Source organism: Lactuca serriola, chromosome 9, assembly GCF_051521515.1.
Source record: "Lactuca serriola cultivar US96UC23 chromosome 9, Lser_US96UC23_V15, whole genome shotgun sequence".
Lineage (NCBI taxonomy): Eukaryota > Viridiplantae > Streptophyta > Magnoliopsida > Asterales > Asteraceae > Lactuca > Lactuca serriola.
In genome coordinates, this window is record NC_136416.1 from 156,697,304 (window position 1) to 156,769,392 (window position 72,089).

At 36.5% G+C, this 72,089-nt stretch overlaps 2 protein-coding genes and 2 long non-coding RNA genes across 4 annotated transcripts; 1 reads left to right on the forward strand and 3 right to left on the reverse strand.

The window, feature by feature from the left end:
* The first annotated feature begins 11,154 nt into the window (after positions 1-11,154).
* On the forward strand, positions 11,155-11,592 carry LOC145076189 (Chaperone DnaJ-domain superfamily protein). Its single transcript, XM_079022152.1, has one exon. The coding sequence runs from the start codon at positions 11,155-11,157 to the stop codon at positions 11,590-11,592; it is 438 nt and encodes a 145-aa protein (XP_078878278.1).
* A 21,817-nt stretch (positions 11,593-33,409) lies between these two features.
* LOC145074625 (enhancer of mRNA-decapping protein 4-like) lies at positions 33,410-38,708 on the reverse strand. Its single transcript, XM_079020973.1, has 11 exons — positions 37,674-38,708; positions 37,542-37,591; positions 37,314-37,470; positions 37,014-37,232; positions 36,777-36,905; positions 34,942-36,693; positions 34,744-34,863; positions 34,487-34,657; positions 34,232-34,396; positions 34,014-34,139; positions 33,410-33,941 (listed from the first exon to the last, which is right to left on the reverse strand). The coding sequence occupies exons 1-11, from the start codon at positions 38,451-38,453 to the stop codon at positions 33,636-33,638; spliced, it is 3,975 nt and encodes a 1,324-aa protein (XP_078877099.1). The 5' UTR covers positions 38,454-38,708; the 3' UTR covers positions 33,410-33,635.
* An 11,536-nt stretch (positions 38,709-50,244) lies between these two features.
* LOC145077251 (uncharacterized) lies at positions 50,245-51,046 on the reverse strand. The gene is made up of 3 exons (XR_013693049.1): positions 50,737-51,046; positions 50,454-50,653; positions 50,245-50,355 (listed from the first exon to the last, which is right to left on the reverse strand). It is a non-coding gene; the product is annotated as an uncharacterized LOC145077251 (long non-coding RNA).
* A 10,557-nt stretch (positions 51,047-61,603) lies between these two features.
* On the reverse strand, positions 61,604-62,280 carry LOC145077081 (uncharacterized). Its single transcript, XR_013692940.1, has 3 exons — positions 62,145-62,280; positions 61,898-62,034; positions 61,604-61,812 (listed from the first exon to the last, which is right to left on the reverse strand). It is a non-coding gene; the product is annotated as an uncharacterized LOC145077081 (long non-coding RNA).
* Positions 62,281-72,089: the final 9,809 nt, after the last annotated feature.

The window sequence follows — 72,089 nt, forward strand, 5'->3', positions numbered from 1 at the left end:
AGGATCTGAAAATGAAGAAATGTACGAAGATGCACCATTGGAATTTAATCCTGATTTTCCACCACTTGAGAAATGGACAAGGAATCATCCCAAAGAACAGGTGATTGGGAATCCACAAGATGGTGTGTTGACAAGAGCTCAAATTCGTGCGAAAAATGAGGTACTGAATGCGAACCAAGAATTGTGTATGTTTAATGTTTTTATTTCGAAAATAGAGCCAAAGACAGTAAAGGATGCTATGGAACACTCAGATTGGGTTGTTGCTATGCAATCTGAACTGGATGAATTTGAACGAAATAAGGTTTGGAGATTAATTCCTAAACCTTCTGATGTTTCAATTGTCGGATTAAAATGGATTTTTAAAAATAAAACCGACAAAGATGGCAATATTATTCGTAATAAAGCTAGACTAGTTGTTAAAGGCTATTCGCAACAAGAAGGAATAGATTATGAAGAAACATTTTCTCCTGTTGCAAGACTCGAAGTAGTTCGCATATTTTTAGCTTATGCAGCTCACAAAGACTTTGAAGTTTTTCAAATGGATGTTAAGTGTGCATTCTTAAATGGAGAACTAGAAGAAACAGTTTATGTTGAACAACCACCAGGATTTATAAATGAGGAACATCCTGATCATGTTTACATCCTAGACAAAGAAGCTTATGGGTTAAAACAAGCACCAAGAGCCTGGTACGCAACACTTACAATTTTTTTGAAACAATCTAAATTTAAACAAGGATCAGTTGACCCCACATTGTTTTGCAAGAAAGTTGGGAATCATCTCATGCTTATTCAAATTTATATTGATGATATTATTTTTGGCTCAACTGACCCAACATTGTCAATTCAATTTGAAAATCTAATGAAGAGTCAATTTGAAATGAGTATGATGGAAAAAATTAATAATTTTCTTGGTTTAAATATAAGACAGAACAGGGATGGAATTTTAATCAATCAAGAAAAATACACAAAGAACCTGCTTGAAAAGTTTGGAATGACCAACAGCACGAAGCTGAGAGTACCTATGGCAGTGGGAACAAGACTAACTCCTTCATTAGATACTCCTGCTGTTGATTTAACTCTTTATCAAAGCATGATAGGGTCTTTGTTGTACTTGACTGCAAGCAGACCTGATATTATGTTTTCGGTATGTAATTGTGCTAGGTATCAAGCTAATCCTAGAGAACCTCATTTAACTGCAGTGAAAAATATTTTTCGCTATCTTAAGGGGACAATTTTGTTAGGACTTTGGTATCCTTCAAAATCGGGTTTCTTCATTCAAGCTTTTTCAGATTCTGATCTAGGAGGATGTACTTTGGATAGAAAAAGTACAAGTGGTGGGTGTCAACTATTGGATGGAAAATTGGTGAGTTGGCAGTCGAAGAAGCAAACTTGTGTTGCTATATCAACTGCTGAGGCTGAATACATTTCAGCTGCTGCTTGCACTTCGCAAATCATTTGGATTCAGAGTCAACTTCGTGATTATGTGATAAATATGAAAAAGATTCCCTTGTATTGTGATTCTCAAAGTGCAATTCGCATTTGTCATAATCCAGTACAATACTCAAAGACAAAACACATTGCTCTTCGATATCATTTTATCAAAGATCATGTGGAAGATGGGAATATTAAAATACATTTTGTTAAAACAACTGAACAACTTGCTGATATTTTTACTAAACCTCTTGATGAAAAATCATTTGTAAGAATTTTAGTAGGTTTGGGGATGATCGATGTGAATTCAGTTTCAAAATCAATAACTCAAGAATGAAAGGTCCATTCAGTAGCTCTGAGTCAAAATCATTCAGAAGTTACTGTGCGTTAAGAGGCTTCGCATTGCTTCGCATTCACACATCTGGTAAATAAGGTTACATTTAATTTCATTTTTTTTTTGCGAAAAACTTGAAAAATCAAAAATATTTTCTTTTGTTTTGTTCTTATTTTCGAAAATCCAAAAATCCAAAAAGATTTTATTTTGTTATGTTTTTATTTTTTAAAACTTCAAAAACCACAAATATATTTTTTTAACTTTGTTCTTTAAGTTTTGTGTGTTTTTTTGTTTTAGTCAAGAGCAAAATGCGAAGAGGTCATATTTATATGTTTCTATGGGAAGGTATCATTTCTTTCAACTTTGTACTAGTTAGGATGTCCCTAGAAGCATGGTGCAGCATGTTGACCCAAGTCTCATATGACTCTATGTGTGAGAAACGAAAGCCTTCATGAAATTATCTCATGAAAATTTCTTCCCAATTAGGCTTATATTCGCATTAGTTAATAGAGCTACCTTACTCTTCTCATATGAGTAAAGAGTTTACTGTTTGGTCCATAAATAACAGAGGTACATTCGATCTTATAACCAATCTTTTTCATCACAAAATTCTTAATACAAATCACACACAAAGACGTATGTCCGAGAGGTCTCTGATCAAACCCATCGAGACCTAGATATACAAAAATTTTGTGTTAATGATTTGACATCATGAGTCCGTGATGAAGGTGAAACCCAAACATCTTACAACTTAAGAAATTGGCGGGGAACATTGTTCCAGATATTGACGAAACTTTTGTTTCAGTACCAAAATTCGAAACTCCAAATCATATTCAATTCGCATGCGTGGTCTTGATCAAACATTCGCAACCCACGTTGTTTGTTACCCAACAAGATCCAGTACATATTTTTTTTTTAATATGATTTCCATGTGAGTTTCATTTGAATGTCCTGGTCATGATAAATATTTTCAAAGCTAACTTGTCATTGACTACACTGGTCATACAAGTAATTTCTGTTACAATTTCTCACCTTATGTTTAGGTTGATATGTAACGAAATTTTAAACCAACCCAAGAATCACTTTTAAAAGAAGCCCTTTGATACTTATCAAAGAGTATTCGATTGTAATTCACGGGAACATACACAAGTTGTTGATCATCTCTCTTGATGATTAACGAAGCAACCTTTGCCTGGGGTTTAACTGCCTTGTGTCAAATTGCATTTTTGACATCACAGAATTCCAAAAAAAAAATTTACTTGCTTCTTATCTTATTTCTTTGGAACACTGCACTCACGAAATCGTTGAGGTTCTAAGTAATACCAACTCAGACTGAAGATTTCGCAAGTCTGGCATATGACTTCGCTTTTCATCCCAAAAGTGAAAGAGCCTTGCCTCCATGCGAAGGGTTCTAACGGTTACAATTCAATCAAGGGAATATTGACAGGCTGTGTATACATGATGTATGGTATTCTGCCCAGTTTTCTAGGCGACGTGACAGCTGCTTTTTGAAACATCGCTAACTTTTTGCAGTAATGGTTCGATTTTCAAGGTGCCACGTCGGATATCATTAAATGCATCCCGCTTCAAATTCAAATCAATCAGGGTTACGTATAAAAGGGGGTTCAAGAGTGTGTGTTATACGGTTACGCGATCAAACACCAAAATTCCCAAATTCTCTGATTCTTCATCTTCTTCAAACCCTAACAATGGCTGCTACTCAATCCAACACCGACGAAGTTGTTTCACAGTCTCTTATGAAGATTCAAAGTACAAACTACCAAGTTGATCCTAATGTTTCATCCTACCTAGAAGAATTGAAGATGCTGGTTGTTGCACTGAAAAGGTCACCCTTATCAACTGCTATGTTCAGTTCTTTTCCTGTTTCTATGAATTGGTTGTCAATGGCGGCATCAACTGCGTCATACAACTATGCAACTGATGTTATCACTTTCAATCTGGTGAATAACAAGAGGTTTCGTCTTCCCAAGAACATGTTCATTGACTTCCTGGACATTCCTCATAGCCCACCGTTCTTTAAACCCACCAATTCACAGATTATCTTCATGTTCAATGAGATGGGACATTAACCCACTCTTGAAAAGATAAGTGATTTCAGGAAATCAAGCTTACCATGTATTTGGAATTTCTTATTTGGTATCTTTCTAAGATGTTTGACCGGAAGGAGTGTCGGTCTAGACAGGGGACGAATGGAGGTTTATGCAATGGTTATGGGTCTTTACTATGACTTAAGTGTCGATTATGGAACTCAGCTTTGGAAGGAGTTTAACAAAAGCTTAGAAAACACCAGTGTTGATAAAGGGATTTCTTGTGCAAGGTACTGGAGTTTGATTTTGGAAAAGATATACGCAAAAGAAGGCATTCAAGTTCCTGAAGAAGGAGAAGTTGCAGAATTTTCTTTATACCAGTTTCCAAAAGTTGTTGAAGATGATGAAAATATCTTCACAAGTGTTGCAAGAATTCCTGATGCAATGTTTCACAAAGTATCCTCTACTCACAAGGTGTTAGTTCGCTACATGAAAACGTTTGATCCTAATGTGCGAACTGGAGTGTTGCTTGAAGTCAGTGCTGAGTCCTCAAAGAAAAAGAAGAAAACTCCAAAGAAAGACAAACATGAATCTTCCAAAGTGTCGAAGGCTGAAGCGGTTGAGAAAGATGAGCTTTCTCCTAAAACAAAGAAGGAGACTATACCAACAAAATCAGGGGTATTAAAGAAGTTTCGCAAGTCATCACATATGACGACTACTTCTCCTACTATTCGCAAAACTGAGGTGAGTAGTAAGGGGCTATGTTTAGAGACATTCCGGCTCCTGTTTCTCCTGGTTCAAAGAGAAGAAGAGCTCAAGAGGTTGCGAAGCATATTACTCAAAAGCTCTACAAGAAACGAAAGATGATTATTCATAATGAATCATCAGATGATGAAGTGGTTCCAGAGACTCCACCTGTTTCCCTTTCCACAATGGTAAATGTTTCTCTTCCAATTACTTCGCAAATTTCCACTACCACATCCATTCCACTTGAAGTTGTTACAAACAACTCGGTTCATGAGGAAGAACTTATTTTTGATAAGGTTGTTAACGTATCTAATACGGGGACACCTATCACGAATATTGAACTCACAGAGCAAATTATCTTATCTACTTCATTACCACCATTTTCTCTTTCAAATACACATACAACCACATCATCCATATTTGATCATCCTTTAAAACATCCATTTACTACCTTGTTTCCATCTCACTCACCTGAAATATCACAACCTATACCTTCGCAAGCTCCGTCTGATGAAGAAACCGAAGGAGGAGGTTTTGGAGGAATGTTTGAAGCCATACACTTTGATTCAGAGGATGAGGAGATACCTGATCATATGCTTATGTCAGGAAAGCAATTCAAAATTCTGAATCAAAAGTTAAATGCTATTATTCAATCACAAGCCGATTCGAGCACTAAGTCTTCCATTTCGAGTTTAGAGGTCGAGTCAATGATTAAAGCTGCTGAGAAACGAATAACTGACAAAGTTGATCATTCTGACAAGAACAATGAGCTTCGCATTCAAGCTCATGGAAAATCATTTGATGGTGTTGTTAATGAATTGAAAAATGTTACAAAAGAACGCCATGTTCTTTTTGTACAGGATGTCAAAAAGGTTCGAGAAGATGTTAATTTTAAAGTTGAAGAGTTCAAGTAGGAGATTGAAAAAGAGCTTAAAGATCTTAATTCTCAAAATTTGGAGGTGCAAAAGAGGGTTGATGTGGTTGCTGAAGCTCTTAACAAAATTGTCACTGATTATCAACCATCTGCTCAAATTATCGAAGCCAAACATAAGGAAAACAAGGAGCAGTTTGATAAACTAATTCAGTTGGTGACTGAATTAAAAACTTTTGTTTCACAATCTTCTCACCAATCCATCCTTACTCCTGAATTCTTAACTCTTAAAGTCAACACTTTGGAGCAAGCTATTCAGAAGGCATTGGCTCCAATCACGAGCTTTACTTCCATATTACTGAAGAATGCCCCACCTGTTTTCATAGGGGTGCAAGGGGGAGAAAGAAAAGGATATAAAAGAAGATGTGAAAACAGTAGGAAAGCTTATTTCTACCCAACTTAAAACATCTTTGTCAGTGCTCACAAAGCCAATTTCTTCAATAGTAACTACAACAAAACCAATTACTAAAGGAATTACAATTGGTTCAAAAGAAGGAAGAAGTTCAAGTGCGAAACCTCAAACTGGGGATATTGGAGAAGGAAAAGGGGTGGCCTATGAAAAATCAAAAGAAGAAAAGAAAGCAGAGGCAGAAGCTGAAATGGAAAGATTAAGACAAGTACAAAGTATTATGAGGCAAAGAGCAAATGACCCACCAACAATGAACAAGGGTGATCCTGCGAAGTTGTACTCATATGAAACCATTGAATATAAAGTTTTGGGGAGTCATTTGTACGAGTTTGAGAAAAAGCCTAGAAGGAGTTATGATGTTGCAAACTCAGACAGAAGCCAACTTGATTTTCCAATAAACAAAATGATGTTTATTACGACGCAGTACAAGATAAGTGAAAATTTTGAAAATGCTGATGAATACACTTACTTGAATATCATATTTCATGTTGTACTTGCGAAGGATCAAGAGGAAGTTTGGTCTTTAATGAAAATCAAGAAAGTTCTGACAATGAAGAAGGATGTTATGTTCGAGAACATGCTTCAAAACTTTCGATATTTCGTGGTTCATGCAGACAACAAGGCATTTGATTTGACCATAGCTAATTTTCCCTTGATGAATCTAAATGATCTCATTCAAGTGGCATCTATTCTTAAAGACATGGAAGAAAACAAGCTGAAAGGATATGATACTGATGTGTTCAGATTCGGTTTCGCACATATCAAGATATTCATAGATAACTACTATGATTGCTTGGCATTGACTGATGAAGAACTTGCATCAGGTCTTGGAAGAAAAGTTACAGTTTCTTGGGAATTAACCTTGCCTCAAACAGAGTTAAAGAAGTATGCGGATGGAGAAATATGCCTTAAACCTTTTGGCATGGTTTTCGCAGGAAAAGATACGAAGGGGAAGCCTAAGAAGTTTTTGTTCAAAGTCTCAGAGATTGAAAGATACACCACTTCGCAATATACGAATTTCATTGTTCGTATGAATAATTGCATGAAGAATAATGATGGAGACAGGAAAGAGCTTAAAAAGATAATCATTTGGTATTCAGAAATTAGAAGAACAATGCACTCAGCTATTCAGCATCTCACAAACTGAATAGTTTCGACTGTTTACAAAGGGGGAGATTGTAGAGACTAGATGTTGTAAAAGTCAAAATGTTTGTTTCTTTAGTTTCGCATGTTAGTTATTTTACTAAGTCTTCATTTGTGCGAAGCGTATAGTTCAGGACTTAGTATATTTTTTGTACACTCAGGTTTCCTATAATTAGGGACTGAGGTTAGAAGTAGAGAAATCGAATGCACGAGTGATTCATTAATCATTCGCAATTTCTCTCTGCTTATTTTGTAATCAGTTCTTCATCAATATAAGATCTGATTAATATTTACTTTCTATGTTCTTACTTTTCATTCATACAATCATGATTACATTCTAAATCTCAATAACAATTCTCTTCAGATACCACAGCAAGAGAGTGAGAGAATGGTTAGGAGGGAAAAAAGAAAGAAGAAAATAAAGAAAATGATTGGTTGAGAAAGGAGAGAGAGAATGGGGAATGCGGTAGTATTTGGGTGAAGAGAGAGAATGTGTGGTAGAAACCGCAATGAGGGGATGGTGATGTGACGGAACCGCGGTTGAAACCGTGTCCACTCCCTCTAGTCTTATTACGGAGGTTGCAGGTGCATCCATCGAGGTGGTTACAAATACGTCCATCGAGGATAGACTAAGAAGTCATGCATCTTGTTAATAAGTTTAGACAAGAATTGTCATATGTCGATGGGTTTTAAGATTTTTACTATATTAAAACTTCTTCAATATATATTTTTTTTTTTGAAAAACTTGTTTAGCGGAGGTTTGAAGTGAAGTTGTCGTGAATATTCTTGTTATCAGTGTAAAATTAAATAGGTTTTAATTTATAGCAATTCAAGCTAGCTGTTAGGCTATTTGGATCAGCATGTGTGAGATCCAATGTGGCATCTTTATCCACACGTGAACACCGCCCTTAAGTCTGATTGGTTGTGACCACACTTGATAGCCTTATCGTCTTTTCACATGATCCCCTAATTAGTGATGATGTTTTTTGGGTCTTTAACAATAAATAAGTATTGACCATACTTTTTGTTGCAATAGTCATTAATACGGTAACCAAAACCAATTAGTTTTTTATTAGGCTACCGGAGTGGGAGGCTGGAACACACGTGGAGGCCGACGTGTCAGCCTACAAGACGCGTGAACACCGCCCCCAACTCCGGTAGGTTGGGCTTGGCGTCTTCACGGAGATGAGAGAAGACATGCGATTTGATTGGCTACTCCACTTTTTGATCGTTGTTGTATTTGACCGTTTGTAAAAATAATAATAATAATAATAATTAATTATTTACCATACCTTCTCTATATATGTCAACCTTTTTTTCATTTCAAACACACACACCACAATTTTTTAACACAAACATATACACTACCAAAAAATTATTCTTTCTTCCATGGATCCAAACCAAAATACCCCACCTACCCCGAACACCCCAAACACTCCAAATGTTCTGCTAGCAAATATTGGCTATATGCAATTGTTATCATCCCCCGTTGCACAACAACCTCTATTCACCAATCTTTCATACCACTCACACTACTACCAATATTAAACCACCACAATTTGTTCAATCCCAATTTCAAGTCTTTCAACAACAACCTCCTCTGCAATTTTAGCCCCAAACTTCCCAACGTCAACAAACTTCACAGCCATCTCAAGTTCCATTATCTCAATCTCAACCTGTAAACCTCGACGTTGAAGACGACGACGAACGGGTTCAAGAAACACAACCAAGTCGTAGAAGGCAAAAAAAATCAAAAGATTCAACAAAAAAGAAAAATACCCAATGGACCGAGGAGGAAGAGGCAGCTTTAGCTAAAGCTTGGATTTTCATATCACAAGATGGGAGTGTCGGCAACGCACAATCGGGTCAAAGCTTTTGGAATTGTGTTTTAGACCACTTCCACGCGTTATTAGGAAGGCAAACGAGCCGAACATACAACTCGGTCAATGCTAAATGGCGTGACCTTAGAGCGGCTTGTACCAAATTTAACGGTGTATTTGACAATCTAAAAAATATGCATCGAAGTGGTAGCAATGATTTCGACATTTTATCAACGGCGTTGCACCAATACAAAATTACCAACAATGGTAAACCTTTTGGCAACCAAAAAGTGTGGGAAGTTTGTCGCAATGGCCCAAAATGGGTCATTTATCCGAAAACGATGCATTCGTGATCTACCATCGATTCCAACAAAAGGTCGAGAACGTCTGAGTCGGACATCGGTGCTAACCTCGACCTCAATAATGGGTTTGACGCCAGCGAGGGGGAGGGTCCATCGGACGTCCATCTTCGTCAACCACCGGGAAGGGACAAAGCGAGAAAGGGGGCTTCGTCTAGCGGAAAGTCAACCAACGAGGACGTACTAGCGGAGAAAATCGAGAAAACTCTTCATTTTTTAGAAAAAAAAATTGATTCTACGGAGGAACAACGCCGGCGAGTTTTGACACTCACCAATCTTCAAATCATAAACACGGTGCCACAACCAAATCTCGACCCAAAAAATTTAAGGGTGTTTTTGAAAATTCAACAAGAAGTTCTCGACCAATATCGCAACTAGATACGATGTTTTTTTAGTAATTTAGGTTTAATTTTCTAAGTTATTTTTATGTTTTTTTAGTATTTTAGTTTTAATTTTCTATGTGTTTTTATGTTTTTCTAGTAATTTAGGTTTAATTTTCTATTTTTTAAATTATGTAACGTGGTTTTAATTAATATAAAATATTTTATTATATTTTAAATTTTGTTTTTATCTAATTTAGTCATAAAAGATAAAAAAAAAAAAAAAGTTATGTATTTTATAAATTATGTTATTTATTTAATATAATGTTAAAAAAAATAAAAAAGTAAATGTTGTTAGTGGTAACCATTTCCTACGTTGAGTGAGTTAGTGGTGAAGGTGATGTGGTGCAGAGGTTGTACTACTTTTCCGTTGGGTTGGTGGTGACTACTCCCCACAGCCTTATGGTCACTATACAATCGGATAAAATAGTGACAACGTTTATTGAATAACGACTACAGTTAGTGATATAATGAATCGTCTCATATAGTGACCACTCACTATATACTTTAGTTACTATTTAGTGACCACTTATACATTTTGGTCTATAATAATTTTATTGACCGACCTAGTGACGAAAAGTAAACACCAAAACTTTGGTTACTAAATCATTTTAGTAACTACTCCTCTACAGTGACCATATCATTCTAGTCACTAACTTGGATTTGTCTACTATTGTTTTTTAAGAGCTTTACAGCTGAAAAATCTCATATTTTATCGAAGTCTGAATAAACACAAATCATTGGCGATACCATTGTATACATTTACCGAATTCTGCTTTATCAAAAGTTCTAGAAATACCATACTTTGTATATACTTAGTGAATATAGGTTGGTTTATTCCCATTTGGGGTTTTAATTTGATAAATAGTTGAATTTGTGTACCACCTTCAAAGTGCATTAGTGGTCCTTAGTATTTAAACACTATTAAAATAAAATATTCTTAAGTTCAAATCCCATAAAGTTCAACTTTTTGATGCACCTCGTTTCGTAGAAAACAATTTAGTTGATTGTGACTATGGTTTGGTCTTGGTCACAGTATATATATTCAAGTGCACACCGATAGGAAAATATCAAAAACATTACCATGTTGGAACTTAGCTGAAAAAATGGGAAAAATGAAGTTGACTTCTAAGCATCTTTTATTAAAAAGTGAAAGAAAGTCTTCACGCTTTCTAGAAGAACTTACCTATTCTGGTGCACCAAAAGCTATGGACCCACGTCGAAAGCCTGGCTCTTTTACGCGGCTCGGCTCACTGGTACTGTCACAATCTTCTAGAAACAACAACCCTAAACATACAGCCGGAAGAAACGGCTGGCGACTCCATCAAGTCCCACAGCACGCAACCAGAAAGTGAGAAAGAGACCCGCTGCTGACCGTTGTCCTTTTGTATAAATAACAACACCCTGCGAAAGTCTTAAATTGATTCAAACCATTCTTGAAACTCTGAACCCTAAAACCCTACACTATTCTTCGATTTCTATCAGTAAAGTGATCTCCGTCGGTATGATTGGCAGCCTCACTACCCCGATCAGAGGAACGTCTCTCGGATTCATGAATGATGCGCGGTTATCACCGGTTGTTTCAACCGGAAAAGTGCATTTCCGATGTCACAAGGGTTGTACTTGTAAGGCCTTGCTTCATGCAACAGAGGCAGACCAGGTCGTTGATTCGACGTGCAGAAGATGTTCCAGTTTATACGAAGTCCTAAGAGTCAAACGTAACGCCACGCCTATCGAGATCAAGGCTGCATATCGCAGTTTAGCGAAGATTTACCATCCTGATACTTCGGATCTGAAGCAACATGATCACAATGGAAACTTTATCGAGATTCACAATGCTTATGCCACGTTATATGATCCTGCGGAGCGAGCGATGTATGATATGAAGTTGAACACGGGATTAGGACGGCGTTCGGGGTCGTTCACGGCCGGCGGAAAGAGGCGGGGTGTGTACACCTCCCGGCGATGGGAGACTGATCAGTGTTGGTAGATTTTCTTTTTTAAGATACGAAACAATTATTGAAAAATTGAGCAGAAAAGACCATGTAAATTATATGAGATATACCTTTTTTATTGCGTGCTTTCTGATCGGTGTTAATATAGTTGATTATGTTAATGCAACTTTGTTAAGAATTAAAATATGATTGTTCTTAAGATTTACATACTCACTCATCCAATGAATGAGTTGCAACTACATGTGATTTATTGGATGAGTGACCGGTTTAATAAGTTATGGTTTTATGCTAAAATCCGGCTGGTTTCGTGAACATCCGGTTGAACCGGTGCACTGAACCGGGCAAAAGCGGGGAAGATAGGTGTTGGACTAAAGTTTGGGCCAAAATATAGAGTATGGACCAATGTTTTTGCCCACTACTATGGCCTACGACACAGTTGGACTCAATGTTACGCAGCAGGAGCAGCACGCCGAATTCTATGATAGACGTAATCAATAATAGATCGCGTCTCCCAAGTCTTATATTGCTGTCGACCATTACCTCGTCCTCCACAACCACAACCCACATGCGGCGTCTTCAACAACCACATGCCACCAGTAAGCATCGATCACGTGTTTGTCTTTTTGAGTTCAAGAACAAGTACTGAAATAGTGAAATCTTCTGCTTAGTTTTTCAATTTAAGTTCAATACATAATCATGGCAAGTTCAATTTTTGTTTGCTTACTCAATTTGATTTCTTAATTTTAATTTCAGTTTTGTTTCGGCTATGTTGGATTGTAATTTTTTTTTATTATAGACTTATGTTACATTGTTCCTGTGTTTCTGATTTTGAAGTTAATCTATGACTTTATAATATCGTTCAATATTGGAATCTAAAGTCAAAATACCAATGGAAACACAACATCAATATCAATCCCAATCTTCCGATCAATCAAATGTAAGAACGGAGTTGGATAAAACATGAGAACATATAACTCTAGTCTAGCCTTTAATGATAAAGGAAACAAAGAGATTTATATGTAATTTTTGTTGAAAAATTATAAGTGGTGGAGGCATAAGCAGAGCTAAGAAACATGATAAATTAGGGCATTTAACTCATAATGACCGGTTTAACATTTAACAATTTACCAGGTTCGTAATAGCACCATATCTCGAAATCCCGTAACATATACTTGGGACTAACGACTCTTTACTAGTATCACATAAACGTATTTACGTAAAACAGGATAAAATATACCTCTATTGATCCCGTAAATCGACTCACGTACTCTCGTATACTAGTATGTTACAGCGGTAATGATTTCCCGGAACACCTCCCGAGCCTCTTTCCCGATCGTGTATGTCAATAACCATTCAAATGACTTACGAGTCATATATTTATACCCTACAGTGGTCACGTCGTGACCATATATGTGTCACACCGTGACAATCGGATGAACACCAATTTCGCCACGTATTACCCTCTCTTGCTAAGTGTCCTGTTGACATGTCTCATTTGACGTCATGACACATCTACTGTTACGTCGTGAAGCTTGAATAGATTCTGTTTCGCCACGTGTCACTCTCTGGTTGACACGTGCAATGCTGACCCACTCATTGTCACGTCATGAGTATTATACCCTCACGTTGTGATGATCAAAAGTTAACTTTGACTTTCATTGAATTTCTCAAAATAGCAACCTACTTTCATCTCAACTTCAAATAGTCGTAGCTTTCTCATATGGACTCTATTTTTGAAAAACTTTATATCCACGAAACTGTTTCAGAGTGAACTATTATTTTCTCTCATAATTTCCTGGTTCAACTCTACTTATTTTCCGATACAACATAATAAATACAAGAATCCATGTATTGTATCACTAAATTATCATCAGTTCATTGTTTTAAGCTCACCTCAAGCCATAGCTATACCAAACACATACTTTAACTCATAGTATGAGGTTCTTAGGTCATTACATGTCTCGTAATAGTTCATGTCATGAAAACATGTGTCACATATATATAAATGAAATACACATATTCTAACTTCAAGAAAGGGATCTTTGAAGGCAAATAATGTAGTTTATTTGACATATGTGGATTTTATTTATATATGAAAGATTCCTAATGATGTTTTCATTAAACTGTACAGAAAATAATTATTAAGGAACTATACTTTGTGATGTATGACTTCATTTCTAATGAATGTCTAAGATCTAGCAATAAATATCAAATAAACTTTGTTAACAACTATAGTCGTTGTAATTATATTTTACATGTTAAAACATAATTGTAAAATCTTGGTTGAAGTTTTCAAATATAAATTTGAGATACAATCCAGTAATACCATCTAAAGCCTTATAATAAAGGATGAATTAAACTTTACTTGATATCGTTTACTTTTAAATCGGTAGAAATATTCACCTTTATTCTCTTAGGATTATACTTCAATCACTATTAATTGTATCTTGAATACAAACACCATTTAATAAGTAGATAAAAACACTTTATAAGATTTTGTATGGAAAGGGTCCTTCCTTATACTACTTAATGTTTTGAGGATTGGAAGTATATGTTGTTAGACTAAAGCTTATTATCCTAAAATCTACTAAATACATATTTGTAGAATAATCTAAAAGGTTATTTAGATAATTATATACAAACCCACCTAGAATAAGTTCTATTATTCATCTGAAAGTTGAGTTAACAGAAAGCAAGATTCTAATGACTAGGCAAGTGGGATGCACGTGTAACTTGAAGCAGCTCAAGAACCATAGCTTGATGTAGCTAATGTTGGCACTAGTTTTAACAAGAAATTGTTAAACATGAATAATAGCTATTCATAAACACAAATTGTTTACATTATTGGCAGAAATCATCTATGACTTGAGAAATGTGGAATCTCTCATTGAGGAATTTACTTGATGATTTCCGACAAATCCATCAACAACCAAAATGTTATTTCAGATCTCGAATCAGATTAATGACTAAGAGTCATAAACACGGAGATGTAATCCATGTCTAATAATCAAGTATGGGTTTGATTAATCTTCCTCTCTATAGCAAGGTTAGAAGCAGTAAGAGATTCTTTTAGAAACAATACATATATATATATATATATATATATATATATATATATATATATATATATAAGGATTTCCTCATACTCGTTTCATTGACAGTGATCCTTATCATACTCATGACATTGACTATGATCAAACTTTTTCATATATAGCTATGATTAGATCAACAAGGATATTATTGATGGGTTTTGAGCATAACAACAATCCTATGGTGCACATGCAAACCCTAAAGCTTTGGATCTAGTTTTTCTAATTGTACATGTAATAATCATCCAAAGCATGTAAACCCTAAACTAGCATACATATATCGAAAATCATAACTAAAACAAAGTTAGGATGTTACCTTTCAATTGTAGCTTGATCTTTAACCTTTGAGAGCTTTAGTATCACAAGTGTAATACCTCTAATCAATCACAAACACCAAGAAGCAACTTGGAGAATATGAGAGAGAGAGAGAGAGAGGAAGAGGAGGAGGAGGAGGATCAAAATCAGCTCTAAGATCCTTCTAGGGTTTTTGTTCGCCGAAAATATGATGCCAAGGGGTCCCTTATATAGCTGAAGAACTACGGTTTCAATCAAAGACCTAATCTGGTTGCTTAGGCTCTAAGCAGCCCATAAGATCCTTCCAGAATCCTTATCATGGACAAATTCCTTATGTTTTATCCATAAGATTTCGCCACCCCCATCCATAGGGATCTCCAGCCCATTTTGCAATTATCACATAATTACAATATCAGTCCCCTTGATTTCATTAATCTCTTTTAACCACAAAATTAATTCTAAATTAATTCTTGACTAATATTAATTAAACAATATGATTTCTCTTTTAATATATTATTCACATAATATATTAATAACTCATAATTAACCTCTTTCTCCGTAATTCATCTAGTCAAGTTGCTTTGGTGAAGGCATCCTAAAAGGACCATGCTACTATCGAGTCAAGTACATACCAAATATAGTTATGGTCTTAGACACCTAATCCAACAGTCTCCCACTTCGATAAGTCTAATAACTATAAATGCAAGTACGAATTCAAAATCTGATTAGCAATCGTAGCTCTAGAAAGCTGTTGTCGAACTCTGACACGTCCTTTAGATAAGGGATCGTATAGTCCTCCATTCTCAAGATATCGTGTGGACAAAATACATGGAACATAGTCATACTTATTGCCCAAAATTTTGTTTCCCGATTTCCGATTTGTTTGACATAAAACTTAATTGAACACATCAACTTAGTCCTGACCGGGCCCGACACATAAGTCAAACCAAATCATCAAGGGGCCTAAGATATCGCTTTTAACCTCTTAGGATAAAAGGAACAGATAAACTTCAACTTATATGTTTGTACTATTTATTCATCAAATCGTACACAACAATACGTTTTATAACATCAAGTTATTGATGCGTTTATGCATTATCAATGCACAAGCAACTCGTAAACAACAACTCATATATCTAGGTTTAAAGATTATATGATATTATCGTCTCACAATCACTCGTGATTAAATTCCATGAAGTGATTCATGTGAGCGTGGGTTTAATCCAATACTCAAATCTTATTTCAGGAGCACTCATGAACGTTGCAACAAACCTTTGCCATGTCTAAACGCTTAGACAATCTAGAAGCCAATTCATGACAGTCTTCTTTCATACTTACTTCCAATGTATGATCGAATGTGGATAGTTTAAATAATCTTATTATTTAGGAAGTCAAAACATGCAAAGTGAAACAATAGTAAACAATTAACACAATATAGTAACTTTACTTATAAATAAAACTCCTTTATTTAATCATCAAATGTTAATTACAATTTATCTATTACAAGTTTCCAAAAGCTATATAATCACTTAAACTAACATCATCCTTCAGCCCAATACACTTAGCATGTAGCAAATGCTTAACCCTACTCAGTCCCTTCGTAAGGGGATCTATTGGGTTATCCTCTGACGATACCCTCTTCACTACGAGGAGTCCCTCTTCTACCTGATGTCTAATAAAGTAATATTTTATGTCGATGTGCTTGGATCTACCATGATCCCTCGGTTCCTTGGTTAAGGCAACCGCACCCTCGTTGTCATAGAAAATTTCTATAAGCTCGTTTATGGTCGGCACAACTCCAAGGTATCCGATGAAGTTCTTTAGCCATATTGCCTCCTTTGACGCTTTACTCGCTGCTGTGTACTCTGATTCGCATGTTGAATTAGCTACGGTCTCCTGCTTAGAACTTTTCTAAGTCACTGCTCCTCCATTCAGGGTAAAGACCCAGCCTGAATGAGAGCAGAAATTATCTCGGTCGGTCTGAAAGCTGGCGTCACTATACCCTTGCACTCTCAAGTCATCACTCCCACCGAGGATAAGGAACCATTCCTTAGTCCTTCGTAGGTACTTAAGAATGTTCTTTACTACAGTCCAATGTGCTCTACCAGGTTTCCCTTGATATCTGTTGACCATGCTCAAAGCGAAGGCCACATCAGGGCGAGTACACATCATAGCATACATGATCGACCAAACAGCAAAATCATAAGGTAGTTGACTCATTTCTTCTATCTCGGCTTCGGTAGTCGGGCTTTGATTCTTACTCAACTTGGTATTGCTTTGGATTGGTAACTCCCCTTTCTTGGAATTCTCCATGCTGAAAAGTTTCAACACTTTATCCAAGTAAGTACTTTGAATAAGTCCTGTTAGTCTTTTACTCCTATTTCTCAATATCCTTATCCCTAGAATATAAGCACCTTCTCCGAGGTCCTTCATAGCAAAACACTTCCCTAGCCAGGACTTAACCTCCTGCAAGGTTGGGACGTTGTTTCCTATCAGCACTATGTCATCTACATATAATACGAGAAAGCTAACTATACTCCCATTGGCTTTGACATATACGTAGGACTCATCCTCGCTTCTCGAAAAACCAAACTCTTTGAATTTCTCATCGAAACAAAGATTCCATCTGCGAGACGCTTATTTCAATCCATAAATGGATTTATCAAGCTTACACACTTTATTAGGGTACTTTGCATCGACAAAACCCTCTGGTTGACTCATGTTAACATCTTTAACCAACTTTCCATTTAGGAAAGTGGTTTAGACATCCATCTGACATATTTCATAATCATCAAATGCAGCTATGGCTAGCATAACCCTTATAGATTTAATATTCGCTACTAGTGAGAAGGTCTCATCATAGTCAATTCAGGAAGTTTGAGTAAAGCCCTTCACAACCAATCACGCCTTATATGTGTGTACTTTCCCATCCATGCTGGTCTTCTTCTTGGAGATCCACTTACACCCGACCGTCTTATGACCTGGTACATTGTCAACCAAGTTCCAAACTTGATTGTCATACATGGATTGAATCTCGTTGTCCATAGCCTCTTTCCATTTTTCAGACTTCGGGTCTGCCATGGCTTCCTTGTATTAGGTTCATCCAAATTTAATAGTGTATTATCACTAATAAACGTATCAACCTCAGCAGTTATATGGAAACCATATAATACGGGTGGAACACTAACTCTACCGGAACGTCTAAGAGGTAACGACTCGTCAATTGGTTCAACAAGAGTTTCCTCCTTGGGTTGAGCGCCGGTGTTAGAGGTTCCTTCATCGCTTGATTCTTGAAGCTCTTCAGGATCAATTTGCCTCCCACTGTCCTCTTGGCATATGACTTCTCTCTTTCGGAAAACTCTTATCCTCGCAACGAAGACAACATTGTCACTCGGTCTATAGAAGAGATATCCAAAGGACTTATATAGATAGCCGATGAAAATACACCGCTCACTACGAGGCTCGAGCTTTTTATGAGTCTCTCGTATTAAGAAAGCCTCGCATCCCCAAACCTTGATATGTGTCAACGAGGGAACTTTTCCTGTCCACATCTCATGAGGTGTTTTGGCAACCTTCTTAGTTGGGACTAGATTAAGGATGTGGGCGGCAGTCTCTAAGGCATACCCCCAGAATGAGATAGGTAACGAAGCTCGACTTATCATGGAACGAACCATGTCCAACAAGGTTCGACTGCGCCTCTCAGCCACACTATTCTATTGTGGTGTCCTAGATGGTGTCAATTGCGAAACAATTCCGCATTCCTTGAGGTAGTTGTGGAGCTTGGTACTAAGATACTCACCACCTTGATCGGATCGGAGCAGCTTTATCTTCCTGCCCAGGTGATTCTCCATTTCTTCCTTAAACTCTTTGAACCTTTCAAATCTTTCTAACTTATGCTTGATTAAGTAGATATATCCATATCTGCTATAATTATCGGTAAAAGTCACATAGAAGCGGTTTGCATCCCTCGTTGTGGATCTAAAGGGCCCACATCCATCGGTATGTATGAGATCCAATAAACCCTCACCCCTTTCACAAGTTCCAGTGAAGGGTGACTTGGTCATCTTTCCAAGTAAACAAGATTCGCACGTGTCATCGGACCTAAGGTCAAATGACTCCAAGACTCCATCCTTTTAGAGTTAGGCTATGCACTTCTTGTTGACATGTCCAAGACGACAATGCCACAAGCATGCTTTGTCCAAACCATTGGACGAATCGATGTGCAACACATGATTTCCTAAGTTGTCTACAACCATCACGATTTCATATATTCCATTACAAGGCAATGCTTCAAAAATGAAAGTACCATTCAAGAAAGCATTAATAGAACCAATTTCATTATTAAACGAAAATCTAAAACCTTGTTTATACAAACCATGAAAATAAATAATCTTTCATGTTATTTCTGACGAGTACTAACAATTATTCAAATCTAAACCTAACCCACTACTAAGCACTAAAGAGTAAACTCCAATCTTGGTGACAGACGACGCTTTCCTATTCCCCATGATCAAGTTTATCTTCCCATGCTCCACATGCCTACTTCTTCTTAGACCCTACAAATCAGAACAAATGTGAAAACCACATCCTGTATCGAGGACCCAAGACATATAATGCGATGAGTTATTAGATTGAATAGTGTAAATACCTGCGAAGGTGGGCTTTATCTTCCCATCCTTGATATCTTGCAGATACTTCGGGCAGCTTCATTTCTAATGCCCTTTCTCATGGCAGTAGAAGCACTCTGCTTCCTTTGGGTTGGTACAGGGAACAACATAGCCAACTTTGGTCCCACTAGAAGATGATCCATCATGGGACTTTCCCTTGTGGCTCTTAGAAGGAGACTTCCTCTTCTTCTCTTTCCCTTGACCAATAGCCAAGACAAGGGAAGTAGCAGTAGGAGTAGATGCAATAGATTTGCCTTTTAGACTACTCTCACCGGTCCTTAGGAGGCCTTGAAGCTTGCTCAGAGTGACCTCCTCCTTGTTCATATGATAGGTCATACGAAAGTGGTCGTAACAAGGAGGCAACAAGTGTAGAATGATATATATGGCCAGCTCCTCATCAAAGTTGACATTCAAATTCAGCAAGCGGTCCACAAACCTTTGCATTTTCTGCAAGTGGGCCGTGATGGACTCATCATCCTTCATTTTGGTAGTAATCATCGCAACGATGATCTCGTACCTTTCCTACCTAGCACTTTGATGGTACCTTTCCATTAAATCTTGGTGCATCTCGAATGGATAGTAGTCCTCGTAGGACTTTTGGAGTTCAGCAGTCATTGTTGCGAGCATGATGCAATGAACCTTCATAGCATCCCTCTCATGAATTTCGTACGCAGCAATTTCCTCGGGAGTAGCAGTGTTGTGTTCAATCTCATTCAGCTCCTTGTCGAGAACATACTCTTTGTCCTCGTAACGGGTGACCATGCGAATGTTGCGAATCCAATCATTAAAATTGAATCCATCAAATATCACCCTCCCACACAAGTTCATGAGTAAGAATAAGCCAGAAGGGGTTGAACCAGAAGTGTTGTTGTTTGAAGTAGACGTCCGAAAAAGAAAAGAGATAAAGTTTAGATTAGATAAGAATCCCCAATTTAACACCTAAATGAAAAATTAGGGTTGGGACCCAACACAATTATTTACAATTCAGAAGAGGGATGTCTTAATCTAATTGCAAATAATTTGAAGGTAGGTAAATGACAATTTACCAATTTCCACCATGAAAAACGAAAAAGATTTTAAGTTTTAAATGAATTGAAATTCCTAGTTTCTTTTGAGATTCATTGAACTTTTCAATGGTTGGTTTAAATCTCGATTATGCCCTTCAAATTTGTGACTAGGATACCGAGGATCACAAACAAGATATGAATAACCATGCAAATGTGCTTGGTACTCTCGATTTCATTTATCACATAATCAATGTGCCGATTAACCAAACACGCTCCATTGATCTATTATAAAAATCGAGCTACCCTTTTCCACCCTTGCTAGTCCCAAATTAGTGTATCGGTTAACCACACACGCTCCACTAACGACTGGGCAAGGTGCAAAGTGTAATTTCAAGGAATAGCATACATTTTCACATTTTTCCTAAAGTAACTAAGATTGGGAATTTATAAAAACACTTAGTTACTTTATAGATCATTATACTTATTAATGAGGAATCAGTTGTCATATCCTACCTATTCGTCTAACGACCCTCCACTAGTCAAGACTGTGGTGGGTAAGAGTGGATACCCAATGGCGGTCATATTATAGGTCGCTTCCTTAAACACCCCTTATAGAACAGCTTCGTGAATGAGGTCTACTAACGCTAAGACTGACTCGTCTTATACATATATATAATTATTAATCTTTTAATATTATAATAATATAAGAGTTGAATTTTAAACTTGTAAAACTCTAGGGTTTAGAATTTAAATATTTCAAAATTAAAAATTTTTAATTAAAATTTAAATTCCAAAACTTGAGGGCAAATTTTGAAACTTTTCAAAATATCTTTTACATCAAATTTGAAAAATAATAAAATAATCATATAATTAATATTTATCACAAAATTCGACCTAATCTTTCTTTAAGGAAAGATAATTCAAATCAAAAATACAAATAATTAATTTTCTCATATAAACTTTTAATTATCTTATTAATTGACAATTATCTTCTAGTTTGATTAGGATATCAATTACCATAATAAAAAATCGGAAATTTATTAGCAAAATAACATATGGTAATTATCCAAATCAAATTAGGGCAAAAAACTCGAAATTTGCATCCTGACTCGCTGCCACGTCGTGGTCACTATGCAGATGCAAAATCGAAAAACTTTTTGCTTTGAATAATTAAGCATAGCATCAAATACAATAGAAAAACAACCTAGGCTCTGATACCACTGATGAGTTTTGAGCATAACAACAACCCTATGGTGCACATGCAAACCCTAAAGCTTTGGATCTAATTTTTCTAATTGTACATGCAATAATCATCCAAAGCTTTTAAACCCTAAACTACAATACATATAATCGAAAATCATAACTAAAACAAAGTTAACATGTTACCTTTCAAATGTAGCTTGATCTTTAACCTTTGAGAGTTTTAGTATCACAAGTTTTATACCTCTAATCGATCACAAACACCAAGAAGCAAGTTCGAGAATATGAGAGAGAGGAGGAGGCTCAAAATTGGCTCTAAGATCCTTCTAGGGTTTCTGGTCGCCGAAAATATGATGCCAAGGGGTCCCTTATATAGCTGAAGAACTAGGGTTTCAGTCAAAGACCTAATCAGGTTGCTTAGGCTCTAAGCAGCCCATAAGATCCTTCCAGAATCCTTATCATGGACAAAATCCTTATGGGCTATCGATAAGATTTCTTCCACCCCTATCCATAGGTATATTAAGCCCATTTTGCAATTATCATATAATTATAATATCAGTCCCCTTGATTTAATTAATCTATTTTGACCACAAAATTAATTCTAAATTAATTCTAAATTAATTCTTGACCAATATTAATTAAACAATATGATTTCTCTTTTAATATATTATTCACATGATATATTAATAAATCATAGTTAACCTCTTTCTCGATAATTCATCCAGTCAAGTTGCTTTGGTAAAGGCAACCCAAAAGGACCATGCTAGTATTGGGTCAAATACATACCAAATATAGTTATTGGCTTAGATACCTAATCCAACAATTATTTACCTTAACCATATATTTTTAATATGAAATATGGCAAATAGATTTCAAGAAAGACCGATTTCCTTAATAGACATCTACGTGAAGATATCTATATAGTTTAGCCTGAAGGTTTTATTAATCCATGTTATTCTAACAAAATCAAGGTTTGAATCATCATTTTAATAGATAAATACAAGGTGTACTTTCATATCAAAATGAAGATAATATTTGTGTTTACTAACCACGTCAGGATTTTCACCTTGACTTGGAATATGTTTCTAAGATGAAAGACTTATGAATGACAAGATACATTATTGGAATGTAAAATCTATGGAGATAGATAAATATGAATGTTAAAGTTTTAAAATGTTTATGCATATATTGACAATGTCTTGAAAGAGATCAAGATACAAGATTCCTTTGGAGGATTCTTGGCATTGCCATATGGAACTAACTTTAAGCTAGCCTCAAAAGTACCTAGCACCTAGGTTTGATCTAGATAAAATGTTTTATATTCAGTTTTCTTGGCAAATGAATCCATCATTTATGACATATTATACACAAGACTAGGTATATGTTTATGTTGTGAACATATCATAAGATACCAATTGGATACATTGGTAAGTCATTAGATGACTATAAGGACATTCTAAGAGTACTTAAGAAGAACTAAGAGAATGTATATGAAATAATCAGTTTAAAAAGGGATCTTTATGTAAAGAGCTACATAAGATGCTAACTTCAAAACAATAATGAATTATAAATGGATTATGATTTCATTACAGAATAAAGAGTAAGTTTTGTTGGAATGAGTCCCAAGCAAAACATAGCTGCACAATTTACTAAATAAGAATACACTGCTACTTCAAAAGTTGAAATCAAATATGATTGGATGAACTAGATCATTGAAAAACTAAGTTGAAGCCTTCCATTCAGGGATAACCTAAAAATATTTTGTAACTTTGAGAGTATACATAATCAAGCTAAGAGATTATATATCACATCATAACAACAATCATATTCTCCAAGATATTTAACTATACTTAGAGTAAAGTCAACTATGGACATGATAGTATTCATAGGATTCACCCAAATTAAATTTAGTCGGGCCCATTAATAAAGTTATTTCCTTTAAGATAAGTATGAGTGGTCACACTTCAGCTATAGGACTTCATTATTATCGAAATGAGATTTTGATGTGAATTTAGTATTTGATATTGGAGCATTAACACAACGACTATTATATTTTTTTTTATATATTGGGATGTGATTATCACATCAATATTTGTTGTTTTCTATATTAACATGTTTAATCCATGAATAATATCATTATTCTAAAATTTCAAAGTCGGTTATAATTGTGGAAGCAATTATGAAGTAAGACTAATATGAATTGGATTGTTTGACTCTCACCAGATGAAAGTAAGCAAGTAATTGTAACCAAGATTCATAGGTATTTTTTAGAGAACTAGTACTGAACGATCCCACGTCAAGATCACCTCATATATTGTTGTTATGAGTGATACTTGATTAAAAGGTACTATCTTTGTATCCTTAACACCTGAGATACATAGTGGGTCTTAAGTGTAGGGAACGTTGTGCTTAGATATGGTCAGATGTGGATCCTTAAACGGGCAGTTATAAAAGTCATTTTTAGGTATTATGTGAAGTATACAAGAGGCTTATGTAGTCAAGATGGTATTTGTTCCTCTTATGTGTTGAGAGTTAGACATTTATCGCGGTACCCTAATTTGAACACCAAATGAGATTGATTGTGATCCAAGTCTCATGTTCAATAGGATGTTTATAACAAAGAGATAACTAATAAACTTACCTTATACATCAATTGAAGATTTGATCTTTTGGGAATTGGATAATGATGAATGACATTCTTCGTTATGTGTTACTAGTGGCAGTGAAATGTTGTTAGATGATCATTAATTTCTATATCAATCTATGATAAGTCTTGTGCAAGTAGGACATTAAAAGATCTTGTCTGCCCAAGAGTCATTACAGAATGATATTTCTAATAACTTATGATCTTATAGGGTCGCACCTTATACCAAGTTACTACTAATTGATTATTTATTATAGTAATTTTGATTATTAATAAATACCAACACTTGTATTTAATTGAGAAAACATTATTTTATGAAAATAATATTTTCCAACATATTGAGAATTATTGTTTTTAGAAAATAATAATAAAAGAGAACAAAACTAACTTAATATCATATGGTATGAATATTAATGTTGTGTACAACATTTTGATCACTTTGAGTAACCATTAAGTTTCCATATAACTAGCTAGTTGTGAATAAAGTAAATAGCACTTGAAACTTGTCTCCTTGGCGTGCCAAAATCATAGGTTACTCTCTACATGGGAGGGACATGATTTTTCATTTGTTTATTCACTATATCGTGCTTATAAGAAAGCCTTACCTTCTACTCTATTGTCTTGCCTTTTGACCATGCTTTTGTACATAAAAGAAAGGTATGAGACATTAGTTTTGGCTAAGTTTTATTTCACTCTTTCCACTCTCTTTGGGCTGCCAAATTGCCGAGAATTTGGGCACTCTTCCTGTATTTTTATTCTTGCATTTGGCTCTAGAAATGAAGTCTCCAATGTTGCTTCTATTTAAGCATATTTTAATATATGTCTTAATGGCTTAAGAACAACATTTTACAAATGAAGACTAACATTTTTAGTGGTTATACTCTTGCTTTAGTGGATACATTATAGAGAGCTTGTTTTAGAGCTTAATGTCACACTTCATCTACATCCAATCTCGCATGAGAATCAAAGTCTTTAAAGGTTGTAACACTTAACTTTTTATGGTTTTCGTAATCTTTCTAAGTTTTGAAAAATGATCCTTGGTGGGTTTAAATGGTTTTAGTTTATTCAAATTATAAAATGTTTATGTTGTTCATTACGTCAATTCTGTCACGAAAATTAGACTATTTTTGAATAAAAACCAAACATGCTTTACCTTGGAGAATCCCAGAGTCTGTAGATAATGCCCTCCAAGCGTTTGATTTTTTATCCTTAAACAAGGTTTTCATTTTGGGTTTAGTAAAATATATGTTGTGATGATTTGATTTTGTGAATGTTATTGCAGCAATTACAACAATCAATCCAAGAAACACATAAATGCCACGACTGAGATCATAAAGGACAACCCTGATTGTAGTTGAGTCTAAAATAGAAAAACGCCCATGATAGGAAAATGGTTGTCATTGGGTCCAATGTATCTTTAATCTTTTTTACTGACTAACATTAAAAAAAAACATACGGTTTCTAATATTATTACATCATATCCATGTAGATTCTTCAAAATGATTGTCACCGGGTCCAATCTTGGACAAATTTACCCTTATAAGAATAAATAGAAGAAATGACTCTATAAGAATGGAATATGAACATGACTAAAGGCAATTTCATTCTTGTTGAGTAATGATTCTATCTTCAATCTTTAGAATTTTTTATGTAATTCTTTCACGAATAAATGTATTCTTTTGGAAGTATATTCTTTCAAGAATCAATGTATTATTTTGAGAATGGTTAGATATTTAGTATATTCTTTAGAATTTTTTATGTAATTCTTTCAAGTTTTTTGAAATATACAATGACCATGATGTATTCCGTCATAAATGTAGCTTAGTTTTTTGTAATTTCGTCAGGAATGAAATTGATTATCTAAGATTGGTTTTAGCTTTTAGTAGATTATTCTTTGTTTTTTTTTAGATTTATGTATTTCCAATTGATATTCCTTTAGGAATGTCTTATTCCCCAAAAAAAAACACATATTCTTTTAAGAATGAAAACGCATTCTGTCAAGAATATGTATTTTTCCAAAAAGATTTTCATATTTTTTGAAAATAATAATAATAATAATAATAATAATAATATATATATATATATATATAGCACTATGTTCTGAATCGTTTCCTAATTCGGGGCCGTAACCCGAAGATCAGTTATCATAAGGGTATGGGCATTGAGGAAGGAGAGATTTAGACCCCTTGGATGTAATAATGTAGATTAGGTGATCCGAGAGTTTGGTCTGTGTTTTGGGAGCCCAAGGGTATAACCGTAAAGTGATAGTACGAGCCTTTTATGAATTTTGGATTTAAGCTCGGGAAGCTTAAGGAGAAAGAGATTAGATAGAATTGTAGAGCTCCTCATCATCTTTCTATGGATATAAAGAACGTCGAAATCGGACTTAGAACGAAGAAGTTATGGCCTTCGAAAGTTTGGTGGTTTTAGTCTGTGGCCGAGTACGCTAGGCGTACGCTATGAGTACACTGCGCGTACTGGGTCGCAGTCTGGTTGCGGAGGAAACCCACATACAATGGGCATATGTGGGAGTACGCGGGGTATACGCTCGGCTAGGATAAACCCTAATTTTTAGGGTTTGAGCGTTACTTAAACAAGTTATGTTGCTTTGGGTGGTTCTTATGTCTAGCCTCCACCTCTCCAAACCCTAAGAACGAAAATCTAGCCTTCATTTGAGTGTTTATGAGCCATTTTTGTGATCTTGTGGTGTTTTTGGATCCTTTGAAGGAAGTGAAGGTTGGTGGTGAAGCTTTGGTGTACTTGAAAATGCAATCTTGATGAGTTATTTTGGACCATGCATGAGTTAGGGTTATTATTATGGTTCTTTTTAAGTCTTGGGTCCCATTAAGCCATGAAAGGGTGTAAATTTGCCGAATTTACGTGTTAAGACATCATTTAGGATCAAATATGAGAATTTTGCCTAGTGTCTTAACCGTTTAAGCTCTTAATGGAGAGTTGGTGTGACTATGGCGTACGTTGGACGTACGCAGCTCGTACATTGTGCTTACTGGCCAAGGAGGGATTACGTTAGGCCTAAGTCTGAGTATGTCGGGAGTACTCAGCTATCATTGACTTCTGCAATTTGATCTGTATTTGGACTACTAGGGTTTTGGGTCTTGTTGGGCCACTAGTCTTTCTGAATTTAGGACATTGTTAGGCTTTGGGCCTTCTTGGATTTGGACCCATAATGGGATTTAGGTGTCATTTAGGAATTTGGGTCATATTGAGCTTTTGGAGTCATTGGGTTGGGCCTTACTTATTGTGCCAAGTGAGAAAAGGTTAAAATGGTCTTTTATCCTGTGAATTGGACAAATGAATCAGATATCTAGTTATAGTTTATGGCCCAATTCTTAATTGGGGTTTTATTTGATGTTTTAGCGTGGGGATTATCCGGATCAACAGTCCGAGCATTTATCTGATGGTCAGCGGTTTGAGGTGAGTTTCCTCACTATGTTTGACAGGTCGAAAGCACCAATGTCAACCCATGGTTTATTGAGACAGGAGATCAAATACTTGAAATAGGAGTCACTTCAGTTCCCTCCTACATATAGAGATCATGTCTTTAAAAAAATATTTTTTAACTCATTTATATTTAATCCATTTTTCAGGCTTGGCTAAACGGTATATCCGAGCCACTCTCCTTTCTTTATGATAATGAAACAATCCGATCAAAACCAATCCAATAAAGAAACAATTTTATTTAACAAGCAAAAACTGAGAGAAAGAGGGATTTGATATATATATATATATATATATATATATATATATATATATACACACACACACACACACACATAGGGGATTAACAGAAAACATATGAACCCTTGAAACCCTAGAAAATCAATAGAAATAGCTAGAAAAAAATATTTTGAGATATCTATTTTTTTCTTTTAGAAATGTAAAAATCTCTCTCTCTCTCTCTCTCTCTCTCTCTCTCTCTCACACACACACACACACACACACATATATATATATATATATATATATATATATATATATATATATATATATATATATATATTCACTAAAAACAAAAAATGATTTTTTTTCAAATTTTTTTCAACGAATATAGAGATATGTATGTTATCTTTATGTTTCTAACGTAAATAATAATAATAATAATAATAATAATAATAATAATAAATATCTTGTAGTATTTTTTCTATGTATTTTTATGATTTTCTAGGTTTTTGGGTTCATGTCTTTCATTGAACCATCTCCTATATATAAGAAATCTCCAGAAAAGTCCTAATATTTTGGTCCAATTCAGGCAAAAGTCCCAAATTTTATTTATTACCAAAAAAGTCCCGATTATCATATAAAAATTTCAAATCAGCCTTTTTTACAGGTAAACTATTTTTTACCTAGTTACCTCCTGAAAAATCTCGTTATTTGGCACATTTAATGAAAAAGTCTCGATTTTTTTTAGTTCAACTCTTTTACCCTTTCATTAATAATCTAGAAATTTCTTGTTTGAAAATGTGAATATAAATAAATGTCATCGGGCTCCATAAAACTAATGATTAAAGTCTTTTGTAAACATTTGCGATAAAATAATGATGTTAGCATCATTTTGAACTCTATGAGTCAATGGTTTCTTATATGAACATATCACTTGGTTTTCATTTACTACTTTTAGGTAAGATTGTTGTAACACCCAGTAGAATTTAATATAATCGTTTGGTTATAAAATCCTAAGTAGAAATATATTTAATTTTAGCCAAAATAATCATCATAATCATGTAATAGGCATCAATACGATTTTCGTAGATATAAAAAACGCCTAAATCTGACTTCGTTTGAGGAGGTTATGATTTTTCAAAGTTTCGATGCAACATAGTACAATCAAAATTTAGATCAGTTGATTGTTAGCCAAAAAAATGTCAATGAGAGTTGAAGATCTCATAAAAATGAATTCCTTATAGACAGTCCAGAATAGAATTCGTATGAAAAAGTTATGATTTTCGCATGGACTTTAACAGTCTAATCTCTATAAAAATATGAACTTAAAATATAGTAAGAATTAGCTTTTGAGGTCTAAAAGAAAGTTTTAGTGCACGTCGAGATGATTCTGGGGATATAAAGAATGTCAAAAGCGGAGCTTGTATGCGAAAGTTATGACCTTTTGAGATTTCAGGAAAATGTTTGTTGTAATGACATGGCAGCACCGGAGTGCGCCACGTGGCCAAATGAGATCCAGACTCTCTACCTGACCAGTCGACATGGAACCATGATAGGAGGACACGTGGCAATGTCGAAGACGACGGGGGACATGGTGACGTGGCCCAACGGTTCGACAACATGTAGCACCAACCCAAACCAGACATGCTAGCGATAGGTGCAACGTGCCTTGATCTGAGGCGCGCCGCGCCCACTGATGTCCTATAAATATGTGCTCAAATCCCCATCCATTCCATACACCAAACTTCTTACATCTCTCTCTCTCTCTCTCTCTCTCTCTCTCTCTCTCTCTCTCTCTCTCTCTCTCTCTAGTTCCGATATTTACAAGATTTTTCGGGGTTATGAGGAATTTCATTCTGGCAAGGTTCTGAGGCATCAGAGATCCCGGAAAATAGAACCTTTCGGGTCAAAGTTTTGCCCGCGTCTTTCCGATTTTTTGCCAAAAATCTCTGTAAGTTAAGTTGCACTTACTATGCTTTAAGTGTAACTTATATTTATCTTCATCGGCGTTATTATGAATGTATAAATAAGATTTATCAGTGATTCCAGTCATAATACGGGTTGATATACTTTTGAAAATGATGTACAGGCTAGATTTAGTGAGGTGTTTAAAGTGGGATTTACAAACAGTATACTTTGTATACCAAACTGACCCTACTTCCGATATGATCTTACCTAGTTGTTCCTTATTTGATAAATCTTGAAGTGTTCATTGGGATTAGTGAATGATCTAATTTTTATCACCAGATTGTCATAGAGGTTAATAAGTTATAGTATTATAGGTTAATACTTGTTAGGTGCGTTGCTTGCCAGTTGGATTGCTCAGATAAATGTTAATCGCCAGAGTAACTATCCAGGTGAGTTACCTCAGTATACTATGTATTACAATGTATGTCCATGTATGTTAGCATATAAGAGCTAGTAGAGTAGAGTCGAAAGTATATTCTTTATATGCTTTATGTTTGTGTACTTGAAGCTAGTATAGTAGTATAGTATAAAGTATAGTCTCTATGTTCCTGCACTAGTAGAGCCGAAAGTGTAGTCTCTATGTGTGCAAATGTTGTTATTCATTACAGTTAGAATAAGGGTTGACGGTAGAACGATGACAGGTCGAGAGCCTATACACCCGCATGTTGATAACAAAATGTCAGGTAGGTCGTAAGTCTAAATACACATATTATTGGTGGATCGACGAAAGGCCGTGAGTCAATCGGTGGATCTATGAAAGGTCGTGAGTCGTTGTATGTATGCATGTGTATGTATTCTGATATAGGATATTTTGGGGAACTCACTAAGCTTTGTGTTTACTCAGTTGATTATAAATGTTTTCGAGTACTTCTTCGGATCGTGAGAAGGGTAAGACTTGAGTGTACACGCGCGCATTGACGTCATGTTTTCTGCATAATTTAAGTAAACTCCGATTTAACTGAATAAATAAAAATAAAAATTTTGCTATGGAAATCGGGACGTTACATTTGTACTAAGGTGTTCAACATATAATTTGAATATTTTATAATACTTATAACATAAATTTGTATGGAAAATGAATTATATGGACGATGATGAGTTCAAAATAATGATAACATCATTGTTTTATGGCAAATAATTGGTTATAAAAGACTTTACTCAATAGTTTTATGGAGCTTAATGACATTTATTCATATTCATAAATTCAAACAACAAAATTCCAGATTTTTAATGAAAAGGTAAAAGAATCGAAATAAAAAAAAAAAAAAAAAAAAAAATGGGACTTATCATAAACTATGCAAATAATGTGACCTTTCTGGAGATAACCGGGTAAAAAATAATTTATTGTAAAAAATGACTGATTTGAATTTTTTTTATCCGGTAATTGGAACTTTTTTGTTAACAAAATAAAATTTGAGACTTTTGTTTAAACTCGACAAAAATATTAGAACTCTTCAATTTTGAAGATTTCACTTCTATAATTTGAAATATGGCTTGGCTACTCTCATATCACTATAGCTTTATGTTTTCTCTACAAAATAATTTTTTCTTGTCCTTTTAAATTATCAAAATTTATTAAATACTCGAAGAATAAATATTACAATTTCAAACAACTAAAACATTGTAAAAAATAATTTATATAGCTTATTTTATTATAGTTGGTTATTATGTTATATAATCACTTTCATAAACATTTCTACACACATGTGCAAGTGCTTGACTTATAATTGTTGTAAGAGATAATTACTTAGAAGTGTAACTTATTTTTTGATTTGTAGACATTTAATCACGAGTTTTTTTTCCATATTTTTCAATTGAATTTGTTTGAACTGTTCAAAAAACATCCTTATAACCTGCAATCATAGGTTTAGCTAGTTTCCGACGTATTTGACAGGTCATGCGAGGTTTCAGTTATCTTCTCCGGCGAGACTCCAACGTTCAAGGTTTCTGTTCTCTCATTCGCTCTCTTTCTTCTCTTTTTCTCATTAACTCAAGAACTCCAATACATATATCAGATTTGTGATGAACACACACATACATATACATCATATCATTGTTCATCGTCTTAAACCTCCAAGCCACCATTATAATTGAGTTCTAGGGTTTATGATTTTCAGTTGATGGTGTTTGATAGGGATTGAAAGGTGGTGAGTGTTGTTCCAGATATGATGTTCATTGTCTTCAACCTCCAACCTAGAACAAATGTTCGAGCATGAACATATACACACGAACACTTTTGGAAATCGTTTGATTTCTGGAAAGAAGAGGAACACGATGAAGATCTACAAACCTTGAAGATCATTTGATTTCTGGAAAGAAGATGAACACACACATCGATTTTTGTTGAAGAACACACATGATTTTTGTTCAAGAACTCACACATGCTTTCAAAATTCAAACAAGAACAAGATGCTCGATCAATTTCAAATACCTAGATTTGATGTGTGTATATGTGTGTGTTCTTGTGTTTTTATTTGAAAATCGAACTCTAGTGTGATATGTGTGTGTTTTTGAGTTTTTCATCTGAAAATCGAAACTTTAGTTGTGTATATGTTATGATATTTTCGGAGACTCGCCAGAGAAGATGCCCAAAGTCTCGCCAAAGATGCAAAGACCGTCGGAAACCGGCAAAACTCACACCAATCGGTCATAAATGTAAAATACGGACAAAAAAACAAGTTAAATGGGCAAATATAAATAAAAAAATTAGTGACTAAACGTGTACAAATCAAAAAAATATGTTATCATTTTAAGTTATTATCTCTTGTAAATAAAAATAAAATTTTGTTTGAATTATATATGAAAAATTCATAATAGGATAGTCAATTTATTCATAATCATGTCCTTGCAAAAAAAATGGTATACATTTATTTTTCTTGTAGTTTGAACTTATTACCTATTTATCAGAAAATAGGATAGTCAATTTTATATTAAACTTGAGAATCTCATTATAAAACTACATTTACTATTTTAAACATCTACATTATTTTTTCTTAAATTTAAAACACAGCACTCATGACATTTTTCTGTGGAGATGTCTACTTACAACAAAACAAATTTAAGAAGCAACTTTTTGTAAAAAAGAAAAGTTAGACAAATGTTCCAAAACATAAACACAAATCATGTTTTACAGGATTAAGATTTTTCCTTAATTTTGTTAATGCTAGCTAAACATAGACTTTTAGACTACTATCATTGTAATCATTAAAAAGCTTAAACCAAACTTAACAATTTTCAACTTTTGTTAAAGAACACTAAGTTATTAAACCCCAAAACACCATAAAACAAACAAAAGAATAAGATTTCTCAAAACTTTGGATTGAATAAAACACCACCACATACAAAGTACAAACAACCTCTACAATAAAGATTCATTACATAAAAAAACAAATGTACAAATTTTGCATCAACACAACCTAAAACAAACAAACAAACAAACATCCATCCATAATATAGAAAGAAGAAGAAAACAACCCATTTCATTACAAAATTCTAAAACTTTGTACGAATATATAAATGGAATTTTACTTACAGGGTCCTGAGTGTGGAGTTGATAAGCCTGACAACAACACGTATGCTTGAAAGCTCTGAAACTGAAGTTGTGGGGAGACTTAGTTGATGGTTTAAAATGGAGCAAACTTGTTCAAATATTGGTCTAACATGCATTGCTATCATCCCATCTGATGGCTTTATGGCTACAACCACATCCATCATCCATGCAAGTTTCTTTGATGTCTCATTCCCAATATCACATGCCAACTGTTGCACCAATGACAAAAGTACCCCTTGACTCAATGGCAAAGGATTCCTTGCTAATAACCCCTGTAAGTCAACCTGGTAGTAATTCCCAACAATCAAATATTAGAAAAATCATTTTTCAGATATAATTAAACATATATGATATACCTGAGTGCATAACCATGACACAATCCAAACATCACTTCTTTGAAGAGCAGAAGTGAAAGCCTCCTCATATTTGTGTTCATATACCAATCTAGAAAGCTCTTTTGTTGGATCCAATGGTGCTTCCATCTATTTTTTGTATTATTGAATAATTCAGATATTATATACATATATATATAAACAATTTAAAAAGATAACAAAAGAGGTAAACTAAAACTAACCTTATCATGGAAACTGCCTAAAGGTCCATTGCTGATTTGGGAGATCAAAGGATTCACTGATTCCGAATTTGCCCCTGCAAGTGCAAGAGCTACCAACTTCCTTTGACCATCAGCCAGTTCACCACTTAATGTTTGAGTCATGGAGGATGCTGAATTTATCGCGTCCTGTCAACAATCAAAAGGGTAAAATAGTAAATAACGATTACAGAAAGAACAAAAAAGAAAGTTCATGACTTTTAAGTTTTTAGTTTTTACCCTCAAGGCAAGTGCTAAAGGAGAATGAGTTGACTCAGTTTGCTGAAGAGCTGCAGCTGTGTGTTCCAGCATTCCCTTTTGAAAAGATGCATCAACTTGATCAAACATCGCCTTGCAAGACATCTCAAAAGCAGGGACTACAGAACCCTCCATACTTGACTTAAGTGCTTCCTGTAATATAAGAAAAGAAAAAAAAAAGATCTATTTTAATATCTTTAAAACTATATCAACAACAAATTAGCTCTCATAAGTCATACCTGTAATGCTTGTTTGCCAGAAGTTTGAAACTGAGTTTGGATTTGTCTTGCAACAGTAGCTTCAAGTTTAGAATTAACAGATTTCTCAAGTTGGTTTACAGATTTATCAGCAACGCCTCTCTGAAAGTTGAAGTTTTTTTAATCAGATTTCTATAATTTGAAATGTTTTAAAAAAGAAAAACCTTTAATGTCTGTCACCTGAAAAGCCTCTGTGATGGCTGAAGCGACTGTTTTCTCAATAACTGGAGAAACTGCACGAACAACAGCTGTCACAAGTGCAGATGTTTCTTTCTTCAACATTTTCTCCCATGTTACAAGTAACTCCTTGTAGCCATTTGTAACCAAAGCTGAGATTTGTTGACTTCGATCTCGGTTTGACTTTTCCTGTTTTGCAAACTCTTCTTGTGTTTTGACCCAAAGAGCATCATAATTAGTCTTATAAGTTTTCTCCATGCTTTTTCCTATGGATGCCTCGATTTTTCTACCTTCTTTTGTGATTGATGATGTCACCATTCCTGGAGTCTGTTTTTGGATTTCCTTTTGGTTGAGTAACACCTGAGTGATGGTTTCTTGCATGGAATTAAGTTGTGAAAGTATGGCTTCAACAGAGGGAACACTTGAAGAACTGATTCCTGGATCATTAGAAGAATCTGTTGAATTATAAACATTTAATGGACTTGAGTTTGATCCTTGAACATTCTTTCCCTTTTGTTTTTTTCCTTTTCCAGAAGATGAAGTCACTTGGGGAGGTGTCACTATCACTGTCTCACTTTGTCCTGAAAGATCAATTTTTGCATCTTGACCAACTTCTTCAAGTCCACCTGAAGTTTGACCTTGACCAACTGTTTGACTTTCTCCAGGATTATCAAAGTATGTTTCCACACGCCGAAAATCTGATGCCTGTGATGAAAAAGATTTCTCCATTTGCTCTGAAGCAAAAGCATGAAGCTCAGGTTCAAGGTTTTGACTTTTTCCAGTTTCACCAACAACCTGGACTTCCACCTCAGCATTTTGTGAATCAGGGTTTAGAATCACATCCTGTATGTTTGCATCCACGTCATTCTTTTGCTCAGAAACATGACTTATTTCAGAGGACAATGTCGCCATTAATTCAGCAGGAGTTACCAAATGAGTTGGATGCTTAAACTTCCCACCATCTTTACTTTCATCAATTATCGAGTCATTAGATATGTTTGAATGAGCAGCATCCACTGAGTATTCAATAACTTTTGGCTCATCATGGATGCTGACTGGACTTTTCAAATCTGAAAGTTTTCTTGACAAAGTAGGACTTGATGCAACAGGAGGTGGTTCAACTGAAAGAGGAACTTCAGGTAAAGAAGAAGTTGAGGGTTGTCTCAAAATAGAACTCCCATCAGAGTTTGATACAGAAACAGGGAGGGGTATTTCAGTCTTATTTCCAGAAGCTGAAGCTTCCAAACCAGTTAACACTTCAGCATTTGGTGCAATTGCATCACGTGAAACAGTTGAATCTGATCTCTCATATGCAACAGAAGCAGCAACACTATCGACTGGAGGGGGTAAGCATTGAGACATGTCCAAAGCATATTGCTGAATGGCTTGTGTTTGGACACAGTAAACCTGAACAATTTGTTCTCCATGAGGTAACAAATCACTAGTACCTGTGAAGCTTAATATTGGCATTGTTACTGTAAACTCTGCAATGTAATCCATGTGAGTAGCTTCTGGATTGAGACCATATTCCAAGTGGACAACATAAATAGCATTTTTCTTTGCATTTGCTAGTAAGAGAAGTCCTGCTTGAGATAATGCAACCACTTGATTAAAGAATGCATTTTCAACTCTAGCCTCGGATGAACTCTTCAATTCCAATGTCTGTGAACAATGCCATGAGTCAGCATCACTTGGAAGCAACCATCCTTCTTCACTGTCAGAAGCCCATATTTTTATTTCTCGATTCAATGGACCCTGTGATTGTATCCAGATATCAGAATGAATAAAACATGTCAAAGAAAAGGAAAAAGTTTGAAACTTTGGTCAGAAATTATTACCCCTGTGATAAGTATGATGTGATCTGGGCGTTGAGGAGCAGTTAAGAATGTGACAGAGTTGACAGGTAGACCATCATGAGGCCTCAAAACTGCAATTGGAGAGGACTTGCGATCATCCCAAATCTTTATCTGTTTAACAAAATTTTAAAGAAAAATGACTTGTTTAGTTGTGATTATGTAATATGTATATGTCAAGGGAATGAAATTATGAAAATGAATGTTGAGATGTTAACTAACAGTTCCATCTACTGAAGCAGAAACCAAACGGGTAGTCATCCATTGACACATTGATAAATCAGTCACTTCTCCATCATGACTACCAACAAACTGAACTCCATTAATCAATTTATCAACAGGGCATTTGAGAGGTTCTTCTGCAGAGTACACTTCACCTCTCCCGACCTTTGTAGTATCAATTCGCAACACACGTTTTCCAATTCCTACAACAAGAACTTCCTGCAACACATGAAATCATGCATCAAGTTAAGTTTTTTGTAATCTGTGAAAGCACATAAGCAAGATGGGAAAAGGATTTACTTGTTTGTGACAGTGCCAACAAACTCTGGGATGAACAGATTCACCTTCTCCTACAATCTGAATGGCAACAACTATCTTCCCGGTGATCTGTGGCTTATCCTCTTCATCTGTGCCCTCTGTAATCTTCCACACATAAACACGTCCATCTATACTAGCACTGGATAAGATAGTCTTGTTATAACCCAAACATAGAACAAAAGAAGTTATGCGCATTAAGAAAGTTCTTACCTAGCTAGAAGATGAACATCCTCGGCGAAGAAAACCATATCTGTAACCCTCTGAGAAGGACAGATTGTTTAATTGGATCAATGAACATATTGGAAGTAGGATTATACTAAACTAGAAAAGAGAGTAACAAACCTGAGCAAGACCTTTAAGCAGTGATCTTAAAGCGGTGTTTATATTAAGAACCCTGATTGCTCCCAGTTTCAAACCATAACATATATAGGTCTTGTTAACAGCAATCTGACGACCCACGACGAGACCAGGATCAGACCCATACTTAGTAATGGGAGTGACCTCAAGTTGAGGTTGAACCTCTCCCGGCAACCTAACATCTATATCATATAAAACACGATCACCGCTCAAATGACGACCCTTTGGGAGTTTACTGCTAGGCATCCGCAATGGACCGGAACCAGAATGCAATGTAGGAACCAACGATGACGGAAGCATAGGATTAGTAGGTTGAGGCATAGGCATGGGTGATTGTGACGAGGTATCGATGGTGGTTGGTGGCGGAGCGCTTAAAAGAGCCATCAATCGGGCACCATGGTTAGGGTTAGGGTTGTTATTAGGGCTAGGGGGTTGGAGAGGGGGTGTAGGATAAGGAACGGATCGCTGGTGTTGTAAGTTAGAGGAAGGCATGGGGTTGTCCGGTTGAAAAGGGGGTGATGGGATATGGAATTGAGGGTGGTAAAGAGGGTTGGTTTGAGGAGAGTATGAGTAAAGCGCGCCGCTGACGGTGGGTGGAGGATACGAGGCGGCTGAGGACGGTGGAGGATAAGGGATGTTAGGGTTTTGGAAGGTGGTATTAGGGTTTGTTGTGATTGGTGGTGGGGAAGAAGAAGGGTTGAAGAATCTTTGAACATCGAATGGTCCTCCGCCTGGTTGTTGGTTCTGGTTTCCAGGGGAAGCCATGAATCACCACACCCAGTAAAAGTTTGTTCTTAAATCGAATGAAAATGTGCAGATTCAGATCTGAATACGAAATTGGAAGAGGGGTTTAGGGATTTTGATGTCAATCGAAAGGGGAAATGGATTGGATTTGGTTGAACACTCTCTTCTATGTGTGCGCTGTTGTTGAGTGAGATTATGGGAGGTTGACGGTACGACTTTTGGGAGACCAGGCCCATGAAGAAGAAGAGGAAGAAGAAGGTTTATTTCTTAATAATTTTCTCTTGATCGGAACTATTGACAAATACACTTTTAGTCCTTTAGTTAATAGTCCTAAGTCCTAACAATTATCAACTCGTTGTAATTTACAAACCAAGTCACTTTAACCATTAAAGTTTTGGGATATTGAAATACTTGTAATAAAATAATCACCTTTGTTTATAAGGGAATTGATAATTCCATCACTCTTTTTAACACATCTATAGATTTTAAAAGAAATTGGCAATTGTATCGATAGTCGATAGTGTAATTAATAATTCAAAGGTCGGCAAGAATCTTCCGGTTCTATTTTTTTCATCCCAACATGAAATCATAGTTTTTTTTCTTTTTCTACCACACACAAAAAGGGAAACACAACCACAAATAGAATCATAACGTATAATCAAACGATTAGTTTCATCACAACTCATGTCATTTTGTTTTCCTTCATCGGATATGGGCATATTACCGGTGGCAGGCCATATTTTTCATGATCTTTAAATCGGAATCCCAAGATATCTCCTATAAAGTTTCTTGGATCTCAAATATTGTTTGTATCAAACTACACTACAACAAATGGATTACTAACGAGCATATACATTTATCAGCAACCCCATCAACAAGAGCCATTTATTGTCGTTGAATTATCCTTGAACAACAAGAACGTGAATCCATCACAAAAATCTTAAAATAATTTTTGGTCGATGGCAAAGGAGAAATCGTTGGTGAATATTTGTTAACTCTTTGGAGCTTTTATCCTAAAGATGAAGTAGTTTGACGTATATCGCCCCTTTAAACTGGTTCAATTTGCATTAATCTCATTCGGGGTTACTTTGATTAAATCATCGATTACATACAAAGAACTTTTGTTTATGTTTCTATGCAGGTTATGAGTACCGATTTTTGTCATATTAAAAGAGATTAACACAAAAACCAACCTATGTATGAATAGTAAAGTTTTTTCTTTTTAACTTTTGTCACAGTAGTTTTGGTTTTTAGACTTTTGCCACAAAGCTACTTTCTTATTTCATATTTTGGTCACAAAAGTTTATTATGTTTGCAGATTTAGTCCCTATAATTTCGTACATTGGTAATTTCCTCGCCCTTATTTTGTAAAACGATATTTTTTCTACCATTTACTTTGTATAATGGCATTTTCCACATTTTAATTTGTAAAATATCACTTTTACCCCCTCAAATTTGAACAACAATAATTTCCACCCTTTCAACTTTTATATACTTCCATGTGTGTAGGTTAGGTCCCTAGACTTTTGTATGTAGCAAGTTTGGTCCCCTTAGAAAACATACAGACAAAACGATAAAATGATGACTAATATTATTTTCCTTTTTTGTGACTAGAACATAGTAAGCAAAAGCTCGCATGCGTCTATAACAACCAAAAATCAAGAGTAAAAATTTCGTTTTTAATTCAACCAAACACCATCAAGTATTCATATCAAGTTATCAAAAGTATGTTAATGTGAAAGTATTTATCAGAGTACAATCCCAAAATCATAAAAATATTGAACACGGGTGGATGGTGGATGTGTTGCGATCAGGTCGAACCCTTCCCCTTCAAACCAGAAGTAACTGCAAGTAAACTTAAACCATAAGCATAAAGCTTAGTGAGTTCCCCAAAATACCACATACCATACGTACAATAGGCCTCGTCTGACATTCATCGGTCCCCACCCGGTACAAATCTGTCAATAACTTGCGATGGGCCCCACCCAACACATTCATTAGGCCTTGCATGGCATCAGGCCCCTCTCGGTATACATAAAACACAAACAATACATGCAAGAGTCACACAAACAACTAGCATCCTATAAACAGTAATCAATGGGTCGGCATTGGTGCTTTCGACCCGCCAAACACTATTATAAGACTCACTAACAAACGATTATCAACTGCTACTGCTCCTACCGTCGGGAATACATGTGTTATAAACCACCTATACAGACATACAGAGTACACCCTTAGCTTTCCTTCTAAAACTAAGGGTTTGACCAAAAGTCAACGCAAGTTAAAAGTCAAAGTTGACTCTCCGCGTCGTGGCCACCCTTGGCCACGAACGTCATGGCCCTTACACGACAAAACATATGTGTTTTCCCCAATCGCCACACCGTGGCAACCTAAGCCACATCGTGGCACTAGGTTCAAAGTGTATTAATGGGTTAAGCCAAATCCTCCAATCTCAAAAGGTTCCAATTTCCAAATCTGATCATTTCTATTGTCCAAATGGATAAAGTTTCCACCTTTATCCCTTGAGACCCTCTAGAGATCTATATCTCAAGTCTTAGGTCCAAAAGGCATAATAATGGCATGGGCTTAACCAAGAAGCACTTAATTCCTCAAGTGTCATATCCAAATGCTCCAGAAGGGCTTATAACACTAAAACCAACTTAAATATTAGTGTTTTTTAGACATGCATGTTTGTTAGGCGTGTCAAGCCCTACAAATAAATTGGTACAAAATGACTCCACAAACGCTTCTACTTTGCACTAAAAATGTAATACAAGGTAAGCAGGTTCGATCCACAAAGACACGAAACAAATTCTTATACCTTTTTGCATAAGGTGCAAATATGATCACAAAAGTGGGGGTTTTATATGCAATGATTTAAAAAAAGAATAAAGCAATTGTAAATGATCGATTAAATGAAACAAATTCATGATATGTGAGGACTCCAACTCTATGTATGATGACTTAGCAATGCGATTCCAAGATGACATGATATTTATCCAATTCTACCTAAGTTGGTACTTGAAAGTGTTAACAAGCTCTAACACTTCTCATTCACCAAGTTGTCAATTCAAAACAAGCTCTTTGAAAATAACCTAACCTCCTAATTTAAGTCTAAACAAACTCTTAGATAAAAATCAAAAGGTTGCAATAAGGTTTATGTTAATGTTCCCAACAACACTCAATACTCCTCACAGATTCGGGAGCGTAAGAGTATGCGAATAAGATTTACACTAAATTCATTCAATGGAAATCAGTTTAGTGCTTGTTACATAGTCGTGGAATCTTGTCTGCACCTTCTAGTTACCTCCCTAAGTGAGATCCCACATCCAAGAGTCCCTGAAATATCATAAAAGTGTGCGAGTGAAATAAAATCATGGAATATCCCGAAAACATGTAAAATGCATGGAGTTAAGCCTAAATGCAATGCAATGGTGTGGAATAAAGCTGCAAAATAGGTGCCTAAAATGCACCTAACAAATCTCCCCAAGCTTAAACCTTTATTGTCCCCAAGAAAGAAAAAAACAAAAGTACAAATTGGGAGGAAGAAAAGAAGCGAGCAAAAATCAAACGCACAAACTTTTGAAGACTGATGAAATAACCAAGACAAGCTTGAAAGAGATCTAACCCAATTAACCTTATTTTTGCAGCATAGTTGAGAATATATATGTCGTGCCTTGAGATAACTTGGCATTAAACCCACAAAGATATATAACATTAAAAACAAGAATTTTAGCCACTCCCTAACACACCTCAACAAAATCAAAAGTTACAACACTTGTTCCGGTATTGGGTTAGCATATGGAACAAATTATGATCTTACTCTCATGTTTCAAACCACTTACACCAGTCAAATTAGTTAACAGTCAGTCCCGATGTCATAAGTTCAAATTCAAGTCCAAGGGCTAAGTTATACCTATTATTATGATTCAATGTTGACAACCTCATCATCTTCTGTTTGGCACGAGTAGCTCCGGGAGACGTGATCGTGTGTGATTGGACTGCTTTCAGATTTTAATGAAAAACGAGTAAGTCTAATCTCAAGGCATACGACTCACTTACCAACTTAACTGTTTTCAGAAGATTAGGTTGCCTTGGATTGGATCAAAAACAGACATAGAATAATTTTTCTATATGAGATGTAAAAAATATTGAAATTGGGATAGAAATAAAATATTTTTGGGGATGAGACGATGGTGATTGTGGTTTTAGGATATGTGATGCAAAGATTTTGTTAAGTAACCTCTTGTCTCGCCCATTGACGAAGGGTTTGCTCGGGTGGGTTACCTACATTTCTTCCTTGGTCTCCCATGGTAGAAGTAGGAATTGAGGTTTATATGGGTGCGGAGTCTGGGACGTTGTGAGTAGTTGAAGAGGGTGGAGTAGTATTTCTAGATGAGGATTGTTGAGGTAAGGGTGAGAGGGTTTTTGTTTCGGTTCCTGTCACACTTGAGAGGGGTATGTCCTCCAAAATGTTGATGACCGGAGGGGTAGATGATGAAGAAGTACCTGAACCCGGTTGCCACTTGTAAAACTTAGCTTGCTTCCGTAACCTCTTTACAGTCTTCTTTATCTCCGAGTCAATTGGCAATGGTGTACCTGTACTGTCACAACTAGAAATTTTGTGTCTTATAATCACTATACCTAAGTAAAATGTTGAATCAAAAACTTAAGAGCATGTGTGATACCTATTATTATGACATCAAAAACTTCAATCAAATACATCATACAAATACTACAAATAGTCAACAAGCAATTGGAAACCCTAGAAGTTCTTGTTTAGGTCCATTTTGGACTAGGACTTCCTTATTGGACTCAATGGACCAATAAGCTTCCAATTTGACTATCATGGGCTTAGAACCCTTAATTGGGCTCTAATTGGACCCACATTAATTTATTTCAACATTATGGGCCATATTGGGCCTAGAATGAAATAAGTTAAGAGTTTTGAACCATGAATAACCTAAACTAGTCCAACAAAGTGTAAAAATCATATTATATTTCTTTTAGGTTAAAACTCATCCAACCTAACTTCTACATGGGCTAGAGGGCATAAAAGCCCAAATTTTCCTTTTCCTTCAAAATTCTCAGCCCAAGGCCCAAATCCAAGAAGAAATGAAGAAGGTTTGACTTTCATTGCCACCTCTTTATTCTCTCATGGATCTCCATGCACAAACACATGTTTCCATGCACATATCACTTCACTCACTTCTCTTTTCTCTCTTTTTCCTTTCCTTTGGCCGAGAGTTTACACACACACATACACATCTCACAAAAATCTATCTAAATCACTCAAGACTTCTCTCTTCCTCTCCATTCAAAATCTCGAAATTTTTCTTGTGTTCAAGAGGATTTTACAAGATAATCATCATCCTTTGGTAAGTTTTTCCATGTCTAAGTTACAAAACTCCCTTCTCATATAAGATCACTTATTCTAAACAAGTTTCTTTGGTGATCATACTCCTAGAAAACTCCATAAACTCGAGATCTTCATCAAGGGGAGCTAGGGCCAAAAATCACCAAGTTTTCTTCCATCTTTTCTTCAAAAACCGAAACTACACCCTAAGGTGAGCTTCATACTCCCTATTTTTCTGTTTTATAAGTTTTTTTTTTTTTTTTTGGGGGGGGGGGGGGGGGGAATACAAGTGAAAGTGTAGATCTATATGTGTTTCGTATGTCTTGTATGATTTCTATGCTTATATGTGTGTTTTTGTGTGTTTATGATGTTGGATCTAGCCATAAACTCCTAAAAATCGAGATATATTTTATGTTAAATGATACTAGTATAAACTTTATTATTACATACAAAGTATTCCAAGAAAAATTGCTAAGTGGCTTAATAACATCTCCTTTGGGCTAAAAACTCATTTTTTGGACACAAAATGTTAAAAAAAAAAAAATAAAGTTAAAGGGCCCAAAATGACATATTACGTATTCTGATGGATGAGAAGAGTCAAAACAGTTTCAATGAAGTATTTTTTGGAAATATACTCTTTTGGAGGGTTAAAAATATAAATTTCAAGCTTAATGGGCTAAAAATGACATTTTTGGCCCAATAAGGCCCAATATGCGAAATTTTCTGTTTTGAAGGGCCAAAACTGTGTTTTTCTGTAAAACAGTGGACTACTAGTGTCCCAAGTCCTTTTCTAAGGTTAAAAATGCTTTTCATAATTAAAAAGGACCAAAGTTGCAAAAATTTTCCAATTTGGGCCAAAAGTGTAAAATTGCGAAAAAAGGAAGGTTTCAACCGAGAAAACTGTATTTTCAGGGACTAAAACTGTTTTCAACTAAAAATGTGCTGAAAAATATCAATTCCAATAAGTTTTGATGTTAAAATGCCAAGAAAAATAGTTTAAGGACTAAACCGGAAATTTATTTATGCAAAGGGTTGAAAAAGTAAATTTACAAAATAAAGAGGGGTTGAAAACAGAAAAATTTCAATGCTAATTCGATACATCCGTTGTGATCAAATATTGGCACTGCGACTACCGACGAATTACAATACACATCAACACCAAAAATCGTTATCTAACGAATTGATTCGGTCTCGAATCAATAACAAACCCGAAACTACTAACACGACGACAACTCGATTCGTACACGGAAAATTTGGGAATTCAATACACACGTGAGAGTGCACAGACGTCGACGCACCATCTTTGGGCCCCAAAGTGTAAAATCTTGTTTGTTGGGCCTAGCTAGCCCAATGGCTTGATCTTTAGGCCCGAAGACTTCAACCTTACGAGTTGTTGAGTCTTACATGATCCAACACAACGTAAAAGGACTTTCAATGGCTTTTATACTATTGGTCCCCAAGGGTCCTTTGGTACTGCTAGTAAAGTCGGTTATTAAAATGCGAGTCGGGTCAAGGGCCCTTCGCACTCTTTTTTTTCCCAGCCGACTAACGGAGTTATCGAGGTCTTCGTGCCCTCTTTCTCTTCGGATGTGGGACTACAAGAAGTCAGGGCGGTTGGATTACGTGAATAGTACGGACGACGCCTACGGGATCGTTAGTATAGTTGTAAACTAGTCGTTTGTGTAACGCGTGTTTATAGCAATTCACCATGCGCTATAATCCGACGTCGCCTGGAATCAATGACTTCACACGCCGCGATGGTTCTACAACTACATGGAATTCAAAGTATTAGGAAAACATCGGGTTTTCCTAGGGTTTTTCAATACATACAATTTCGAAATGTACACAAGTTTAATGAACACTTTTTACAACTATAGAAACCAACAAGCATACTTATGGATCTTCACAAACTTTTTTTTTAGAAACTCTTTTCAGAAAATATCGGATTTCCTGGTGGTTTTCAAAATAATACAAAACGTTGCTTTTCAAATACCGCTTATGAACTCACCAACATTTCATATGTTGACGTTTTTCAAAATACTTGTATTCTCAGGTAACAAGTGAACCAAAGGAAAACGTACTCAGTGATGGCTTGTCGTTTGTTTATCTATGTACCAAACAATTTATTTTTGGGAATGTAATGCTAAAACATTGTACTCAGTGTAAACCTTATCAGTTGTACTATATTAATGCATGGTGACGAATGATGTTATGCTTCATATATATTCAATGTTATGGTATTCAATTAAGTCACGGCAGCCCTCGGACGTTTCCACCGTCTGGTTCAGGGTGTGACATGTACGAAAATATATAGGCATAAACAATTAGTAACACCGTGTCCCCGGTAACGACGCCAATTTGTTCGGCGTGTCAAGCCTAAAAAATAAAGGGGTACAAAATAACTCCACAAACACTGCTACTTTGCACTAAAAATGTAATACAAGGTAAGTAGGTTCGATCTAAGAGACACAGAATAAATTCTTATACCTTTTTGCATAAGGTACAAAAATGATCACAAAAGTGTGGGGTATATATATATATATATATATATATATATATATATATATATATATATATATATATATATATATATATATGCAATGATTTAAACAAAAGAATAAAGCAATAAGTAAATGATCGATTAAATGAAACAAATTCATGATTTGTGAGGACTCCAACTCTATGTATGATGACTTAGCAATGTGATTCCAAGATGACATGATATTTATCTAATTCTACCTAAGTTGGTACTTGAAAGTGTTAACAAGCTCTAACACTTCCCATACACCAAGTTGTCAAATTCAAAACAAGCTCTTTGAAAATAACCTAACATTCTAATTTAAGTATATACGAGCTCTTAGATAGAAATCAAAAGGTTGCAATAAGGTTTATGTGAATGTTCCCAACAACACCCAATACTCCTCATAGGCTCGAGAGCGTAAGAGTACGTGAATAAGACTTACACTAAATTCATTCAATGGAAATCAATTTAGTGCTTGTTACGTGTCTAATTTACAAAACAATTACAGATTTTGCAATTTAGATAACTTGATTGATTTAAACCTAATTCAAATGGCCAATAAGAATCACAATTAGAATCAAACATTCAATTGAAACAAAATCAAATTCACTAGATAGAAATTGAAAGCAAACATCAAGTCATATGATTGAAATCACAACTAAAGAGTCAAAACATAAAGTTAGAGAATCTAGGGTTCTAGCCACACATGACTAGAACAAGATCACAAGTCTAGAAAATGAAACTAAAATGATTACAAAATGAAATAAAATGTTCCCAAGTGTTAATCAACTTCACAAGTCTCCGTAAATTCGCCCCAAGTACTCCCAAAATCGACATACTGAAAATAGAAGTCGGTTACTTCCTTTTAGAAAAGATGAGAAACTGCCACTAAACCAACGTCCACGTTCCCATGGCCCGTGTAAATTACACTGGCATTTCCACGGCCTGTCGAAATAAAGAAAGTTAGATGTTTGAATTGGACAAGGCTTCAAAGTATGCTGCTGGAACAGGCTCGTTTCCATGACCCGTGGAAATGAAAGGCTAAATTTCCACGGTTGTGGAAATCTCTGACTACGGGGATTCTTCAATTTTCTGCAACTTCTACCTCCATGATCTGAAGGTCATGGAATCTTATTCACACCTTCTAATTACCTTCTAAGTGAGATCCCACCTCCATGAGTCCTTAAAATATCATAAAACTATGCGAGTGAAATAAAACCATGGAATATCCCAAAAGCATGTAAAATGCATGGAATTAAGCCTAAATGCAATGAAATGGTGTGGAATAAAGGTGCAAAATCGGTGCATAAAATGCACCTAACAATGTCCACTGCATGTCTTGGACTCAACTTAGTCAAAATGGGGGTTTATGACCAAAATCTTATGTATGGATCAAACAACCATCCAAACTTTAGATCTAAACCATGAATTACTCCAAATGATCCAGATATGCATAAAGTTGCAACCTTTATGAACTTTTACCACCCCAACTAACAATATTAAGAAAAAAATGGGACATATTTCAAGATCTAACATCTTATCATGAAAAAGGTGAAGCCTTGAACACTTACAAGGGTCCAAATTCGAGTTAGGAAGGTGGATAGGGCTTTATTCCTGATCCTTGGTTTACTCCTTGTTTTTTCCTTCAAAGTCTCTTAAATTCACTCAAGAAAGCTTCAACAATAGAGGAAAGGAATTAGGGTTTCTTCTGGACTAAAGAGGGTGGTGAAGGTTGAGGGTGAGCAAACCATAACCTCATCATTCCTTTAAATAGGGTGTAAAACCCAAAAAAATTAGGGTTTAGGACGTTAGAGGCGGCCACGCTTGGCCTTACTTGCCACGTCATGGCGAGTCAAAAGTGACCCGCGACCAAAAGTACCTTGCCACGCCGTGGTGATCTTCCCCACGTCGTGGCGACCCCAAAATCAAACTTTAAATTAAAAATAAAATATACCTCCAGACTGAATGTTACATCTCCCCTATGAAAAGGGAAGTGGGAAATTTCTTGTTTTAATAAAATAATCTTGTAAGGAAGTCGATAATTTCACATATCCTTTTGATACATCAATAGATTTTAAAAGAAAATGATATTTGTGTCCATAACGTAATTATTAATTTATAGGCGTGCATTCTAAAAGAATCTTCAAATGCTCAATCCCATTTATATCATCTCAACATGAAATCATTGTTTTTCTTCTTCCTCCTCCACACACAAAACGGAAGCACGACCATAAATGGAATCACAACAGATAATCAATGATTAGTTTCACTATAAATCTTGTGATTTTCTTTCTTCACTAGATATAAGCTCCGTTTCGGTTGCGGGGCATGGTTTTTCATAATCTTTAAATAAGAATTATTACAACTGCAAGATATCACTGCTATGAACGTGAACCATTTATTATCGTTGAATTATCATTGATCAATAAGAACGTGAATCCATCACCAAAATCTAAGAACAATTTTGAATCGATGGCAAAGTAGATATCGTAGGTGAAACTTTGTTAGCTCGCTGAAACTTTTATCCCAAAGATGAAGCGGTTTGACGTATGTCGCCCATTTGAATGTCTAGTTTCAATTTGGATCAAATTTATTTGGGGTAACTTTGATCCATCATCGGTTATATTTGAAGGACTTGTTGTGTTTATGTCCCTATACAAGTTCTAAGTATCAATATTTTTTTTTCATATTAAAGGTGATTAACAACACAATAGTAAAAACCAAACTACATATGAATAGTAAACTTTTGCCTTTTGAACTTTTGCAACAATAGTTTTGGTTTTTTTACTTTGCCACAAAGATACTTTTTATGCAATTAATCATTATATTTGGTTTCTAATTTGTGATTTTATCTAGTGGTTTCAATTTTGTACTTCATTAATGTTTGATTGTAGTTCAATTTAGATTGATCATCTGAATTAGTATCAATTCATTCTACTTTATTAGTTATTAAAGTCTATAATTGTTTTAATAAAGTGGTAATAAGTAACAAATATCACATTGGCATGAGTGAATGGACCGAATCGGCTGGAACCGGCCCGACCCAGACTCGAACCGGAACCGGATTCGGCCAAAATCAAGAACCAAACCGGCTCGACAGTTCTACTGGTTCCGGTTCCGGGTCCGGTTTTTGCCGGGTTTTCGATTTTGGAATTGGTCTTTGAGAAATAGAAACATATTTTTGGGTTACGGTTTCGGTTTATGCCCGATTATTGAATGTGATTATAAGCTCGAAGGTCAAAAGTTGATTGTCTATAACTTACGTCAAAATTGAAGACGTAATTGACTTATCAATAACATGAATGCAAAACGGTTATGATTTATCTTTATAAATGATCTTTTGCATGTATTCTCAGTTTCTAATGTTTTGAAAACTTTGCCAAACAACAGGTTGACTTGATAGTTTCTTTATAAAAATATGGATTTTTATTAGTTTTTTTTCTTAAAAAAAAAAGAAAAAAGAAAGAAAGAATGAGTTAATATTTTCTTACATGTTGCAGCACTAAGCTTACTACATTTCATGCAATGTAGCATGTGATCTCAGCTACCTTATGTGTCCCGTTATAAAAAACATTTATAGCCACAAGTATTGTCATTTTGTTATTTAAATCCCTAACTGGGATATCATTAAGTACTTCGATTATACATGGAAGTATGATTTATCTTTATAAATGATCTTTTGCATGTATTATAAGTTTCTAACCCTTTTTTCTTATAAAGTAGTTCGATCACTGCACCATCAAGGTAATTTTGAACATAATTATTATTAATTAATTATATGTTTGATGTTTTGTAATTTACTTGATCAATCTTGTATTTGGTATGCTAGAATTTAAATGAGTCACTTTTCTCAAACAACCATTGCACCATTATTAACTATCCAACATTCAAAATACACTTTCAACATTCAAAATATACTTTCAAGTTTCCCCAACAAAAAAAAAAAACAAAGTCTAATATGTGGATTCCAACATCTGTTTGACATTTTAACTAATTCCCCGATCTCTTCCCTGTTAGCTTCAAGTTATGTATAGCATCCACAATGTCTATATATAATACAAAAGAAAAATGTTATTACTTAATAAAATGTAACAATTACTAATAAGATGTTAAAAATAAGATGTAACATATATTAGTGTATTACCAATAGCGAGGTCATCGTCAGCTAACACATTGTGCACTTCGTCGTAGTCACATATAGGCAAGCTACTAGCCAATCTTGAGTGCATATCAATGGCTCCACAATCACAGCGGACAAATTAGTACGGTAGTCGGTAATTACTCGATGACCGTTACTGAATGTGGATTCGGATGCTACGGTGGAAATTTGCATCCCCAAAATATCTATTAAGAAACAAATTAGTGTATAATACACGACATGAATTTATAAATTAAAAATTAAAATTAGAGCAAAAGAAGGTCGATACCTCTTGCCATTCAAGCAACGATCAGGAACCGCACCGCGTTATTTTTCCACCATGTGAGGATATCATATCATTTGTCAAATCCGATTGTGTCCTCGTTTAAGTATCGTTGCAATTGACTTTCTGATGAAGTTGAGGGGAAACTTCCTGAGGTCATATAGCTTCCAAAGAATTTGTTTTCGTCATCAAAATTAACAACTTCTTTGGGAGTTTCTTGTTGAGATGATGAGGTCATGTTTGACCTTTCCAAGTATGTCTTGAAAAACTTGTCCAATTTGCATTCGATATCAATAACCTTAGCACGTGCTTTCGATTCTATCTCATCAATGGACATCTTATTATCTTTGTTCTTGGCTTTAAGCATCTGGGTAAAAACAACTTTCATAAACTTTGACTTGCATTGAGGATCTAACAATGTCGCAAAGAAGACATAATCACTTATAGTGTCATAATCACCCCAATATTTGTCATATTTATCTTTCATATTTGGTACCATAAACAAAAAATCCGGGTTGGTTTCATGTTTCCTAAGATGTTGCTCTATGTCTAGGATCTCCTGGGTATACGTATGGAAGATAGGCTTTGTTGAACATGAAACTTTTTCAGTTTTCTTCTTAAACTTCTCAAGGAACTCTATCATCTTTTTAATCATCTCAAAGTCTGAATGCGATGGTATCCTTTCCACACTTTTTCTGAAACATTGGATTTATCAAAAAAGAACAAAGAAAATACAATCAAAGTTTCATGTATGTTGCTGCAACAATAAACAAAAGTAAATATTGCTAATTTTTAGTGCTGAAACATATTTGATTTTATTTACCTTGATGACTATATTCGAGAAATGCGTCTTTCACATCGTATGCTGATCTTAGCAATTCAAAGGTAGAGTTCCACCTTGTTGGAGTTTCACCACACAAAAACCTTTGACTTTCTACAGCCGCATCCTTCATGGCTTGTTTAAAGGTCTTGATCCGTTGCGGGGAGGCTCTAATGTATTTCACCGCATCCTGTATGCTTTTTACATGATAAACTTCATGTTTTAACCCTATTTTCACAACTAGGTTTATGATATGAGTCATACACCTAATGTGAAAATGTTTGTCATTCTCGTAAATACCCGACAGTTCTTTCACAATGATGTTGATTGCCGCTTCATTTGTCTTGGCATTATCAACGGTCATCGTCATGACATTCTTCATCCCCACTCGTTTATGCAAATTAGCAACTCCCGGGCCATGTCTTCAGCTTTGTGAGTATCAACCTCTCTAAAGTTGACTACCCTTTTGTGCATGACAAAATCTTCGGTAATGAAGTGGGCCGTAACAACCATATAATTTATCTTTTGACACGAGGATGTCACGTGTCGGTTGTCAAGCAAATGGCTATTTTGGGGTTGCTCAAATGTTTTTACAACTTCTGCCTCTTCATTAAATAAGACAAAACATCACGAGAAATTTTATGCCTTGAATGCAATTTCAACCTACCATTGAGGGCGTTTACAAATTCTATGAACACCTCGTTTTCTATGAGTCATTTTTTTGTTTTTGGGTTTTGGTTTTGTTGGGTATTTTTCTTGTGTTGGTTTTTTTGGCAGTGTTGGTTTTTTTTTTGTTGTCTTCGTCTTTGTGGGGTTGCAAATTTTTGTTTTTTTGAAGGTTGATGTTCTTGTGGCTCCTCTTCTTGGTCTGATTCGTCACTTGGTATAACATTCCATGCCGGTGTTTCTTCTATACAATCTTCTTTAGAATCTTCTCCATAATCCTACATTCACAAAATAAAACATATAATAAGTCACATTAAGTTTAATTGCTGATTTTTTTTTCTGATTTGACACCCTTCCTTGCGGGGCTTGTAACTCATTCAATTTTTAACCAAATCAAACGTTTTTATAGTCTAACTTAACTACAAAACCTAATCAACACGTAGGAGAAAGATTCAGGTCAAAACAAGTTAAATGCGCATTTGAACAACAAAGTCATATTACGTTTAATTGTTGTAACATAAAAAATTCTTATTTGACACCCTTCCTTGCGGGACTTGTAACTCATTCAATATTTAACTAAATCAAGCGTTTTTATAGTCTAAACTTAACTACAAAACCTAATCTACATGTAGGAAAAAGATTCAGGTCAAAAAAGAGTTAAATTGAGTGATTTATACACATTTGAACAACAAATTCAGATTACGTTTAATTGCTATAACATAAAAAAAATTCTGATTTGACACCATTCCTTGCGGGGATTGTAACTCATTCAAATTTTCACCAAATCAAGTGCTTTTATAGTCTAAATTTAACTACAAATTCTAATCTACATGTAGGAAAAAAGATTCAGGTCAAAACAAGCTAAATTGAGTAAGTTATGCAACTTTCAAAATTTGGACAAAATGCTAAAAAAGTAAATATTGCTAATGAGCTAATCTTACTTGGTCATCAAAGTCTTTTCCAATCCAATTAGCCAGATTACCATCTTTATTTTTGGCATCATGAACATCCGAGTTTCAGTATCTTGACGATGGTACATTTGGTAAACTATTCAAATCCTACATTGTCAATATAGCACATTACTTATATAACTAAACAAATTCTTAGTTTTGACAATCTTACATTCATACTATAAACTAATCTAACAAAAATCTCACATGTACGTCTATAAAGTACAAAGTACATTGCTAAATGGAACTTAAAACATGAAATACAAATGTATAATCTTACTTGATCTTCATGAGCATCCATATTTCGAATCATTAAAGCAAAATATGAAGATGTCGACTTGAGAATTGAGAAGATGATAATTGATGATGAAGAACGATGGAACATTGGAGATGCTTGGAATCGTATAAGGGATGATCGATGCTTGGATTCCTTTGAGATTTTGATGATCGACATGAAGAACTGAAGATCGATTGGTAGGGTTCGTGACATTAGGTGATAATTATAAGAATTAAACCATTACTTTCTTTGATCTAATAAGCATCAATGCTCACTAACAAGTTTATTTCAATGATATGAGATTCGTATCTATTAAGTTAATGCCGGTTGCATTGCCCGGATAGTACAAATTTATGATTCTCAATTAACTTATTTTTATATATTGATATTTACGTGGACAAAACCATAAATGTATCATGTATGCGTCTCTAAATTTCTAAGACTCTTAATTCAAACTCAAAAAACTGAAGAACTTATTGGGAAGTGGGAATCGATCAATAACCGGAAACAAACACTTCAATAATAGGGAACCTCTATAGCAGTAGTTCTTCTTTCTCTACTAAAAGATTGCAACAGGCTTCGTGACTTGGAGAGTTGGAGTCGCCAACTCGGGGTTTATGCCTACTACTGTGGGATTTTTTTAAAGATCGTTTTTTTTTATCTATGTCGATTCGGGGTTTACGTCCAAATCAGAAGTCCAAACGGCAAAAAAGTTATCTGGTCCGGTTCCCGGTTTTGGGCCTGTTCCAACGATCGGTTCTTACCGAGTCCCGGGTCCAAAAATTGACAAAAATATAGTATCGGTCCCGGCCCGACCGGTTCCATCGGATTTCGGTTTCGGGACTGGTTCCCCGGTCCATATGCTTATCCCTAGTTCCAAACTTATGAGAAGTATTGGATATTTCTAGAAATTTTACATGGATCTTAATGGTTATTTTTTTTATTTAATTGAGCTTATTTGATTAGGGTGATAAAAAGTTATCTTAACTTAAAAAATTGTTTTGGTTAAATAACTTGGTAAAAGAAAACTTTGTTGGAGCATGCTAATAGATTTTTTTAGTACGAGCTTAAATAGAATGTTTATTAAATAACCATATATGGATTAACTACATAATTAGGAGAGTCATAGAAAAACTTAAACATATTTTATTATTGAATTTTCTAAAGCTTATTTTTATGCATTTTTATTCACTGCAATTTTATTTTTATTAGCTTTATTCAAAACAAAAACCTCGTCTCGCTTATTTTTATGCATTTTTATTCACTGCAATTTTATTTTTATCAACTTTATTCAAAACAAAAACCTCGTCTTATTATTTCCGTTATGACTAGTATGTTTCTCATGCAAAGAGGAATTAGGTTGTACCTATGTAGATTCGACATTTCTTCCGTGTGTTATCCTTTAGAGCAACTAAGTAGTGAAATTTATTTATTTGTGGGTGTAAATGATACACCTAATACTCTAGCATCGTTATCAGGGATACGGTATTGCTAATAGTTTATGTAACACCCGTTTATTTATTAATTAAATAAATAAATTAATGAGCGATTAGTAGCCCTAAAATAAATAATTATATATCAAATGATGGTCTCATAGAGCTAATTGTCACACTTTAAGAGATTTGGGGTTAAAAGTGTAAAATCCAGACTTATTATGAAAGAGATTTATGTATTCAGGGTTTGAATGGTAAATATTAGCTCCGCTTTGAAAGAAAATATGAAGGGAGGGACTGTTATTGTCAATATGGGAAACTTTTAGATGGAGCGGGTTTATATGTCTCGGCAAACCCTAAACCTTCATCTTTCAGCCGCCTCCATTCATACTCTTCATCTTCAACCTCCGACAGTCGTTCCTTTTTCCCCCACCTGGTCCGTTCTTCGGCAAGCTAGCGGCCACCAAGCAATTACCCGACCTCCTGCCTTGCCGACCGATCGAGACTCCATCTCGCTATCGCCATCAGCTGACCCCGTTGTCACCGGTGTTAGTCATCAGCCTCATAGCCGCCATTGGAGCCGGATTAAGCCGCCGCTACGTTCTAGCGGCCGACGAAGACAAGGATGCTGCTCCGACGTGATTCGGTTGTCGAGATCGCAACCCTAGCCGATGCCCCGCTGTTGGCGGCTGTTGAAGACGATGAGCCTCCTGCCTTCCTCAAGGCCACCTTGCACCGCCGCCATGATGAACGTTGCTGATGCTGCTGCCCTTCGACGATGAGCGTTGCCGCTGCTCCTTCTCTACCGCCATAGAGCCGCTGTTACGCCACTGCCGTCGCCACTCACCTTAGGTGGGTGGCTGGGTTCGTTTTGCTAGAAGAAAAATTGAGGGTGTGTGCTCCCAGTCACGTGTGTGTTTTGTGTGGTTTATCTTGGTCGGAAAATGGAAAAGAATGCCCACCATGGCCGCCAGCCATGGTGGCTGCCACCACACGCCACCGTCGGCCGCCATTAGGTTGTTGTTTATGTACTTGTATTAGTGTGTGTGTGTGTATGTGTGTGATTATTTGGGGTGTTAGCATTGTAAAATGTAACCGAAAAGAAAAATAATGAAAAGAAACTCAAACCACCACCATAGGGTGGTGGCTGCCGCCTCCTGCCGCCACCGGCCGCCGTGTCGGGTGGCGGTGTGCTTTGATAGTGTTTGGACTTGTTTGGATGATTGGACAAAGGACTAAAACCTTAATGGGCCCAATAAAGCTTAATGGACTCTATTGGACCCAATAAAACCTTAATGGACCCTAAAAAAACCCTAATGAGCTTAATGATATTCTAGTGGGCTTAATAGGCCCAATAAAGCCCTAATTGATTTAAAAGCCCAACAAATTAATTAATGGACTAGTATTGGGTTGGAAACCCTAATTAGGGGGAATTAATCGGGACACACGGGAATTATTTAATAACTGGAGATATTAAATAATAATCATTGGCAAAGACTAATCTAAGCAATATCGGACTTAATGGATTAAGTGCTTAATGGGTTAAGTAGGAAACTTAACCCTAATCATCATTTTATGTGAAACCCTAATTTCATTTGGGTTTATGGTTGGGCCTTTCTGTTGGGCCTTAATGATTGGGATATCAAATGGGCTATCTAAGATCAAGCAAATGGTCTAGAGCAATTTAATGGGCCTAGGGTAAGGCCCAAGTAAGGGGCTTGGGCCCAATTTAGAAAATTGGGCCATAGATGGGCCATAGTTTGGGCCTTAATGAGTATATGATGTTGGGCCTCAAAATGAGACCATGTATAGGCCTAGGCCCAATTTGGAAAATTGGGCCATGTGTTTGGCTTTGATTCCTAATTGACCTTGGGCCTACGGATTGGGCCTTGGGCTTGAATAAGCCAAGCGAGGGGTAATGTAGTAATTACCCAAAGAATGTATGTACGGTTATGTATTGAGACCCAATTATTAATTAGGTGTTATTTTGGTGTTGATAGTTTGGGAATCTGTCAGCCAGCAGCTGGGGTCGAGTCTGCGGGACTTCGGCAAGTGTGGGATTGTGTCTTCGGGACTTCAGCAGTGTGAGGTGAGTTACCTTCCAGTAGCGGTGGGTCTAAGGCCAAAATGCCGACCCACCAGTAGGAGACGTATGATAGATGATTGTCTTTGTGATATCATCTGGGTTTGCTACTACCTGATATGTTATATGCTAGCATGATATGTTGTATGTGATAGTAGTCGAGTTCGGTTGTTAGGACCGAAGGGTAGTCAGACACCCCAGATACGTCTGACAGTATGTGATGATATGTTTGCATGCTGGCTTGTTATGTTATATGCGATAGAGGTAGTATGAGGGGACCAGTCCCCGTGTTCGGTTGTTAGGACCGAAGGGTAGTTCAGGCACCCCAGATATGTCTGATAGTATGTTTATGTTATGATATATGTGATAGTAGCAGTAGGGGGTGGAATAGTCCCCGAGGGTCGGTTGTTAGAACCGACGGGTAGGTCAGCACCCCAGAATGGCTTGACACTGGTAGGTCAGCACCCTAGAATGGCTTGACACGGGTAGGTCGGGCACCCCAGAATTGCCCGACAGTATGTATGCTATGTGATTGTATGGTATGTGGTATGATGGGGGAACTCACTAAGCTTTGTGCTTACGGTTTTCAGTTTTGGTTTCAGGTACTTCGTGTTTAAAGGAAAGGAGCTGGCTCGATCGCAACGCATCACACTATGGTTTTCCGCATATGAGATCTTTGGGATTACACTCTGATATTATTTTATGATAACACCTTGGGTTATTTCTACTTTGGTTTTGACATGATATGATATTACAGATGTTTTATTACACTGTTCGTTTATAACCCTTGGGGCCTGCAGCCTATCTGGACCGCTCGCCGGGCCTTCGGTCTAACCGGTCCGCCCTGGGTATGTTGGCCTACAGCACAAAGCAGGACCCGCCTCAACCCAACCCCAGTCCAACAACCATGTGCACATAAACATATAATCATATAGCAATTCACAACTAATCAACCGATCTAACAGATCACATAACATAGCAACATTCTAACTAGGATACTGACCTAACCGATCACTAACATAACATCATCCTATATACCAGGATATCAACCTTAACCAAGTTTCTAACATAGCATCACCCTATATATTAGGATACCGAGCTTAACCAGGTCTCTAACATATACCATCCTAACTACCAGGATGCAGACATAGCAAAGCAATAACATAACAAACAACTACCCAAATTCTCATCCGATAAAGGGCCGGCTTTGGTGCCTTAGACCCTGTCGATCTAGTGAGGATAACTCACCTGCAACTGTCGACTTGAAGAAATAAGACCTCGCTGCTCCGACCACCAGCACGAACTCCACCACTGATCAATGCCAAATAACCAAAACCAAAAAACACCAATAATTACCAAAATACCCTTGAAAGTCAAACTGGTCAACCCTTCATCCAAGTCAAAGTCAAAGTCCTCAGTCAAATTCAACCTTCCTGGTTGACCTTACTCGCCGAGTCAACTCATTGAGTTACCCCAAGACTCGTTGAGTCCAACAAGCTCTAAGTCCCTTCCTGCTCAACTCACCGAGTCATCCCTTGACTCACTGATTCACAGCTCAACCAGAAAAGGTTAGGGTTCCACGACCAGACTTGCCGAGTCCAAGAACAGACTCACCGAGTCCAAGAACAGACTCGCCGAGTCCCAAGCAATCTTCAACAGACTCGTCGAGTTGTTCTTCCAACTCATCGAGTTCCTGCCCATCATCATACATCTCGCCGAGTCTACCCATGTGACTCGCCAAGTTACTATGCGACTCAAGTCTGATATCTAGCCCGACTCGCTGAGTCATCTCCTAGACTCGCCGAGTCCGCACATAATATCTTCATTCAGACGATCACATGCCATTCCATTGCTTCCAATACATAGATCTGGACTTCTAGGGCCAGACCCACACGTAAAGTTTCCAACTTTACATGCATGCAAGGCTCAACAAGCTCTAATCAAGCTAAAATGAAGGTTTAAGGCAAGGACACTCTCAATCAAGCCCCAAAGCTATCACTTTCTAGATTCATGAGTCAAGACCAGTCTAGATCTGTAGTAGCAACCACAGATCTGAACCCAATACTCGAAAAGAGACTCATATATGACAATTTGGCCCTAAAACTTCATTCATGAACAATCTTGGCACAACAAAGTCAAGGCAACAGCTTTTTACCTTTAATCTGATGCCAACAAGCAAGGAAATCCAATCCACTTCGCTCCTTTATGATCCCACCAACTCTTGCTTTAAGTATCCTTCTTCTCCAAGCTCCACAACACACTTAAATCCCTCTCACTCTCAAATTTGGGTTTGGAAACGATGGGGAAAGCTTCTGGACATCAAGGGGGGGGGGGTGCTAAAGAGGATGGGGGTGGGGCTTAAGGTTCCTTAAATATGGTGCAAACCCTGAAAATAGGGTTTCTCATTCCAGCACCGACTCGTCGAGTCTAGCCGCCGACTTGCCGAGTCGGTCACTTAGCACGTGACCAAATCGCAACTCGACTCGCCGAGTCTATCCATAGACTCGTCGAGTCGATCTTCCTTAATTACACCAAGAACTCTGAACCTGCTCTTCTGAACTCGGGGTGTTACAAAAAAAACTGATGATAATCATGAAGATGAAGTTACAGTCGAAGATGTTGATGAATATGATGATAAGATGAAGATGACAATGGGTTTGAAACAGATAGCACAAAGTAATCATAATGAACATCCCATTTCTGCCATGGTGCTCTTAAACAAGAAAAGAGGCAAATCTGTTGACTTTGACTGAGAGAGAGACTCAAACCGGCTATACCAAGTAAAAAGGGTAAAAAGACAGGTTATCCACAAGCTGGTTCCCTCATAAAGCCACAAAAAACATTTAGAGAGCAAAATGGTCAACCCTAGAAAGTTTGTAGGGCAGTAATTTTCCCAAACTATTTCCCTATCTTCACTTTTAAGTTGGGTTTGTAGCTCCTTAAACTAAAAACAAGCATATAATTAGAAAACAAACAATATATATCAACATTCTTTATCTATTATAGAAACATACAAAAAACATATTCCATAATAGCAACATACTTTACTTTTCTACCAATATAGGTCTTGTACTTATTTTTCATCTATAATAGCAACACACTTTATTTTAACAAAATAATAACAACAAATTATTTATTTAGAGACTATTTTCATTCATAATAGTAAAATACTTAAAAATAGCAACATACTTCATAATGTATATTAAAATGTAAAAAAAATTAACTTCAAATATTATGAGGGAAAAGCAAAGACAAAAGGTGGGAAAATGTTTTCAATTCCCGCTATTATTTTTCCTACGATTTTCCAATAGAATACTATTTTTAAATATTAATTAATATTTCGTTAGTGTTTTATAGGAAAATAACGACACTTTTCCAACGGAATCTTTAGGGTATCTACTTCCGTAGGTAATTTATTGGAATTTTTTTTGCGTTACACTTTTGTGCATGTTTGTAGGAAACTAGATGAATATTTTTCATATAATATTTAGTAGCTAAAACCAAATTTTCTAGCAGTGGTGATGAGCTCAACGTTAGTCCAATATTTGAAGCTACATAGCCAACCAAAGAAATGATCAACATGTATTGGTGATGTATCATTTTATATACTATATTTTTATTATCACTATTATTAATAAATATATATGACTAACATTATGGCCTATAGATAGTCTTTCTATTTTAAACCAACTAATTTCATGTACCCATTTGATCACTTTTTTTTTCTTATATTTGACATTAAAAGTGATATTTATTCAAAAAGCACATGACCACCAGTCTAGCTGATTTCAACGAATCCTACAATGACTTTTCATATAAGGTTAATAAACTGATTATAAAAGAGGTAATCCACCATACTCTTATAAATAATAATGGAAATCAGGCAAGAACAGAGCTTCCAAGCTCACATCCTTTTTCCCTTGTAAAGATTTTTTAATCAGTCAAACACCATCATAACATAAAACCACAACCTGTAGAAGAACGGTAGAAAAAGCAACAATAAACTGATGCTTTATAAACTTAACCAATTTCGACATTAAGAGAAATTGAGTTTTTACAGCATATGTGAGATAGAAGAGTAGAAGACCCTAACCAGTGTAGAGGCCGGAGGCATGGATATATCAAAATTGAAAGAACAAGGTTTATTATAAAAAGGAAAGAATAATGAGCGGATCTGATCGGATATTATTAAAATCTATAGATTAAAACATAAGTTCTTTTAGTCCCCTAAATCTAAGTACATTATCATATCTTTTATGCATTATTTGTTAACAGAATATATTTGTTGTAATCTCCACAAAACTTGTTTACTTGAAGGCCTAGCCTTATGATCCTTTGCAACACATCTCGTTGCTAGTGCAAGACAATGGAAAGCACCATCTAGAGGATAATTATTTTTAAGACATGGATCTATTATATCTTTTAGCTTTTGTTTGTCTTCTAGAAATGGACTTGCCCATTCTACTAAAGTGAATGTAGAAAAGAGCGATTGCGGTTCCCATGCCCGCTGGCCTGTCAGGGTTTCCCACAACACCACTCCGAAACTATAAATGTCACCCGTAATTGTCAAGTGACCTCTAACAGTGAAGTTCAATATTTATATTAATCATAAAATAGAGACATTATTTTTTTTGAACCACTACACTTGATTATATTTGTAGGAAAAAATAACCATCGTCCTTTTGAAAATACAAACTTCATCCAGAATTTATAAATATGTAGCATATACCATTAAGTCGATCCTCTTGGTCGAAATAACGTAAGGTATCCATGTCACGTGTACTTGTATCTGATTCAGAGAATTTAGGCCGACCTTTAGCCAAACCAAAATGCCCCAACTTTGCATTAAAATTCTGGAATAAGAATAAATGCTTAACTTTTATGGCATAAAATGAAATTATCGCCTCCAAAAAAATTATGTAACTTAACAGGTACTACCTTATCCAACAATATATTAAAGGTTTTAATACCACCGTGAATAACTTGCTCCTTTGACGAGTGTAGATAAGCGAGTCCACGAGCTACTCCTATCATTATCCTAAGACGTGTTATCCATGAAAGTGGTTTGGTAACATCTGGTGCATTTGAAAATTAATCATGTCACATCATCTACTTCATGGCAACAATTTAACTTTGAGTAAGAATAATTCAACAATAGTTATTGAGAGAGATTCAAGTAGATTACCTCCAAATAAGAAGTGACTAAGATTTAGCTTAAGAATGTGGGTGTAGTCGTAAACAAGCAAGCAATTTTTCTTCTTATCATTGCAGTATCCCATGAGACTAATAATATTTAGATGAGGCAACCTTCCAATGCCTGTCACTAGTGTTGTCACTAGTGTCTGATCTTACAACATTTCAAATTACATTTAGCAAAAGAATTCATAAAAAAATAGTTTAAGCATTTTATTATAAAAGGACTCCCGAGTTCCATTCACAACATAGAACATAGATATACAAATAAGCATTATCCATGTTTAATTCCAACCTTGAAGGATAATATTTTCCATGTTTTTCTCATGGTTTAATGCCGTGTTCTTAAGCCACTTATTTGGAAAGAAACAAAGTGAATCAGGACGCAACAATTAGCATGCATCTTTTATGTTCTTGTGCTTTTGTATATGAAGAGAAAGGAACCTGATGGAAACTTTTTGGGTGACTTTCACTTAACACGTCATATATGGTTGAATGCAAGAAATAGCAACATACTACACTTAATTTTATAATAACATCCTCCTTTGGGTCTGTTGTTACAGGGTTGTATTTTGAAAAATATACCAAATTATAGTGATGTCATCAAAATACAAAACAATTTTCAATTGCGAAATTTTCATATAAACAACTACATTTTCAACTCTTTATCTAAAACCACAACTTTATTTTTTCTATCTTAAAAAACATTAGACCTGTCAAACGTGTCGTGTCGTGTCAATACATTAAACGGGTTGAAAGGGTTTGACCCTAACCCGACCCGTTTAAATATCGTGTCGTGCCGTGTCAACCCGTTTATTTTCGTGTCGGTTTTCTGTCAGGTTTCGGGTTAAGGTTTAGATCTTGTAAATATATTGTGTCATAGCGGGCTGAAATATTTTAAAGGTTGGAAAGTAGGAGTTGTGAAGTCAAAAGGGAAAAAGTGAAACACTGGAGTTTTGAGATGGAACGACAAAATTTAAAGTAAGTTTAGAAGGACAAATAAAAAGAGTTAAAGTTGGGGATCAAAAGGGATAGGTGGTGAGGATGACTAAAATTAAGTAACTTTGAAATTTTGAATATTACTTCTAATTATTGAGTTTGGCCCACTACAAGTCTATAACATATAATATAATTATAAAAATATGAAATTTATAATTAATAATATATAATTAAACATGTCATATTCGAGTCATCTTTGAGTTAAAAGTCTTCACCCTAACCCTATCCGTTTAATTATCGTGTCGTGTCGTATCAACTCGTTTACATAAACGTGTCGAAATCTCTGACCCTAACCCGCTAATTTCGTGTCGGGTTTTCGTATCGTATCATGTTTTGCCAAGTCTAAAAAACATTCATATTTCTAAAAGTTTCCTGTAAATCATTCATATTAAAAAAAACATCACTTTTTAAGAAAACATTATTTTTTAAGAATCCCACGTGATTTCTGGCCACGAAACAAAGTTTATTCACCACTAGAGGTGGGAATGGTTCCATTTTAGTTTGAAAAAAAAAATTCGTTTATTATTATTAATTTATTTTCATGGGTTTCTTCATTAATAATGTTGCAAAAAAATTTAACAAACACATGATTTTCTAAAACATAATACAAGACAAAAGCATCACATCCTTATCATTATATTTTCAAAAGAAATCGTAAATGTATAATAATAATTTAATTTTTAACACAACCAATTAAACATGCATAGATATAGAATGACATAATTTTTGGGTGATCTGGTTTATTTATTTTTTTCAAGTTTTTATATATAAGAAATCAACACCCTATACGTTTTGAAAAACCTATGGTTTGAGTTTTGTTTTTTTGAAAAACAGGTTTTTGTATGTTCAATAGAAACAAAAAAAGGAACTAAACCAAAAGACTACAATTGTCATCTTTTGTATATGTTTAATTGATTAATAGTGTTAAATTTTAAAATGATTATTATACATTTATGGATTTTTATTGAAAATTAAAATAATTAGCACGTGTTGGTGTTGCATATATACCTTTTCTTCAAAATGGTACATTAATAAAATTGGTGACTTCATTTTTGGCATTACGCAAAAAAGTTGCATGTATTCTTTTTACATTGGGTTTTAAACTTGCATGGCCCCCAAATGGTGAAGAGTGAAACTCACTTAATAGCGCTTGGCAAAGATGGGATAGTTGAGGAATGAACATGTAACCATCAATGCACCATCTTCGACTTTGTGATCTGGGAATTGACGAGGAGATGCTTATGCTTTTTGAAGGAGGTCTTTCCCAATAGAATCTATAGCAAAATATTCTAGTGAATGACAATCTAAGTTGGTTCGGATTTGGGCATTCATTACTTTGTTTTCTTTATAGTTTATAATGTACCCCAACATAATATTCAGAAAGTTTCTTTCCACTTGTATTATTCGGGGAGGCTTGTATGACTTGTGAGTAAATGCTTGATACAAAACATATCGATGTTCAGAAGCGTTTATGGACAAATGAGAGAAAGTAAGATGATAAATTATTTATTTTCTTATATATTCCATGATGCAATACAATGTATATAAATAGATGCAAACCTATGTGCTAACTAGAACTAAGGAACATAATAGAGATCATGTGGTTGAGGGAAACGTGGGACATGAAACAACCTATTAACTTATAATTGTCAGAATGTGATGGTTTTCCAAACACACGCAACAAAAGTAATAAAAAATTTGTATCATCACATTACACTTTGGATCTTGTTTATACAACTAATAGCAACAAAAAATGACAACAAATGAGATTATCACCTTTGTTGTAGTCGATCCTTTTGGTTTCTTGGATGATTGGAGAGCCAAAACGAGAACTCCTCTCTTGTAGTAGCACCGTAAGATGATGATCTATGTTATATGACTTGTTTTTCTTCTCTATGATTGACAAAACCAAACCCTACATTGAGAAGGGAGGGGTTTTCGAGAGCAAGAGGAACGGGGTGTTTGGGAGTGCTCTTTTAAAATGACTTATTGACTTATTGGCTTTTCAATAAGTCAATAAGTTAAAAAGGTGTGACATCATCTAATTTTCAGAACCAAAAAGAAATTTCCTTACGTTTTAAAAATCATGATACTTCATTTGTGGAAAATCCCAATATATAAAAGTCTTTTGAGAACAAGATTGCCTCAAATAAAATCCTAAGGATGTCATAATCAATAAAGATACATAAGTTACAGCGTAAAGACCTAATGGTCATGACACCATTGCAGTCAGTCTCTTAATCACTAAACATCCTAATCAAGATCCAGTAACTTAAGTCTTGATACCTGTGATACATACAAACTGAATGGGTCAGGTTGAGAAACCTGGTGAGATACATAGGGATTTCAATCCTACAATATTATTATGATAATATTCCTTAATTATCAACCCTGCAAAACCGACTGTTACCAATCAATATATTTCAAAGTTAGATACCTATAAACCAATCATACCCATCCCAACCGATCCTAGTCCACAGTTATCACAAAGATAAACTATTTTAGAGTAAGGGTTTGACTACACATCTAGGGGTTTCTTTGTCTAGTGAAAGTCATAAAGGTACATGAGCCATCAGAGTATTTGACAGATATGGTATCGCATTTCATCTACGTCTGTGGGTAACCCACACTAGGAACGTAATTCACAAGACCGTATAAAATGATCAAATGTTGTCATCTTACTCTAGGAGATGACCAGACATACCATTATAGTTACCTGATCTTGACCCACCACTTTTTTTCATCCAAAAATGAATACTATTTATACTCAGGTATGTATTTCGTACCATCAACATCTAAAAGTGTCATGGAATAGAACTCTACTCTCCATTCCTAACTTACGCATATTTTGTAAATGAGACTACCTAATATCAAACTTAACTGAACTAGACATCTATAATATAATAAGTCTTATCTTACTAGTAGGCAAGGCTACCAGGCTTATAATCAATTTTACTAACTACTCCTGTTTAGACAACACTATACTGTCCTAGTGTATATATTCAACACAACGTATTAAGCATTTAATATATATATTTATCTTTTTTAGTAATAATACTTCTATTATCATGGAATATACATCTCTTATCACATATAGAAACGTATATGGTTTGCATAGAGTCTAACATATATTCCAGTCAATAAACATATAATTTACATATAACTTTCAACAAATATTTAATACTTTAATTAATACTTGTATTAAATTCATGTTCATGAATGGAACTATGCACTAACTTGTTAAAAGTGGATGACTGGTGATATGGTCAGAGCTTTGCCTAACCTATTAACTTTTCCTTTGACGTGACCTAAGTATAATTATTACTAGGTTTTAGTCTTATACTCATTGTGAGTAACGATAATCTAGATTCCTCAACAATCCTAATGTCTACATCAATATCTATCAAGGAGAAACCAGGTAAGATCATATCAGAGGTAGGGTCCGTGTAGCACTTGGTTCCTGGTACGTAAAATTTTTCTTAGTGTTTTTCATTTTTAGCCTTGGACTCGGCGAGTTGTAGGTCCGACTCGCCAAGTAGAGATGGGATCTGGAACACGTTTAAGTTGGCGACTCGGCGAGTCCATATTCTGGAATCGGCGAGTCCTCGCTGTCTAATGAAACCCTAAATTTCAAGGGGTTGCACCCTATTTAAACCCTCTTATCCGCCCCCACGGTCGCCCCCTTCACCCTCAGAGCTCTATACTTCGTTCAAGCCTTGTTCCTTGTGAGATTGAAGCATTTTGGTGTGTTTTCTTGAAGATTTGGAGAGGGAAGGAAAGTAGATCAAGAAGAGAAGAAGGAGGCTAGGCATATTTGTGTTATCTGAGTGATTTCCTTGAGGTATAACTTAGTTTCCCTCTGTTTTCATGCTTATTGTCCCTTGTAGCTCCATGAAAGTCCTTCTTGAGCCTTTCTCCAAGCTTGTTTGTGTTTTAGGGTTCATAATAAGTTGTTTAGCCTCTAGATCTAGGCATGATTGAGCTCTAGGAGCTTGGATCTACTGCCTTTATGGAGCCATATTGCATGAAAGCCCTAGATCTACTCTTTTGGTGCATTTTGAGCCCTAAAACCCTCATGGGTGATTATTTACACGTAAAGTTGGAAACTTTACGTGTTAATCAGGCCCTAGAAACCCAGATCTATGAATGACATGAACTGGATTCAAGCAGAATCACGTGTATAGTATTTACATGTGGCAGACTCGGCGAGTCGAGTCGCGAGTCCCCGAGTTTTCCCCATTTTCGTGTTGCGGGTTGGAGTAGTGAGTCATGGGGTGTGACTCAGTGGGTCGGAAGCCAGACTCACTCATGAAGTAACTCGGCGAGTCAATGCCATGACTCGGCGAGTTCAAGGCAATCTTCTTGCCTCAAGAACAGACTCGACGAGTTGTTCATACAGCTCGGCGAGTCTCAGCATAGAGTGTTCTTCGGATGAAGATGAACTCGGCGAGTTGTTCATACAACTCGGCGAGTAGGATGAAGGACTATTGGCCTTTAGTTTAGAAGGAGGACTCATCAAGTCAATGCTTAACTCGACGAGTAGAGACGGGTTTATGGTCGGACAAAAGGATAGGGACTCGGCGAGTTGGCAAGTCAACTCGGCGAGTCGGGCCAACTGGCAGTTGACTTTGACTTTGACTCTTGATTGGTAAGGGGTAAATGGTCATTTTACCCTGAGGACGGTTAGCAGTATTTGACTAAGGGTTTTGTGGGAATTATAGCCGGAGGATTTCCGGAGCGGCAACAGTAGAAGACAGTCAATTCCCACACAGATCAGCAACTACTTTGAGGTGAGTTACCTTCCAGTAGCAGTAGGGGGTGAAATAGTCCCCGAAGATCGGTTGTTAGGACCGATGGGTAGTCAGCACCCCATAATGGCTTGACATGGGTAGTCAGCACTCCAGAACGGCTTGACACGGGTAGGTCGGCACACCAGAATGGCCGTACCGGGTAGGTCGGGCACCCCAGAATTGCCCGACAGTGTGTATGATATATAATTGTATGGTATGTGGTAATATAGGGGAACTCACTAAGCTTTGTGCTTACAGTTTTCAATTTTGGTTTCAGGTACCTCTCCTTCGAAGGGGAAGGAGTCGGCACGGTAGCAGTACATCACACACACGCTTTGTATTCCGCACTATGGGATCCTCCGGGGTTTTGTACTCTGATAGTATTATGTTTTACGAAATGGTTTCCAAACAAACAACATCTTTTATGAAATGTCATGATCCGTGAATGTTTTATTTTTTCCAGACAAACAACATCTTTTATGAAATGTCATGATCCGTGAATGTTTTATTTATAATGTTTTGCAAATGGTATGTTTTAAAATGAAATTTTTGGCTTGTATTTTTAGGACGTTACAAGTTGGTATCAGAGCCCTGGGTTGAGGGATTTGGACACACCTTCGAGGGTGTTTGAACTCAAATCGAGGGATTAAAAGATTTTAGAAAAAGAAAATGTTTTCTAAAATGCTAAGTAAAGTGTTTTAAGAAAAAACAAAGTGTGTGATGTGCGCGACCGGCCGAGCTCAAGTAAGTATTCCCCAAAGTACCCATACAAGATTATGTTATGTTTATCAGTTTCAGTAGAATAGCATGCTAGAATAGGACTAAGGATCTAGGAGTGATGCCTTATGTGCCTGCCTCATGTGCTTCAGTGTATGAAAATTGCATGCTAGAATTGAGTAGACAGCAGTAGGATAGCCTGTTAGGGTTATGCCTGATAGTATGAGTTTAGCATTGTACCCTAGTACAACTGTCCTCTATGAGGACGAAATTGCCTGAGATTGTTCCTTGTGTCTGAATGCTGCTTGCTTTGTGCTTCGAGGGGACTCTGAGTAATGGGAGTTAGACATTAGATGAATACGTCACGTCACATGTGATAAGGGTTGAATAATCTTAGAGTGCTGGATTTGGCCTTACTGCGTGACTTTTGTCTGAGTCTAACCGTGTAAAGCCGAGTCTGATACTCGAAGGATTATCTGAGCCTCACCACATGTGATGGTATTCAGGTAATGACTAATTGGCATTACAAGGAGGCCTTCAGCAACTGAGGACCGGGTAGAGTGGAGTTAGAGATTTCCTGGGGCAAGCCTAGGATGAGTTTAGCAATGATCAGCGGTAGTGAAAGGGACCTGGTGGAGTCAAGGCAGTCCTTGGAAAGGGTACGGATAGATGTGGAAGGTAGTATGGGCCCGTACTACTGAAAGTAGATGATCCGTACCCGAACTAAGGAAGGCCAAGATAAGACCAGGGAACTTGTAGTAAGTGTGATCCCTCCAGTGGTGTCAGTATCGCTAACAATTATTATTTTTGTATTTCAGAATGGTGGTACTACGCTCAAGGCTAGCAGTTGGCAGTTCAGGAGAGGGATCGGGTTCGGGATCAGGTTCCGAGCCAGTAGATGAGGGGCTACGCGGGTTCATCGCGTTAGAGATCACCAGAGCCATCCTTGAGTCGACCCCCATTATCTTCGGGTCGATCAAGGAAGGGATATTGGAGTTGATGGAGGATCGCCTCAGGGCATTTAGGAGCGACATGATCTGCCCAGTCGAGATCTCGCACACTGTCCTTCAAGGACTTCCGGGGCAGTGGTGCGCCGGATTTTCACGGGGCGAAGGACCCCATAGCTGCCAGACGATGGATTGCAGACATTGAGTCCGCACAGATGATTAGCTTCTGCCTTGAGGGGTCGAAGGTGAGGTTTGCAGCAGGGTGTTTACGAGATCGAGCTAGGGATTGATGGGAGTCCGTGGGTGACTCGTTGGGAGCCTCGGCTGTCAAGGCTATGACTTGGTCAGACTTCGCGACCAGGTTCAGGGCAGAGTTTGCGCTGGCTATCGAGCTTTAGCAGTTGTCCAGGGAGTTCTTGGATATGAGACAGACGACGGAGACTGTGGCGGAGATCACCGCCAAGTTCCGGGAGAGAGCGTTGCTGGTACCCCAGTACGCGGGTGATGAGGATATGAGGAGGACCCGCTATCATGACATGCTACGAGCTGATATTCGGGAGCATGTCAGTTTTTCAGTTTGCCCTACCCTGGACTCTATGATTGCCAGGGAAAGGGAGAGGGAGATAGATCTGGAGCACATCTGGAAGAGGAAGACAGAGGAGGGTCAGGCAGGAGGGGCTTCGGAGAAGAAGCCTAAGGGACCAGATGGTAGGCCGAAAGGCCAGTCAGGACCGAGCCGCTGCAAGAAATGCGACAGGCCTCATGAGGGGGCATGTAGGTTGGGAGTGTCGGGCTGCTATAAGTGCGGCAAGACGGGGCATTTCAGCAGGGATTGTACCACCCTTGCACCTGTGATCCAGACATCGGAGTTGCTGTGTTTCCACTGCAACCAGAGGGGCCACAAGAAGGCCAATTGCCCCCAATTGACAACATCAGCGCCGGCTAAGGCGCCAACTCCAGCTACCCTTCGAATTACAGATGGCCGGTAGGTCAAGTCAGAGGCTCTAGTGGTGAGGAGCCGGGCATTTCAGCTGACGATAGAGGAGGTACGCGCCGCACCCGATGTGGTGATGGGTATGATTCTTTCCCTCTACTTTATTTTTGCAATGTTATGATATTGATATGTGCTCTGTGTATATGCATTAGGATCGTTCCATGTGAACGGTATTCCTGTTCAGGTGTTGTTTGACTCGGGTGCCACTCGATCATTTGTTTCCCTTGCACTTAGCAAGAGGTTTACAGAGTCTTCAGGCATGTTGGATTGCCCTTTAGAGGTAGAGATTGCCGATGATTGATCGGTGTAAGCGTCGGTAGTATTCAGGGATTGTTTCCTAAGGTAATTTGAGGAGCGCTATTTGGTGGATTTGGTTCCCATCCCATTGCAGGGGAACAAGGTGATTATAGGCATGGATTGGTTGAGCCCTAATGGGGTGGTGATAGATTGCGCACAACAGTTAGTACGGATCAGGACCCCAAGTGGGGGAGAGTTGGTGATCCACGGTGAGAGGCCACAGCGTGGACCCACAGTATGTTCATTAGCGAGAGCTAGGCGTTACCTTCAACAGGGTTGCGCGGGATACGTCGCGTATGTTATGGATACCCGGGATGCGGGTAAGACAACGATGAGCGAGGTTCCAGTGGTGCGAGACTACGCTGATGCGTTCCCGGAGGAGCTTCCTAGAATACCACCGAAGCGTCAGGTAGAGTTCAGGATCGACCTAGTTCCTGGTTCGGCTTTGATAGCCAAGGCACCATATCGGTTGGCTCCTCCCGAGATGCAGGAGTTGTATACGCAGCTGCAGGTGCTGCTAGACAAGGGATTTATTCGACCGAGCAGTTCACGCTGGGGAGCCCCGATCCTGTTTGTGAAGAAGAAGGATGGGTCGCATCGGATGTGTATAGATTACCGGGAGCTGAATAAGGTAACGGTGAAGAACCGTTACCCACTCCCGAGGATTGATGACCTCTTTGATCAGTTACAGGGAGCATCTTGGTTCTCCAAGATCGATTTGCGTTCAGGTTATCATCAGATGAGGGTCAGAGAGGAGGATGTACTGAAGACCGCGTTTCGGACGCGTTATGGCCATTACGAGTTCGTGGTGATACCATCTGGGCTCACCAATGCTCATGCCGCATTCATGGACCTCATGAACCGCGTGTGTAGACTGATGCTGGATCGGTCTGTGATAGTTTTCATTGATGACATCTTGGTTTATTCCAAGACGCAGGAGGAGCACGAGGACCATCTGAGAGAGGTTTTGGAGACCTTGAGGAGGGAGAGCTTGTACGCCAAGTTCTCCAAATGTGAGTTTGGGTTGCGCGAGGTGCAGTTTCTTGGGCACCTCGTCAACCAGAGCGGGATACCAGTAAACCTGGCCAAGGTGGAGGTCGTGATGAGATGGGAGGTTCCGAAGTCTCCATCTGAGATTCGGAGTTTCCTAGGATTAGCAGGCTACTATCGGAGATTCATTCAGGATTTCTCCA

What these genes read in the sequence shown, in the direction of transcription:
- LOC145076189 (XM_079022152.1), top strand. Translation starts at nt 11,155, where the DNA reads ATGAATGATGCGCGGTTATCACCGGTTGTTTCAACCGGAAAAGTGCAT.
- LOC145074625 (XM_079020973.1), bottom strand. Translation starts at nt 38,453, where the DNA reads ATGGCTTCCCCTGGAAACCAGAACCAACAACCAGGCGGAGGACCATTC. An exon ending in GATGTTCATCTTCTAGCTAG is followed by an intron (nt 37,471 to 37,541) that starts GTAAGAACTTTC and finishes TATCTTATCCAG; the next exon opens with TGCTAGTATAGATGGACGTG. An exon ending in CTGCTTCAGTAGATGGAACT is followed by an intron (nt 36,906 to 37,013) that starts GTTAGTTAACAT and finishes TTTGTTAAACAG; the next exon opens with ATAAAGATTTGGGATGATCG.